Source organism: Zingiber officinale, chromosome 11B (assembly GCF_018446385.1).
Source record: "Zingiber officinale cultivar Zhangliang chromosome 11B, Zo_v1.1, whole genome shotgun sequence".
In the NCBI taxonomy this organism is placed as follows: domain Eukaryota; kingdom Viridiplantae; phylum Streptophyta; class Magnoliopsida; order Zingiberales; family Zingiberaceae; genus Zingiber; species Zingiber officinale.
This window is the reverse complement of record NC_056007.1, coordinates 67821341-67893429: the sequence shown is the minus strand read 5'-3', so window position 1 is coordinate 67893429 and position 72089 is coordinate 67821341. Positions and strand designations below refer to the sequence as shown.

At 36.6% G+C, this 72089-nt stretch overlaps 1 protein-coding gene across 6 annotated transcripts; it reads right to left on the bottom strand.

The window, feature by feature from the left end:
- Positions 1-39356: 39356 nt before the first annotated feature.
- Positions 39357-59763, bottom strand: LOC122034227 (coatomer subunit beta'-1-like). 6 transcript variants are annotated; one of them, XM_042593377.1, is made up of 26 exons: positions 59587-59763; positions 59329-59349; positions 59134-59195; positions 58965-59019; positions 58506-58542; positions 58074-58399; positions 57864-57995; positions 57638-57786; positions 52598-52666; positions 52206-52356; positions 52072-52137; positions 47509-47697; positions 47042-47182; positions 46890-46964; positions 46144-46320; positions 45968-46059; positions 45773-45889; positions 45352-45466; positions 45182-45253; positions 43374-43570; positions 43178-43271; positions 42901-43007; positions 41768-41900; positions 41148-41262; positions 40141-40175; positions 39357-39546 (listed from the first exon to the last, which is right to left on the bottom strand). In XM_042593377.1, exons 1-25 carry the CDS (start codon positions 59587-59589, stop codon positions 40156-40158), a joined length of 2715 nt encoding a protein of 904 aa, XP_042449311.1. In that variant the 5' UTR covers positions 59590-59763; the 3' UTR covers positions 39357-39546; positions 40141-40155. The 6 variants fall into 6 exon arrangements, with proteins under 6 accessions (XP_042449311.1, XP_042449314.1, XP_042449310.1 ...); XM_042593380.1 differs by having other exon boundaries at positions 41163-41262; XM_042593376.1 differs by lacking the exon at positions 39357-39546 and adding an exon at positions 40304-40428 and having other exon boundaries at positions 39580-40175; positions 41163-41262.
- Between the last annotated feature and the right edge of the window lie 12326 nt (positions 59764-72089).

The window sequence follows — 72089 nt, the reverse complement described above, 5'->3', positions numbered from 1 at the left end:
ATGCCAAGCTCCCTGCTTGGACTTTTCCAGTGCCAAGCTCCCTGCTTGGACTTTTCCGGTGCCAAGTCTCCATACTTGGACTTTTTCCCGAATCAGGTCAACCAGGTCAACCTTACCTACGGTTGCATCAATACTTTCCCAATCATCTATTCTTGTCCCATATCAAGAATAGAACTCTCTCACGAGTGTCAAACATCAACATGCAACTCAACTAGGTCAACCTTGACCTAAGGTTGCACCAACAATCTTCCCAAGTCAAACATCAAAATACAACTCGAGTCAAGTCAACTCGAGTCGGGTCAACCAGGTCAACCTTGACCTAAGGTTGCACCAACAAAAATCACAATATCTATTGCTGAAGATTGAATTCCAGTTGCATTTGGTCAGTAGCAGCAATAAGATACAGCAATAAAGAGGGTATACATGACAGATAAGTTAGTCCACAGCTCAACTTTTCAAAAGCTTAACAAATTCAACTTGCTAGGTTAAGTTTCAGCTTAAATCCTCAATAATTCAGCTCATCAAATGATAGTATTTGATAATCAATTTCTACTTCTGAGTTCCTAGAGGCTTCAGATTCCTTAATGACTTAAGTGTGCCATCTAAACTTCCATAATCTTCTAAAATTCAGTGCAGACTTCTCAAATTCTTTACTGTCATTAATCAGAATACAAATTTATAACTAGTTTTAAGCTATCAATTTCAACTTCAATCCAAGAAAACTTCAATCAGATTTAAGAAAACAATAACTAATTCAAGAACTAGATGCAGAATCGAATTCAAACTTTTGTTTCATGTTCCACAGCAACCATCTTCCCTACTTGAATTCGAATTCTAAATCAGCTGCTTTTCTATTCAGAGATGACTTCAGAATTCTGATTTTATGCAAATCCCAATTTTAGTGTTAGTAAAGTTTTCTGCAATCTACAACTTACTACAGCTACCAGCTGAAATTTTCAGAAGAAATATACACCATGAATATACAGAACTTTGGTAGAGCCCGGGCTTAAGTTTCTGAATTGAGATTCCAAGGTAGCTTTAGTTTAAAATATACAGAATTCAGCTTAGAAAAGGGAATCATTCGGCAGTGCAACAAGTTCTGAAGAAATTACTGATACGTTGTGTAGAAACAAAATATGCTCGCAAAAATCAGCTTCTATTATTTCCATTTATTATTTTCTTCTTCTTCACAAACTCTGGTTATGCAGCAATCTAACATCTTCAAGATTGCATTTTTATTCCTTAGGTAAGTGACTGAAACAAAGTCTATTTAACACCATCAGGCACTCTTTGATCTTGGACGTGGTAAAGAAAGAGGTGACTAGACTCTTACAGGCAAGCATTATTTATCCGATTTCTGACAGTAAATGGGTAAGTCCCATCCATGTGGTTCCAAAGAAATCAGGGGTGACAGTGGTAGCTAATGAAGAAAATGAATTGGTGCCCACGAGAGTGAAGAATTCTTGGAGAGTTTGTGTGGACTACAGGAAACTGAACCAAGCGAGTCGAAAGGACTATTACCCCTTGCCTTTTATTGATCAGATGTTAGAACGACTGGCAGGTAAATCACATTATTGCTTCCTTGATGGTTACACTGGTTATTTTCATATTTGCATCGACCCAGAGGACCAGGAGAAGACTACCTTCACTTGCCCTTTAGGTACATTCACATATCGTCGGATGCCATTCGGACTGTGCAATGCTCCAGGGATTTTTCAACGATGCATGGTGAGTATTTTTGGTGATTTATTAGAGCATTGCATGGAAGTATTCATGGATGATTTTTCTGTTTATGTCTCATCTTTTGATGCATGTTTGTAAAATTTATCTCAAGTTTTGAGTAGATGTATTGACATGAATTTAGTTCTTAATTTTGAAAAGTGTCACTTTATGATAGAGCATGGCATTGTTTTAGGTCATATAGTGTCTAGGAAGGGCATTGAGGTAGATCCTGCTAAAGTTAGCGCTATATCTTCTTTATCTTACCCCGCATGCATGCGGGATGTTTGAGCTTTTATTGGCCATGCAAGATTCTACAGGAGACTTATTAGGGACTTCAGTAAGATTGCTTTGTCGTTGTCTCAGTTGCTTCGGAAGGATGTTATGTTCCATTTTGATCAGAGGTGTAAAGAGGCTTTTGACAAATTGAAGGAGGCTCTAACTTCAACACCTATTATCAGAGCCTCATATTAGTCCCTACCTTTTGAGTTGATGTGCGATGCTTCAGATTATGCAGTGGGAGTTGTACTTGCATAGAGAGTGGATGAAGCACCACACGTTATTTGCTACGCTTCCAAGACCTTAGATTCAGCTCAAGCAAACTACACCACGACAGAAAAAAAAGCTTCTTTCTATTATTTTTGCTTTAGATAAGTTCATATCATATTTACTTTGTTCTCATGTGGTGGTGTTTTCTGATCATACAGCTTTGAAATACCTCCTCAGGAAGCCTGATGCAAAGCCTAGGTTAATCAGATGGATGCTTCTACTTCAAGAATTCGACATAGAGATACATGATATGAGCGAGAAGGAGAACTTGGTTGCAGATCACTCGAGCAAAATTGAAGGAGACTTGGATCGTACAGCTATTGATGATGATTTTAGGGATGAGCAGCTTCTACAGCTGCATGGTGAGTCACCATGGTATGCAAATCTAGTTAATTTCTTAGTAGCACATGTTTATCCCAAACAATTTTCAAAAGCTCAAAAAGATAAATTAAAAAGTGATTCAAAATTCTATATTTGGGATGAGCCTTATTTGTGGAAATTTTGTAGTGATTAGATCATTAGGAGATGCATACCTGATTATGAGTTTCAGTCTGTTCTTACTTTTTTTGTCATTCTTCTGAGTGTGGGGGACATTTTGGATCACAACGAACTGCTAGGAAAGTATTAGAATGTGGTTTGTACTGGCCTATCCTTTTTCTTGATGCTTATGCTTTTTATCGATCATGTGATAGGTGTCAACGAACTGGGAACATAGGACTTAGAAATGAAATGCCTCAGCAATTCATATTATTTTGTGAGATTTTTTATGTTTGGGATATTGACTTCATGGGTCCATTTCCTGTCTCTTTTGAATTTGCATATATTTTATTGGCAGTTGATTATGTTTCCAAATGGGTGGAGGTCATTCCCACTCGGACTGATGACTGTTCTGTTGTTGTTAGCTTTGTCAGGTCTCACATATTTTACAGGTTTGGAGTACCCAGGGCAATCATAAGTGATCAAAGGTCTCATTTTTGTAACAGACACATGAAAGCTTTGCTACATAAGTATGGGGTTACACACAAAGTTTCTACGTCTTATCACCCTCAAACAAATGGACAAGTAGAGGTGTCTAACAGGAAAGTAAAAGCAATTCTTGAAAAGACTGTGGGACCAGATAGGAAGGACTGGAGCAAAAGACTTGATGATGCACTGTGGGTTTATAGGACTTCTTTCAAGACCCCTATAGGAATGTCTCCATACATGATTGTGTATAGAAAAGCTTGTCATCTACCCGTGGAGATTGAGCATAGGGCGTATTGGGCAGTTAAAGCATGCAACTTTGATAGCAGCACGATTGGAGAAGAAAGGAAATTGCAACTTCAAGAACTTGAAGAGATTATATTAGAAGCCTATGAGAACTCACGGATCTATAAAGAAAAGACCAAAAGATTTCATGACAAACAAATTGAGGTGAAAGAATTCCAAATTGGTGATAAAGTACTTCTATATCGACCTCGTCTCAAATTGATAAAAGGTAAGTTGAGATCTAGATGAGAAGGGTCTTTTTGTGTTACTAATATTTTCTCTTATGGAGTGGTTGAGATTCAGGAAATGTCTACTGGCCGGATTTTTAAAGTGAATGGACATAGGCTTAAGAAGTTTCATGAAGGAGTTAATGGTTTGGTGGTGTTTGTTACCTCTTCCTCATCAAGTAATGGCTTAGGTTCTGGTTCTGGAGAATGTACAACCAAAGGTAGTGATTCTTGGGTACTTGGCTCCATAGCACAAGTCCCTACACTTACATCCTTTATTCTTGGTGATTCTTGGGATAATGCTTCCAATAAGCATTCCCCTACACTTAAATCATCTTCTGCATCTGTATCTGCATCATTTACATCATCTAAAGCAACAACATTAGTAGAATCAGAAATTTGAACAACTATATCATTATCAAAAATTAAATTAGAAAAATCTTGCGAATAAATGGAAGTAGGGTCAGGCCTGACAGAATCTCTACTATCCATCTCTCCATTGCAGTTTTGTGCTTGTAACTGGTTGATGGATGATGCAATTTCATCTAGCTGAATCTATATATTCTGTATCCTTGCAAATTGTTGCTCTTGATGCTCTCTCATTTGTTACATAATCTCATTGAATTTCCAAATTGACTCTGCAAATTGTCTTTGTACATTCTCATACTGATATTCAGGTTGATAAAACCCAGTCTGAAGCTGATAGTAATGTCTCTCCCTCCAATCTCCAAAATGTTGATAATATGGATCCATAGTCAAATAGATTTCCTGTTCTTACACTAACAACTAGCAAATAAAATCAGAAGACTCAGGAACAAATAAAATCAAACACATGGATATATAAATATGAAAGCAATCAAAACAACAAAATTTTTAAATTTTCCAAAATAATGAACAATCCTAAAATTATCAAACACCGCTACAACTCCCCTGCAACGACGCCAATTTTTGATAAGCCCATTTTTGTTGTGTTACGAGATAAAATAATTTAGTACCGAGCCCCTTCTAAGCTAATGTAGCATAAAAATGACTCAGATCGTCTCCAAAGAAATCAACGATAGAATGGTAATCTAGGATTGTATGTTATTCCTATTTTTGGGGGTTTAAACATGAAAATGAGGGTTTTAGCTTTGAATCTAAATCTAACAAATGAAAGACACAGCGAATAAGAAACTAATCTAATGCATAAATGAAATCCACCTAGGTGCCAACAATCAATCAACAACGCATTGTCACCTTACGTTATGAGTAACCATCAACACACTTTAACTAAGAATGAAATACCAAGACACAATTAAATCTAATCTTAAGCATAGAATAAAATAACGAGACATAAGATAAATCTGATCTAAAGCACCAATTTAAACCCTAGCTTAAACTTAACAACCTAACAATTAACCAAGCATAAATTAAACACAAATTAAACTTCAACAAGGAAAAGAAATGCTAGATTGCAGTGATAAAAACATAACCAAATCAAAATAAACCTGTTCTAGATACAAAAACAGTAATAGCATGAAATAAAATGATAACCGTTCCAATCTCACAATCAATCTAAACAAACTTCACACTCTTGCCGTCACACAAGAGGCCGGAGACGAGAACGTCCAACTCCGATCATCAGTGAAGAATCTCAGCGGTCTGTCAGCTCTGAATTGCTTAGCTAAACCAGAGGAACGCCTCCGGCAAGCTGGAAACAACCCAAAACCTATGATATGGCCAAAAATCTAGAAATCTGCAAACCTTCATCTCTGAATCTAAAATGGAAGTTATGGATGATGGATGATCATCGGATGAAACTCAGGAACACCGGAGGAACGCCGCCGAGTGTTGCTGATGGAAAGGGAAACCACATATTAGAAGAATGCCGCCAAATCTGAGGAGAACAGAGGATTGCCGGAAGCAGAATTGCGCCGGAGGGAACGCCCGCCGATGGCTCCAGATGATCGGGATTCAGTTGCCTTGAAGCTCTCCACTGAAGACGTCGCCTGAGAAGATGATCGGAGATTGAATTCGGGGTCGAAAATCACCGAGATGCGATGCGGGATGCGAACTCTGTGTGGAGAGATCGATGAGGAAGCTACTGTAGCTTCTCGGTTTAAATCAGATCTGAGATCTGAATGGACGGCTGTGATTCTTCAGAGCTCAATCAGCGGTGAAAGATTGCCTAAAATCTGATCCGAATGTATTGATCTTGATCAAGGGTCTGGATCTACTCTCCCTTAGGTCGGATGGACCAGATCTTCAATGGATGGTTCAGATATGTCCAATCTTTGATGAACGGTCCATAATGCTCCGCAGCTTGATCTTCTCGTTTAAACTCTGATTCGAGCACAAATTCAGTTCGAATAGATCCAAATCCAAGATCCCTTGATGCCTACAAAATAATAATCAAATATTAGCATCAAATAACACAAAAATAAGATAATTTATAATTAAGTCCAAGAATAAAGACAATGCATGAAATGTGATGCAAATATAAGTTTTATCTATGAACATAACATCAAACCATGCATATATGAATCAAAATAATACAGTAAAATCATGGTTATCAATTACCCATCGATAGATCCGTGGGACCTGGGTCTTGGAGTAGGAGTCGCCGAAGGCTCCAAATCAAATAAAATCGCCTGCGTTTTCTGGTGATTGGATTTTCATTTTATAAGTTTTCCGCTGCGTACTTTACTTTGATTTCAAAACATAGAAAAAAAATGAGTTTTTGAAAACCACATGATTCACCCCCCCCCCCTCTCACGTGCATAATCGATCTAACAAGTGATATCAAAACAGATTATGCTCTGAATTGGTGCAACCACTAATCAAGCTGAGAGAATCATTTTTAGATTTTTTTATTATTTTCGTATTCCATTTGAATCGTTTTAAATATATCTCAAACACTGCTAATCCAAGATCAAGTCTTGATACTCCGTTTTAGTTTTTCTTCTACAACTGTCAAATAGCACAACTTGAAGGGTACATCACCGTCTGTCCTCCCCTATTCAACGATGATGACTTCCCGTACTAGAAAAAACGGATAGAAGTATATCTGAAGACCGACTTTGACCAGTGGTTCAGCATCACCAGAGGTTACAAGGCTCCAGTCGATAACACTGGAATCCTAATAGACCCGAAACATTGGAATCCGAAAATGAAGAAAAAGGCGTAGATCAACTTCAAGGCTCTCAACACAATTCAGTACGGGCTAACAAAAGAAGAGTTGAACCGCGTCAGTCCATATGAAAATGCAAAGGAGCTTTGGGACAAGCTAATAGAACTGCACGAGGGAACCAGTGACGCTAAGGTAACAAAGAGTGATTTATTTTTAAATAAATTATTTATTGTCAAAATGCAGGAAGGTGAGACTGCTAGTCAGCTGCACACGAAGATGAAGGACATCCTCAACGGACTCCACACAATCAACCACCAATTAGAGAACCGGGATCTGATAAGGTATGCCTTAAACGCATTTCCTCGAACTAGATGAATTATTCTATGAACTATAACTACACGAATAGAGTAACGTCAAATCCGAGAAAGGTCTTGCTCTTATTGCAGGATCATCAAAAGATAAGTCCAAATCCAAGCCGGAACCTGAAGATGAATCTGACCCAGACTCAGATGATGAAGAACACCTGGTGAACTTAGTAAGAAAAATGTTCACTGGGAGAAAGAAGAACTTCACTTGCAAAGACTTGCAGAAGATCAACACCACCTCCAACTCTAACAATAAGAACGTGACCTGCTTCGGATGCAACAAGAAAGGTCATTACAAGACCGACTACCTGAATCTAAAAAAGAAGAAGGTCGTCAAAGCAACATGGGATGAATTGTCCGAAGATAAATCAGACGGCAGAGAATTGAAGCACTCCAACTACCTCACACTGATGGCGCACGGACCTAAATCGGAAAGTGAATCGGAAGACGGGTCTGAAACCGAATCGAGCCACGAGTCTGCACTTGTTTCTGAAGGTTCCGATGAGATATATTTTAGCTTAAATATTTTTTTTAAATCACTGCATGCTTGAATAAGAAATTAACTGCTTATGAAAATCAAATAAATGAACTAACAAAAGAAAATAATAAACTTAATGAACAATTAGAATTGAACTCAACAACTGAATCAATTCAAACTGAAATCCCAACTCAAGATGCAAAACTTGAGGAGGATAATTTCAGATTGAAAAATGAAATAGTTAAACTAAAGGAATTACTTGAAAAATTCACAACTAGATCCAAGTACCTCGACATGATACTTGGATCACAAAGAATTATGTACAACAAGTTTGGACTCGGATATAAGCCCAGCTCAACCAACAAATCCTTTATATCTTTAGTTAACCAAAATAAAAATTAAAGTAAAACTTGAGTTCCGAAAGTGTGTCTAACTATGCAAGTAAGACTCAATCAATATTACATACCTAAAGATAAAATTTATTATATAAATCATAATAAGTCATCTCCCTTAAACTCTAAAGTTAAATCTTCAAAAATAAATCCAAAACAAAAGAAAAACCTTAAGTTATTCAAACTAACTTAAACAAATACAATATAAACAAAAATTATAATCAAGTATACTATAATTATAAAAGTAATCGACATAAATCCAAAATTTAAACTCAAAATGTTCAATAATTCAAGGGGAGGCTCCAAATTAGTTGACACCTTGATACGGGCTCTCGTGTCTTACTACGGGAGTTTATCAAATTATAATTAAAGTTACTGAACCCCTCTACACTTAGGTAGTATAAAGATAACTCGGATCATCTTCCAATGAATGTAACGATATGAGATAAATTTAGGATCGTATGTTATTGCATAAGGTTTTTGATATGAAACTGGGGGTTTGGGTTTTAATTCTAAAGCTAATAAATGAAAAGCGAAGCAAGTAGGAAACTAATCTAATGCTGGAATGAAATCTAACTAAGTGTCAACAATTAATCCACAACGCATTGTCACTCTATATTATGGTTTAACCATCACCACAATTAAATTAAGGAAAGAAATAGCAAAGCATTAAATGAAATCTAATCTAGTAAATGAAAGATGATGCAAGTAAAGAAAAATTAACCTAATCTAGTAAATGAAAGACTATGCAAGTAAAGAAAAGCTAACCTAATCTAAATTACAATTGCATTAGAATTACAGAAAACATAAAGTGAACAAATAACGAACTAAGCATAGAATGAAACCTAGAGCATGTACGAAACCTAAGCTAATCTATCCTAATTGCATTCAATCAAAGGACAACTATCACTAACATTTAACCAAACAAAGCATTGAAAGAAATTAAGGAACTAAAATGCATTAATAAAGCTATCAAAGTGTTTGGGGCATTACATTGAATAACTTGTAAGCAACATTCAACTTAAGCCTAATCTTGATGATCTAGAACATGGGAACTTGAATTTAATTACAATCAACAATCAAGAACTCATTCAAAACATAAAAACCAAAGAAGCGATCACAATCAAAGAAATAGACCAATCTTGGTGACAAAGAAGTTGTTGTTGGATGCTTGAAGGGTTGATCGGAACTATAGAAGACGGAACTCGAATGAAGAAGAATGGGCAATAGCGTGAATTAAGAATGTGGATCTGATTAGAAATCGGAACTTGGTCTGCCCAGATCTGGTTTGGATGAAGGAAGTGGCAGCATCTTCGGCCGTGACGAGCAGGTTGGCGTTGGTGCATGGGCGTCGTGTCCGATCACGCGAAGAAGAGATGGAGAGGAGATGACCGGCCGACGGCGATGGAGTGGAGGTGGACCGCCGACCCCTTTGGTGGAGTGATGGCGAAGGAGGAAGAAGTGGCGTACCGGCCTTCGGAGTGTGAGAAGCCGAGCAAAGCAGAAGATACATGCTTTATGGATTTTATTTCCCCATATTTGATCCGATGGTCCTGATCCATCCAGATCTGATAAAGCAGCTGAGATCAAATCTAAATGAATGGTCGAGATCAACTGGAACCCATTTAATGGTCAGGATGGCTAGATCAAGATGAGCGACTCAAATCATGCCAAATCTACACAGATTGACCAGAATCAACCAGATCTTAATGAATGGCTAGAATTAATCAGATCTGAATCTTTCATTTAATTTGCTTCCTTAATCCCTAAAAAATAAAAGTGTACAATTATAAATAGAAATCTATAAAAACAGGAAGAATTATAACAACCCCCATAATATGAATCCAACTTAATAAACATGACAAGAATCAACAATTAATCATATGAAAGGATTAAAACATGAACATTAACGGCAGAAATAATGCATCAAAATTCCAGTTATCAAACTCCCCCACACTTATTCTTGCACGTCTCGAGCAAGTGAAATAAAACTATGAAACAACCAAAATTTCATCTCCCTATCAATTCCTTAGCAATACTCTGAAAACAATAAAAGAAAGTTACTTAGGATGATCAAGTTTTAAGAATCAAGGTATTTATGGTTCCAATTCTCACATAAGTCAACAAGCAAGGTAATTTCAATCAACTTGAATAGACTAAGCATGATAAAGCCTCACAAGGTGGATATATGCACTTATGCTCATATAAATAATAGATATGAAAGTGGAGCTCTCTCTAAAGCAACTCATGATATTGTACTACCATATGCTTGCTTATTTTCAACTTCTCCACTACTGTAAACATAAGTACACATAAATCAATAGGACTTATCATGAATAATAATGAAACCACACATGTAAACAATAGGACAAGTAGGATAGACAACAAAGGAATTCAAAGAGAATATGAGAGCATTGGGGGAATCAACATGAAGAATACAATCAAATACTATACTCAAAAACTCATTCAAACATCCAACATTCAACTCTCCTTGAACATTCTCAATGTGATATACATCAACCACTATTAACATCTCCAAAATACATGTGTATATTAACAACTTAACTCATGAGAATCTCTCAATAACAATGTCAAATGAGTATACATCAATCTTTTCATGGAGATGTTTCTTATTCATCATTAACAAAACAACAAATGCTTGAGAAAATTTTTTTCCCTCTCTTTTTACTCTTTTTCAACTTTTGTTTTCTTCTTCTTTGTTTTTTTTTTTTTGAGTACATAGAGAGATTTTCTTTCGACAAACATTCGTCCATACAAATTTGCCTCCCCTCACACTTAAACTTGTTTGTCCCGGATAATATAAATAATCATTTAAAACTTACAACAATAGGGAGCTAAAAATAAATCAATAAAGATGTAATAAAGAAAATATAACTCATCATACAATCACCCAATGCTCTCATCACATGACTAAGGAAAGAATGAATCGATAAAGATATGATAGTGAAAATATAATGACAATGAAAAGATATGACAAGGGAGGTATAATGAAACATGGAAGCAATAAATGGAATGTTTACTGGTAATAACAACAAAGTAGAGGAACAACTAAGATATCAACAAGAAAATTTGCCTCTATCATATTTATGTAAGCTTATGTTACTGTAATTTCAAAAAGAATCAAAGCAAGTTCTAGAGTGTCAAGTATCACAAGTGCTATCACACACAAGAGGATTAAGGATAACCATGGCAACAACCTCACCAGGTGAATAATAAAATATCATGCATAATTTAACAAGATAGAGTCTATCGCTATAACAAATGACTAAATGCAATTAATGTACCCAACTATACCAAGGAAACCAAAACTTGATAGTCCAACTTAACTGTCTTTTATGATTCTCAAAGCATTATAAAGGGATATGTAGGGAGATATGACTCAAAATCAAGCAAGGTATAAATAAGACCAAACAAAATACAAAATAAGAAAGTAAAGTATGAAAGCAAAGTATAGAAGCAAACAAACATGCAAGTATAAAGATAAAGGAAAGCAAGAAAAGGAAAGGAAAGGAAAGGAACGAACTCCCCTTTATTCTTGGCAGCTGAAGACGGTTCAGAAGTAGAAGCCATGCCAGTAGTAGGGTGGTACGAGTAGAGGTGAGGACCTTCTTTATGTGATCAGTGTAATGAAGCATCCCTCCCACACTTATTCTCCCATCAATGACACTCCCAGGTGGTTGGAGATGGTTTAGGTGTAGAATTCACTTTGGAAGTGGAATTACCTGAGTTGGGGTCAGCACTTCTCCTACCACCACTTGCTCTTTAAAAATTCTTCCGGGAGGTCGTAGACGGTTCAAATGGAGAAACCAATTTGGAAGCCTACGACGACATACAAAGTCAAAGAAAGAGAGCACCTCCCGCACGCAAGCGGAGTAAGAAACAGATGAAATAATACCAACCCCTACAAAGCATGTATCGAAAAATGCATCACATCCAATAAAATCAATAATAGGTACCTCAATGAAATTTTCTAAAAGATCACAAAACTTACTAACCTTGAAATGTCGAAAGATACCTGAAGGTTTAAGAAGAGAGGATGTGACTTCCTCTTTAGGTTCTGGCTCTAGTGATTTTGTTACCAAAGGAAGTGATTCTTGGGGCTATTCTTCTATGAAATGTTCTATCTATTTCTGGGTCTAGAGGAAGAAGTTCTCCTGCAAAGTTAGATCTTTGCATACACAAGAACAAGATTGCAAGATATATTTATTTAAAAGAAAAGATGAAAGAAAGAGAAAAGTTAGATCAAAAGGAAAACAGAGAATACTAGATTAGAATGCTAGAAATCAAGAATGCAGAATTAGAATTAGAATTAGAATTACAACAAAACAAATTGTCAAGAATTAGAAAGATATGCAGGAATTATAAAAATAGAATTCTAAAGATTAGTTACAAATACGCTAATGGAAAGAAAAGTTATATTTAGTCTAACTCAATTGATAATCTCTAATGTTATAGCGCAGTCCCCGGCAACGACGCCAAAAACTTGTTAACGATCGGCAAGTGTACGGATACGTCATCAGTAATAAAGAAAGATATCGTATCCACAGGGACTGGAATAACCACTAAAGATTTATCAATGCGAATTAGCTAAACAAATAATCAATTGGTTTTTAGAAACTAAGTGCAACTAATGAACAACAACATAGAAATAAAAGAAATAGAAACAAGAATAAGGGCTATGATAAATGGATGTTCTAGGAGTTTTGGTTTCTTTGTAAGATTAATCAATGTAAATGATCTACCAAATCTTATCCTCAATTGTCCATCATTTGTAGAAGGTTGCCGGTTCTCTCTTGCAATAGACAACCGGCTTAGGACTGAAATCTATACCTAAATGTGATCAATTAAGAATGAATCTATGTTGTCCTTACACGGGCTTGCCTGTCACGTGCATCCCTCGGATAATCAATATAAGAATTCATCACCCCTCAACTACATCAAGATATAAAATATGAACGCATACAATCTATCCTACCCTCTTTAATGACCCTATTTCACCCTTAAGATTATCCCTCAAACATCCTTACACGGGCTTGTCTGTCACGAACGTCCCTCAAAAAATCGAATGAGAGATTATCTCTACAAGATCCACAAGGTATTCAAACATTCAATCAAGAATGAGAATTAGGTCCAAATCACAACAATCCACACAAGATTGAATAGGTACAAACAGGACAAAATCATAGAAATAGGAAATTGGTAAATCCACAAGAGCTTTACATCAATTCAACTTACAAATACTTCCTCCATCCTAGAACAAAGAGATCTAATGCATAGAACGAGAAAGAAAATCTGAAAAGAGAAAGATTACAAGTATTCTTGATCCCCAAATCCAAGAAAAGAGAGGGAGAAAGCTTATCTACGATGAAGAATGTCTTCGGATCCAATCCTCGATTCCGGAGTCGATACGTTGAAGATCTGCCCTTGAATCGCCGAAAAATCCCTCCAAGATGGAGAGGAATCGTCCAAATCTTGCTCTCTCCCAAAGGGGAGAAGATCCCCTTTCAAATCATGAAGAAGACTTTATATAGAAGAGGGGTTTGGGCGCCACACGGCTTCGAGACACGGCCGTGTGAAGCCCACACGGCCTGTGCTACTCCCCTCTCTGCTCAACTCACACGGCCGTGTGTGAGACACAGCCGTGGTATGCTTTGCCACTGCTCCCCTTTGCACGACCGTGTAGATCTACACGGCCTACCCTACCTCCGGCTCTAGAACTCTTTCACGACCGTGTTTGGGACACGGCCAGGGCATTCTTGGCTTCTGGTGATTTTGCACGACCGTGTGACACACACGACCCTACACTGCTTTGGCTCGGGAAGGCTTGCACAGCCATGTGATACTCACAAGGCCTGGACACTCCCTCATTCTGCCAATGCTATAAGGGTGAGGATCACCACACGGCCTGAGCAACCCCCCATGTCAGGGTCGTGTGACACTCAAACCTCTTCCTTCATCCATTGTAATTTTTGCCTTGGACATTAATTCCTCTCCAAAATCGACTCTTGCGTACAGAAAATGCACAAAAGTAGATCTCCGAATAAAAAGAGTAAATATGCTAAAAGAAAAGCTGGAAGTACGAAAATGCATAGATAAAGCATGTGCAAAGTATGTGAATGTGCGTCAAAACATGCTAAACAAGAGTATACAATCTACGCACATCAAATGCCGAAAGATACCTGAAGGTTTAAGAAGAGTGGATGTGACTTCCTCTTTAGGTTCTGGCTCTAGTGATTTTATTACCAAAGGAAGTGATTCTTGGGGCTCTGCTTCTACAACACCAGTCCCTATACTCTAATCATCAGGTGGTCGTGCAATAAAACTAGATGATTCTTGAGGCATTGCTTCCACCATGCAAGTCCCTACACTTTCCTCATCAATAGATGTGTAATCAAGCTCAGTTAGCTCCTCAACATCACCATCAACACCTGCATCAACAATATCTACAACAATAATATCATCATAGTTAGGATCAACTACAACTATATCATCACAACACATAAAATCAGAGGAGTCCTGTAGAGCTTTAGGATTAGGATCAAGGTTGTCACAAGCTCTATAATCCATCTCCTCACTAGATAGTTGTGTTTGTCGCTAGCTGATGGATGTTGCAATTTGATCTAGATACATCTAGCAATTCTGTAGTAATGCTTCATTTCTTTGATGAGACTGGATATATGCCTCTTGTTGTTGTTGCATCTGCTGCATTAACTCATTCAGATCTTGAAATCCTGATTGACTAGGGGCATGAACTTGTTCAATGAACCCTTGAAATGTTCCCCAAGGTACTGGATCAATCTGCTGGACCAAATGTGACCATGTGGGCATAGAATCGTCCTGAAATCCTTGTGGCCTCTGATATGATGGAAAAGATTGATCCAATTGTTGTTGCTTATTCCCATACATGAAATTTTATGGTCTATCCAGTCTGAATTGTAACACTGAGGATGCTCAATAGCCTGTTGATTTGTATTCCCATACTGCTCAGGAATTTTGGATTGAAAGTATCCATGCTACTCTAGAATCTGGGGTTGAAAGTACTGAGTCGAATAATTGCCCCAGTCATGACTATAGGTACTAGGAGCTAAATCATATGCCTCTTGATATTGGTGTTGGAAATACTGGGGTTCCATAGGAAATCTAGCAGTCTTTTGAATGAGATGACATATAGCAACTGGATGTGATGGACTGACACAATTAGTACATATGTGCCTCACTTGTCCAGTATCCAAATTATGATATTCATTGAAACCCCCAAATTGCTGAGAATAAAGATCCATGTTGAACTGAAAGAATTGTCTTGGTCTTACACTGAAACACTAACAGACAAGATTAAAAGACATAGGAGTATACGATATCAAATACATGGATATATGAACATTAAAACACTTGACAATTTTTTTTTAATTTTTATAGAAATATAAGAAGCAATCCTAAAATTATCAAACACCACTACGATTCCTGATAACGGCGCCAAAATTTGATAATTGGCTCTCGTGTCGTACTACGTGAACTTATCAAATTATAATTAAAGTTACCGAACCCCTCTACACTCGGGTAGTATAGAGATAACTCGAATCTCGAATCGTCTCCCAATGAATGTGATGGTAAGAGATAAACTTAGGATCGTATATTATTGCATAAAATTTTTGATATGAAACTGGGGGTTTGGGTTTTAATTCTAAAGCTAACAAATGAAAAGCGAAGCAAGTAGGAAACTAATCTAATGTTGGAATAAAATTTAACTAAGTGTCAACAATTAATCCATAATGCATTGTCACTCTACGTTATGGTTTAACCATCAACACAATTAAACTAAGGAAGGAAATAGTAAAGCATTAAATGAAATCTAATCTAGTAAATGAAAGACAATGCAAGTAAAGGAAAGCTAACCTAATCTAAATTACAATTGCACTAGAATTACAGAAAACATAAAGTGAGCAAATAACGAACTAAGCATAGAATGAAACCTAGAGCATGTACGAAATCTAAGCTAATCTATCCTAATTGCATTCAATCAAAGGACAACTATCACTAGCATATAACCAAACAAAGCATTGAAAGAAATTAAGGAACTAAAATGCATTAATAAAGCTATCAAAGTGTTTGGGGCATTACATCGAACAACTTGTAAGCAACATTCAACTTAAGCCTAATCTAGATGATCTAGAACATGGGAACTTGAATTTAATTACAATCAACAATCAAGAACTCATTCAAAACATAAAAACCAAAGAAGCAATCACAATCAAAGAAATAGACCAATCTTGGTGATAAAGAAGTTGTTGTTGGATGCTTGAAGGGTTGATCGGAACTATAGAAGATGGAGCTCGAATGAAGAAGAATGAGCAGTAGCGTGAATTAAGAATACAGATCTGATAAAAAATAGGAACTTGGTATGCCCAGATCTGGTCCGGATGAAGGAAGTGGCAGCATCTTCGGCCGTTACGAGTAGGTTGGCGTCGGTGCATGGGCGTCGGATCCGATCATGCGAAGAAGAGATGGAGAGGAGATGACCGATCGACGATGATGGAGTGGAGGTGGACCGCCAACCCCTTTGGTGGAGAGATGGCGAAGGAGGAAGAAGTGGTGTACCGACCTTCGGAGCATGAGCAGCCGAGCAAAGCAGAAGATATGTGCTTTTTGGATTTTATTTCCCCAGATCTGATCCGATGGTCCTGATCAATCCAGATCTGATGAAGCGGCTGAGATCAAATTTAAATGAATGGTTGAGATCACTGGAACCCATTGAATGGTCAGGATGGCTATATCAAGATGAGTGGCTCAGATTATGCCAAATCTACACAGATTGACCAGAATTAACCAGATCTTGATGAACGGCTAGAATTAATCAGATCTGAATCTTTCATTTAATTTTCTTCAGATTTGATCCAATGGCTCAAATTTCTTCAGATTGGACTTCTCATTAACTCAAGCCTTTAGGTTCAATTTGGTTCAACTTGAGCTCAACCCCTAAAAAATAAAAGTGCACAATTATAAGTAGAAATCCATAAAAATATGAATAATTATAACAAAACCCATAATATGAATCCAACTTAATAAACATGACAAGAATCAACAATTAATCATATGAAAGGCCTAAAACATGAACATTAACGGCATAAATAATGCATCAAAATGCTAGTTATCACACCTCCAAGATAATAACTTACCCGACAGGATAATTAGGACTAGCTAAAATAGGGACAACAGTTTAACTTGACAAAAGTACTGGTGAAGTTTTGGATGATAGTAGGTTAGGGAAACTATGTCTATGCATGTCTCGGAAAATATAGGTTCGACCTGGTGCATTTGACTTAGTGGAACTAACTGAAGCTACCCCATACGAATTTTAACTAGTTAGACTAAGATTTTGTACTAAGTTCAATGGATATGACTATTTGGAAAATCTCAAAGGCATGGTTACTCTAATGATGTATAGGTGACTCATCATAGCCCAGAAGTTTATCCAAAGAATGCATGTTTGTTGAACCCAAAGCTAAACTGAATCTAACATAAAATTAAACCCAACCCTGAAATTGAACTTAACTCATCTCACAAAATTATAGGATTCCCTAATTGAAAAGGTAAATAAGGTGAGATAACTAAGAATTTAAAATTAAAAATAAAAAATAAAAATAAAATTTAAAATTTAAACTTTAAAATTTAAAATTGAAATTCAAATTCAAATTCAAATTTAAACTTAAAGATTTAAAATTAAAATTTAAATTTAAACTTTAAAATTTAAAATTAAAATTTAAACTTATAGATTTAAAAATTAAATTTAAATTTAAAACTTAAAATTAAAATTAAAATTAAAATTTGAACTTAAAATTTTTAAATTAAAATTTAACTTAAAATCTAAAATTAAAATTAAAATTTAAACTTAAAAATTTTCAAAATTAAAAATTAAACTAAAAATAAGGTGCCTCCTGAAGGCGCCTCCGACACCATTGGAGGCGCCCTCAGAAGAGGTGGGAAAATTCCTGCTTAAGCGCTGGAAGGCGCCTTCAGTCGCTTGAAGGTGCTTTCCATAACCTAGTGAAGGCGCCTTCGATGAAGCTGGAAGGCGCCTTCCATTGCTCTTTTTCAGCGAATAGAATCGAGTTCTGTTCGCAAACTCGGCGACAACAAGGCGCCTTCCAGCCCGGATTTCTCAACCCTCTCGTCCCCAAAATCTTAAAGATGCCTCTTAGCTATATTTTACTTCAATATATCCCTTCAATCCTTAGTTTATATGTTTTTTTATGCTTATATATGTGTCTAAAATTAGGAAAAGACAACATATTACCCCTAGGCCTAGGAATACTCCACCTACTGATACTAGATTCCCTACTGAGCATCTTAGAGTGTCCTTCTACAGCATACATATATTCCATTAAAATCTAGGTACTTGAATATAACCTTTTTTATCCAGTATTGCACCCTTGTCACACAGGTCATTGAGCATTATCAGTTGGATAAACTTATTTACTACAGTCATGCAGTAAATCTCGATTTGTGTGCTCAGTTCTATAGCAACTTAGAAAAGCTAGATGACATGGCCTACTCCACCAAAGTTGGTGGAAAAGACTTTCACTTTTCCCCTACCTTATTAGAGCATCCCCAATAGGGTGTTAAATGGGTATTATAATGCTCATTTAACACCCCCTCTTCATTGTGAGTGGACATTATAATGTCCACTCACAAGAGAGGGGAGAGAGGGTGTTCAAAGGTTTCAACATCTATGAACGCCCTCTCTCTCAATTTTTTTTTATTTTTTTTAATTGTAAAATTTTTAATATTATTTAAAAAATAGTAAAATTATTTTTTTTTTACGAGTAAGATTATTATTAAAAATAATAATAATAATAATAATAATAATAATAATAATTTAAATATTTTAAAAATATATTTATTTAATATGATATAATTTTAAGATGAGTGAGTGGATCGTGGGGCCCATAAATAATGATTGTTAATATTAAAAAGGATGTTATTGAAAAAGATATGTTGTTATAATGAGTATGTGGCAGTGAACCACATGCTTTTGATGAGGTGGTGAATGTTATAATGGCGATGCATTATGGATGCTCTTATATGATAGTTTAGAATTTAGGAGTTCAACATGCTCATTTTTGTGTTATCCTAGTAGGATCTGCCATTTGGCGAGCCCTACTCCCATATTACATTAGATATTATCTATATGTATTTTTTTAGGGAGGAGAGACTATCTACAGTGACTAACTTTATGTCACTCTCTCTCAGGGTCCAGGACTATATTATATATCGAGTCATGACCACATGCATTTTGTCGATCACATCTCACGACGTTGCGATGATGCAACCTTCCTACTCCTTTTTGTATGCCCTCTGCCAGCATCTAGATATTGACAATGCATTACATTTGTTTCATAATGTCATACATGCATCTAGTCTCGTCACTAGGCCTCAGGTTCATATGCCCTATTGTCACATTTTTTATATACATATTTTCGACCATAGGAGTAGATATGACCGAGGGTACGTCCAGCTCCCTTAGCGCATATGACAAGTTTGGTCAATGTCAGCTAGCCCTAGTGCATATCGACATCACTGCTCAGGGGGTTCTAGCCTGGAGAGGTGGGTCCCAGCCAGCCATACCAGTCGAGGTCGGGGATAACTTTCCTATTCCAGCCGAGGGAGAGGAGTGGTCAGAGTTCACGACTGAGGAGATATTTAGGCATACTCCGACTTCGGACCAACCTTCGACCTTGACTTAGCCCTCGACTTCTCTATCCATCAAGGATCGACTCGCTAGACTTGAGGAGTCCTCCGCGTAGTTTCGACAGTCTGTCTCGGATGGATTCAGCACACTCCGGAGGGAGATAACCACTGGATTTACCTCCCTCCAAGATGACATGACCACCAGATTCGAGCAGATTCTTCCGGCCCTGCGCGCTTCTGAGCAACCCCTGCCACCACCTGCTGACGATGTTATGCATGACCATCAGACCTGATCATGTCACATTATTATGCATTGTATATGACTTGACTTACTATTTTCAGTTAGTTGTTTTTCAGTCTGATTGCTAACATTAGAAATGTGTTTGATAGACTAGGACCAAATTTTTTTAATATTTCCAAATTCTAGGGCAAAATTCTTTATTTTTCTCAAAATTTCCTTATTTTTAGACTTTTCAAAATCAATTTTAGCCTTAGTCTAGATCAAACCCATGGAAAATACGTTCCTATAGATCTAGGACTTGAGAATCTCACCAACACATTAGGGTTACCTTGTTTGTGATTACCAAACCTAGAAAGGGGTGAGATGTATAGGCAGATTGTCTAGACTTAAGATGCTTATATCAGTGCATCAAAATAAGTCTAAATATTAAATACTAAACTCATATTAATCAGGCTAACTAATTCAAGTTAGCCAAATACTAACTGGAAAAAATAACTTAACCTGACTAACCAAGTGAACACTGCTATCTTCTGATAGCCAATTAGTAACTAACGGTTAGACAGTTAAGGACAAGTTATAGCTGATTAGATTATTTTAAAGTAATCTCAGGTTCAGGGGGAGGACGCAATTTTGAAAACATTTCATTTTTTATTTTTAAAATTATTACATGTCTTAAAAAATTATTTTGAAAACTGTTTTAATTCTGTTAAACTACTTTAAAACAATTTCAAATATTGCAACACTTAGTATTTGAACCTTTTGTTTTTAAACTTTTAAAGTCTTTTTATGGAAAAACTTAGCAAACCTTAAAGAATCCAAAGTTAGTAAATTTTAAAAGTATTTTCAACTTTATCTCTCTTGTAAAAAATATTAACATATAGTGTTTTAAAATTAATTTTGAAAAATATCTTTAAAATATTTTTACTTTTCAAAATAAGTTGAAACAAATTCGTTTTGAACATGTTCTTTTCAAAACTCATTGCTTTACTTTGAAAATTTTTAATACGTTATTTTCTTTATCATTTTGAAAGACTAAGTGGTTTCAAAACTAACTTTAAACATATTTTGTAACATATTTTTTATGAGTTTTTATAGTTATACATTTTTTTCGTCCCTCAAAATACTCCTGAGATGTTTTGTCAAAAAAAAAAATGTTTTCTTACTTTTCCTAGCAAACCTTTTTCTGTATATTCATGTTTTTTTTATGAATGTCAAAGGGGGAGGGTTAAAGGGTTAAGTTGAAACAAATCAAAATCCAAATAACTTAAACCAAATCATGTATCTATTCATACTTGTATTTTCCCCCTAACTTAACCCAAGATGTCATTGCATCAAAAATGGAGAGATTGTTGATGCGGTTCGCACTAACGGCCTAACTCGAGTTTTGATGAATGACAAGTAAGTTAAGTTAGGTTCCGCCGTGATCTAACCACTTGATTAAGTGTACAAAAAATCCAGCTACGTCGACGGGACGACCGGATAGCTGGTACGAAATCCATCTAGGTCGATGGGCCGATCGGATAGTTGGTACGATGTCCAGCAAGGTCAACGAGCCGATCGGATAGCTGGCACGAAGTCCAAACAATTCGGCGAGCTGACCGGATGTTTGACAAACTGGTAAGTTAAGTTAAGTCACTAGAGGAGAGTGACCAAGTGAGGACGCATCCTGGTTGAAGGGGCAATAGGCGTCGGTCCAGTTTATGTCCATTTGGGATCCCTAAGCTGACCTTGACTAGTTCCTGGTCCTAGGAGGACAAGAACTAATTACTACTATGTATTATCATTAAAATTGTCCTAATACTTATTTTATAAGATATTTTGGACTGACATTATTTTGTAAAGCTAAGAGAAGAAATTTGCCTTCGGATGAACAATATCCGAAGGTGTCTTCAAGCTTGATGGAAGGCGCCTTCAAGCTTGATGGGAGGCGCCTTCCATGGGATAAAGTTGGCCGAAGTCGTGGATAAGCACCGGGCTGTTCGAGATCGAATTTGTCTCATTAGAGCCGCCTTCCATGCCCTTTATAAGACTATCTCGAGAAGGCATTCAACAATAACACACATACGAACTACTACACGTCCATTTGAGGCTCCAACTGCTCCGGGCTCTTGCTAGGACTCTGCTGTGAAGCTACTGTGTCCGACGACTACTCCGAGAACTTCCGATCGTGATCAGTAGATCAACTCCGACACATGAGTGCCTTCACATAAATTCCTAAAGGGTCGGTAACAAGATTTCTATTTGTACTTAAATTCTGTAAGCGGAAAGTGTAATCTGTTACACTTCTCCGAACTCTCTCTGTACTCGATTCCCTCTTCCGGAGGTACTGAAAGAGGCTTTTAGTGGATTACCCATCGATAGGTCCGCGAGACCTAGGTCTTGAAGTAGGAGTCGTCGAAAGCTCTGAACCAAGTAAAACCGCCTGCGTTTTATGGTGATTGGATTTTTGTTTTTTAAATTTTCCACTGCGTACTTTACTTTGATTTCAAAACACGAAAAAATAAGGTTTTGAAAGTCACATGATTTCCCCCCCCCCCCCCCCTCTCTCTTAGGTGCGTAATTGATCCAACAATCTTTACATCCATCTGATATATTTCTATATTCTATAGAACGGTGATAGCCAGTAATACTCTAATAGATATTATTTTTACACTAGAGAATACGTATCAATGACTATAATATACCATATATATATATATACAAGAAATGCTAAAATGGTTAAAATTTGACCTAATTGAATTTATAGATGAAAATATGGATAAAATAATTAATAATAAATAAATAAATATGAAAGTATATATATGTAAATTTTAAGAATTTATTGAGATTTTTTTAATTTAATTAGAATTTAAATTATATTTTTATGGTGATAAATTGGTTGTGCTCTGAAAAAGTCTGTTTAAAATATTCATTTAAGAGTTAACCTAAGTTTCAATTACAAAACCTAAGTTTATTTTATGCACACTCATCGCCATCGTCGTGCACCAGCTGGCTGTGGGTTCCAGCACCTTTGTCTCCTTGTTGTTGGAGCATTATGGAGGAGATAGCGGCAACCACCCCTAAGACCTCGTCGTGAGAAACCAAGGCATAATGGGTCACTGTCGCCACAACTATGGCGCCGTCTCCCGCGAGCGTCTACCACTGGCAACATCACTGCATTGACTGTTGCAGCCTGTCGCCACTGCTCTTCATGACATCGCAAGTCCAGACCACCATCCTAAGCCGCCGAAGAGAAGAGGTCGTGAAACCGCCGACACTGCCCAACTCTCCTACCTTAAGGCGACCACCCTTGCGGTTTCGTTGCTCACCATCGCGTGCTCCACCCCAGACCCCAACAATGCCAATAGGAAGGCTCCAACGTTGACTACATTCGCGCTGCGTCCTTGCCATCACGATCTCCATCATCCCCGAACACAAATTCGTGCCCCGTTGCCACTGGCAAACCCCCTCGATCAGAATCCCTAATTAAGTACCCAGCTGTAACAAGCTTCTGCTACCTGCGTCGCACAACGTCGTCGTTGTGGGCCACCACTAACTCTCACCTCCCGTCACCGATCGTGTGCCATGGCTAGCCGCCTACCGCTGTGAGTCATCGTTGGGGAAGAAGATCAGTCGTCGGTGAATTCAAGTAAAATTTAATTAATGTAATTATACGTTGAATTAATTACAAATTGATTGATTAATTAAAGTAAAAACTGATTAATTAATTGAGTTAATTTATTTAAAAATAGTAGTTAGTTTTTTTTGTGTGTGTTTAGATGATTAATTAAGATATTAATTTATCAAATTAGAAATTTATGGGTATGCTAATTAATATATAGCTACTTGAATAACTTATCATACTAATAATTGATTAGTTGACAGTTGGATTAACAAATTAGTTAATAAGAGATTAATTAACATATGAATTAATAGATAAGTTGATAAATCGATTCGACTTTATGACTAGGATGACTCTAGTACTTAGAATGATAAGTATGATATTTACATATAAACATAAGATGACATAGTTATTCTCTGTAATTTTTATGTAGACGTATTTATCATATTCATTGATCTTGAATTCATATTCTTTCATGATATTATCAAAATTTTCATCACTACTTTGGTGCTTATTTCAAGCTGTATAATGATTTTACCAATCTACAAATCTTATTTTTTTTATCTAAAATGGTTAAAATTTGATCTAATGAAATTTATAGATGAAAATGCGGGTAAAATAATTAATAATAAATAAAGAAATAAATATAAAAGAGTATGAATTTTAGGAATTTAATAAGATTTTTCTAAATTTTATCGTAATTTGAATTGTATTTTCATGGAGATAAATTGGTTGTGCTTTAAGAAAATCTGTTTAGAATATTCATTTAAAGTGAGAGGTAATATAAGAAATTAACCTAAGTTTCAATTACAAACCGACGTTTATTTTTTCGGCGTTGTCTCTTCTTCGCACACACGCATCGTCGTCGTCGTGCGCCAGCTGGCCACGGGTTCCAACACCTCCGCCTCCTTTTTGCTGGAGCATTATAGAGGAGACAACAGCAACTGCCCCTAAGACCTCGCCGTGAGAAACTGACGCCTAACGGGTCGCTATCGCCACAACCACGGCGCAATCTCCCGCAAGCGTCTACCACTGCCAACGTCACTGCATTGACTATCGCAGCCAGTCGCCACTGCTCTTCACAGCATCATAAGTCCACCACCCTAAGCCATCGAAGAGAAGAGGTCGTGAAACCGCCGACACTACCCAGCTCTCCTGCCTTGTGGTGACTGCCCTTGCGGTTTCGTTGCTCACCGTTGCGTGCTCCACCCTGGACCCCAACACCGCCAACAGGAAGGCTCCAACATCGACTACATTCGCGCTGCGTCCTTGCCCTCACGATCTCCATCATCCCCGAACACAAACTCATGTCCCGTTGCTGCCGACGAACCCCCTCGATTAGAATCCTCGATTAAGTACCCAACTGCAACAAGCTTTTGCTGCTAGCGTCGTGCAACTTTGCCGTTGTGGGCCACCACCAACTCTCACCTCCTGTTACCGATTGTGTGCCACGACTAGCCACTTGCCGCCATAAGTAACCACCGGGAAGAAGATCAGCCGCTGATGAATTTAGGTAAAATTTAATTAATGTAATTATATGTTAGATTAATTACAAATTGATTGATTAATTAAAATAATAACGGATTAATTCATTAGGATTAATTAATTAATTGAGTTAATTTATTTAAAAACAATAGCTAGTCTTTTGTGTTTAGATGATTAATTAAGTCATTAATTTATCAAATTAGAAATTTATGGAATCATGCAGGAGTTAATTAACATGATAGCTACTTGAATAGCTCATCATACTTAGTAATTAATTGATTAGTTGACAGTTTAATTAAAAAATTAATTAACAAGAGATTAATTAACATATGAATTATAAGTTGATAAATCGATTCAACTTTATGACTAGGATTACTCTAGTACTTAGAATTATCTTTATATCATGTACGTGTAGGATTCAAGTTCAATGCACACTGGTTGACTTGAAGATAGGGCATTCCATAATAGAGGTGAATACTTCATATTTGTTGTATTTAGATTTTTGATCTTAATACATGATGATATTTACTTATATATTGATTAGGTAGTATTTACTTGCTTATATTTACTTCACTTTAGTTATTTCTTGAGTTAATATTTAGTTGCTTGTGCTTAGTTTGATTTATTTGATATTCATGCAACCTCATAGGTGACCAAAAAATCCTAAAAGGACAAAAGAAAGCACATTTAGTAAAGCCCTATATAGACTACTTAGTCATTTTAAGCTTATGGCTTTATTACAACCCAAATAAAAGTAGAAATTGAGTCTAAATTGAGCCTACAAATCCCTACTACATAGACATGAGACTTAAGTGTTAATTAAGTTTATCTAAGGCTTGAATTAGGTTGACTATGCTGATTGACTTGCTCTTGGTCAAACCTTCTTCAACGATAGCTTTGACCTTCATATCTTCAATTTGTACATTAAGTGCTTCCTTCATCTGTCTAGCCTTAACCCTTGTAATTGGGTCTCCATTGATGCATAATGGATTATCATTAACATCTAGAGCGTGTTGACCATGATCCATATCGTTAGCTTGTTGCTCTCTTTCTTTGACTCCATCATTCCCCCTTTCCCCAAAAGGATTCGTCCTCGAATCTTAATCACCTACATCAAAGGGAGAAATATCAGAAACATAAAATGTAGCACTCACATTATACTCACCTGGTAAGTCAAGCTTGTATGCATTATCATTGATTCTGACAATGACTTGAAATGGACAATCTCCTCGTGGATGCAACTTAGTACGACATTTAGTAGGGAATCTTTCCTTCCTCATATAAACTCAAACTCAATCTCCGAGTTCAAAGATCACTTTCTTTCGTCCCCTGTTGGCTTGCACAGCATATTGTTCAGTCCTCTTTTCAATTTACAATCAAACTTTTTGATGCAGTTGCCTCACAAACTCAGCTTTTCTGGTACCATCTAATCTGACACGCTCATAGACAGACAAAGGTGACAAATCTAAAGGAGTTAAAGGGTTGAACCCATATACCACTTCAAAAGGTGAAAAAATAGTAGTAGAATGCACAAATATATTATAAGCAAATTCAACATGTGGTAAACAATCTTCCCAACCTTTTAAATTCTTTTGAATGATAGCTCTCAATAAAGTAAATAAAGTTCGATTTACTATCTCAGTTTGTCCATCTATTTGTAGATGATAAGTTGTAGAAAACAAAAATTTTGATCCCAATTTTCCCCATAGTGTCTTCCAAAAGTAGCTTAGGAACTTTGCATCACGATTTGAAACTATGCTCTTCAGTACTCCATGAAGCCGCACAATCTCCCTAAAAAATAGATCAGCAATATGATTAGCATCATCTGTTTTCCTACAACGAATAAAATGAGTCATTTTAGAAAATCTGTCCACAACGATAAAAATAGAATCCGTACCTCGTTTAGACTTTGGTAGTCCTACAACAAAGTCCATGGAAATATCAACCCAATGTTCACTAGGAATTGATAAAGGTACATACAATCCATGAGGTAAAGATCTAGATTTTGCTTGCCTACATGTAATACACTTCTCACAAAACTTGACTACATCTCGTTTCATGTGTGGCCAAAAGAAATGCTCTACCAACACTTCTAGAGTTTTTCTTACTCCAAAATGTCTCATTAGTCCCCCACCATGAGCTTCTTAGATTAATAATTCTCTTAACGAACAATTAGAGACACACAACCTATTCACTCTAAAAAGAAATCCCTCATGCCTATAAAACTTCCCAAATGCAGCATGTTCACAAACATCAAACATATTTCCAAAGTCAGGATCATTAGAATATAGATCTTTAATGTATTCAAATCCTAACAATTTAGTGTTCAAAGTAGAGATCAAGGTATACCTTCGAGACAAAGCATCTGCAACAATGTTTTCCATACCTTGTTTATATTTGATCACATAAGGGAATGATTCAATAAACTCCACCCATTTTGCATGACGTCTATTCAACTTACTTTGGCTCTTCAAATGCTTCAACGATTCATGATCAGTGTGAATGACAAACTCTTTGGGCCACAAGTAATGCTGTCAAGTCTCTAAAGCTCTCACTTATGCATACATCTCCTTGTCATAAGTTGGATAGTTCAAAGCTGCTCCGCTAAGTTTCTCACTAAAATAAGCAAGAGGTTGACCTTCTTGTATTAATATCTATTCCTGATGCATCACACAATTTCGATAGTTTTAGCAAAGTTAGGTAATGCAAGTAATGGTGCAGAACTTAGCTTCTCCTTAAGTAAGTTGAAAGCTGAAACTTGTTCACTATCCCAATAAAACCCAACATTCTTTTTAACAACTTCAGTCAAGGGTGCAGCTATAGAACTAAAATTTTTAACAAACCTCCTATAGAAACTTGTCAACCCATGAAAGCTATGTACCTCAGTTATCGTTTTTGGTGTTGGCCACTCACGAATTGCCTTAATCTTTTCTTCATCAATTGCTATTCCCTTATCACTAACAATATAACTAAGAAACTCTATTTGACTAGTGAAAAAAAGCATTTTTGAAGGTTAGCATACAATTTTTCATTTCGCAAAACAAGTAGAACTTTTTGCAAATGATTGATATGCTCATCTAAATTCTTACTATAAATCAAGATGTCATCAAAATATACTACAACAAAATTTCCAATATAAGCATGCAAAATATGGTTCATTAATCTCATGAAAGTACTAGGTGCATTAGTTAGCCCAAATGGCATGACTAACCATTTGTACAAATCATACCTAATCTTAAAAGCAGTTTTCCATTCATCTCCCTTACACATGCGAATTTGATGATAGCCAGATTTCAAATCAATTTTAGACAAAATGTAAGAACCATATAGTTCATCTAACATATCATCTAATCTAGGAATATGATGATGATACTTTACCGTAATTTTGTTGATAGCCCTGCAATCAACGCACATTCTCCAAGTTCCATCCTTCTTAGGCACAAGCAAAACAGGAACTAAACAAGGACTCAAACTTTCTCGGGCATGCCCTTTTCTCATCAACTCTTCAACTTGCATTTGAAGCTCCTTCATCTCCATAGGATTGCTCCTATAGGCTTGTCGATTAGGAATGACTGCTCCTGGAATGAAATCAATTTGGTGCTCTATTCCCCTAAGTGGTGGCAATCCATCAGGAACTTCTTCAGGAAAGACATCATCAAATTTCTACAAAAGAGATTTAACAACACTAGGCAAAGAAGAGTTAAGATTGTTAGTGTTGAAATAAGTCTCCTTGTACAAAAGTACAATCATAAGCTGTTGAGAATAAAAAGCTCTCTTAACCTCTCTTTCTTTTGCATAAAAGCTCCCTTTTTTACTCTCTTGCTCTAGATTTTTTGTTTCTTTTTCATTCTTTTTTCACTCCTCTCATCCTCACTTTTTCTTTTCTCACACTCCTTTTCTTTTCCATTTTTTTTCTCTCACAATATTTTATTTTTTCACTCTCTTTTTTTATCCTCAATTGATCTTCATATACTTGCATAGGAGTTAATGGTACAAGAGTTACAAGTTTACCACGTATCTTAAAAGAATATTTATTTGTGAAGTCATCATGCATGACCCTCCTATCAAATTGTCATGGTCTACCTAAAAGCAAATGACTTGCATGCATTAGTACTACATCACAAAGAACATCATCATGATATCTACCAATGAATAATGAAACTAACACTTGCTTAGTGACATTAACTTCCCCGCAATCATTCAACCATTGTAGTTTATAAGGTCTAGGATGTTTAGTGGTAAGTAAGCATAATTTCTCAACCAAGATAGTACTAGCAACATTAGTGCAACTTCCCCCATTTATAATCATACTACATACCTTGTCTTTGATGTGGCAACAGGTATGAAATATGTTGTCTCGTTGTTCTTCATCTTCTTCCTTCACTTGCACATTTAGAGCACGCCTAGTGACAAGGGCTTCACCTTCGACGGGATACTCTTCTACATCACTTTCCATCAATGGTAGCACGACATTATCATCTTCAGACTCACTCTCAATTTCAATATCATCATTTTCTTTCAAAAGCATAATTCTTTTGTTTGGACATTGTGAAGCAATATGTCCTCTTCCCAAACATTTAAAGCATTTAATATCTCTATTTCTTGAAGATTGGATAGGTTATTTACCTTTGACCAATGGAGAACCAACATCTTTATTCTTCAAAAACTCAGTCTTACTCTTTGATGCAAATTTATCATCTCTTTTGTTCCAACTAGATTTCCAAGTGGATGAATTTTAACCATGCTTGATTGAACCCTTCCTTTTGAGTTGCCTTTCAACTTTCATGGGCATATGCACCATATCTTTTAGCTCCACATAATGCTGCAACTCCACTACATTTGCAATTTCTGAATTCAAACCTTGTAAAAATCTTACCATGGTTGCTTCTCGGTCCTCCCCCACATTGGCTCGAATCATGGCAATCTCCATCTCCTTGTGATATTCCTCCACAGTTTTGGATCCTTGGGTTAGATTTTGTAGTCGTTGATAAAAATCTCGATAGTAATGTGATGGCACGAACCTCTTTCTCATAATAGATTTCATCTCTTCCCAAGTGCCAACGGGTCTCTCATTGTTTATTCTCCTGCTTAGAATAATTTGATCCCACCAAATAATAGCATAATCAATAAATTCAACAGTGGCTAGTTTTACCTTCTTCTCTTCAGAGTAGTTGTGACAATCAAACACTAATTCAACTTTCTTTTTCCACTCCAAATATACGTCTGGATCACTTTTGCCTTGAAATGAAGGAATATTCATCTTGATATTTCCCAAGTTTCTATCAACATAATCATTCATTCTTCCTCTTCTACCACCAATTCTAGTATGACCAGATCTGTCACTAGAAACTCTATCATCAATGTCCTCAGATACGCCATCATCATTATCATTTGTCATCACGATTATATTGCCTTGAATTTCATATAGGAACTCTACCAGCTTGGCTATTTTACAATCCCGAAATTATAGCATCTTGTCTCTCTAATTTGTCGAGGATTTGATTGAATTTGATTTCTATGCGTTCCAAGTGTTGTCTCAAGGCTCGTTGTTCAAATGTTTCTCTAGGTCTTACTTCCTCTCCACTTGTCGTCATTAATGCAATCTATTAACACTAAATCACTCAACTCACTAATATTAGCTCTTTAAAGAACTTAGAATTATGGCAATTTTCCTATAAGCAGTCGTTGACTAATTTAAACTCCCAAGGGTATTAAGATAAAAGATAGGAATTGATATAAAAATATAATTTGCATAATTGAAAATTAATATTAAGGACTGAAAGGAAATTTGCCATAATTAAATCTTGGCAGAATTTAAAAGGAAAATACAGAATTGGAAAATACAAGTATACTAGGCAAGACTTTAAAGGAGATGCGCAGTATACTAGACAAGACTTTAAAGAAAATACGAAATTGAAAAATACAAGTATACTAGGCAAGACTTTAAAGGAAAAGCAAATATAGAAATAACAATTCTCTATACCCATCTTCTCTTTTTTTTCTCTTTTTTTTTTTTTTTATTTTCGGCCCTTTTTTTTTGTTGAAAATATTTTTTCCTTTTTTGGCCTTTTTTTTATAGCAACAAGACAAATAAAACTTACTAAGATTGAGATGATAATGATAAGTAGATAATGTTGAACAAAATAAATAAAGATTCAAGCACAAAAGAAAAAGGATAACGAAATCGATTTAGAAAAAAACCAAAGCCCTGATACCAAATGATGTGAATCCAAAGAAAAAGATATCTCAAGAACCTACAACGAATGGAAGAAGAAAGAAAAAAAAAAACTAAATCAATAAGATTGATGAAAAGAACCTCGACCCAATGCTTAAGAAAACATGAACTTTGGTATAGAAGATGAAAGACGCCACAACCTTGGGATGGAGGTTGAAAAGTCTTCGAACGCCATAAGGAAATGCCTTGATAAGTTCTAATTGAATGAAGAAGCAACAAGTGAGAGCCTCACCATGCTTTGGATTGAAAATATGTCAAAGATACATGTGTGGTCGTCACCCCCTTTATTTATAACTATAAGGTGACCAAAAAATCATAAAAGACCAAAAGAAAGTCCATTTAGTAAAGACCTATGTAGACTACTTAGTCATTTTAAGCTTATGGCTTTATTACAACCCAAATAAAAGTAAAAATTGAGTCTAAATTGAGCCTACAAATCCCTACTACATAGACATGAGACTTAAGTGCTAATTAAGTTCATCTAAAGCTTGAATTAGGTTGACTATGCCGAATGACTTGCTCTTGGTCAAACCTTCTTTAATGGTAGCTTTGGCCTTCACATCTTCAATTAGTACATTAAATGCTTCCTTCATCTTTCTAGCCTTAACCCTTGTAATTGGGCCTCCATTGATGCACAATGGATCATCATTAACATCTAGAGTGGATTAACCATGATCCATATCGTTAGCTTGTCGCTCTCTTTTTTTGACTCTATCACCTTTATATAGTGATATCGTAGTACAGGATATCAGGTATTTAACAAGACCCTTATTTGTTATTTAGGCTCATGCCTATACTTTGACAAGATCATACCATAATATAGGATATTGAGTATCATATTAGACCTTTGTTTATTATTTAGATTTGTGGCTATATGCTAATGAGGCTAGACCGTAGTATAGCTGGTAGATCTTTACTCTTAAATATGGTTATTACTGCATTACTTAGATTGGTGGATATTTATGCTCATACCATATGTTAGTGATAACATACAAATGAGTAGTTTTAGGGTATTATTATTAGTCGTGATTGTTTATTTTCTGCTTATCATTACGTTGGTATACCCTGTCAATCATTATCTCTCATTCGAAGTTGAGAGAATCGTTATAATACATATATCTTCCCATCAACATCATGGTAGAGAGTTAATGTGTAGACTATATCTTGATCGCTCATATTATCTATCTTCGCATGAGAATCATAAGCGATCGTTGGTATATACTATCGACTATTGTCTCTCATTCGTGCTTAAGAGTGTCGTCGACAATCATAATACATATGACTGCCCATGAGACATTCATAGTAGCGAGTTCATGTGCAGTCCATGTTGGTGCAGGGAGCACCAGACGATCGAACCTGAGTTTTAATTATGACAAAGAGTTTAAAAGTTAAGTTGTCTTATTATCTAACAAGTGTGGATGAGCTTGCAGGAAAGTCCTAAGTGCTCTTAGGCAAAAATCCTAATGAATTCTAAGCAGGTGGAAAACCCTAGAGGGAGACAATCCTAAGTCCTAAGGGGTGGTAACCTTAGGTTATGGAAAACCCTAGGGGGAGGTAAACCTAGGTCCTAGGGGGTGGTAACCCTAGGCAAGCGAAGTCCTGGTCCGAGGGGCTGGGCCAAGTCTTGGCGGATCGAGCACTTTGGGTGAAATCCTAGTGGTTGCGGATCAAGTGAAAGTCTGGACAGGTCGTGGAGGGGATGCCCGCATGAAGACCTGAAGTCTCGGGCGCTGAGCAAAAGTCCAATCAGACTGGTCTGACAAAAGGTAACTCTCATGAGAGGAGTAGGTGAGGGTGTGTTCTTCGAAGAGTGAACAGTAGGCATCGGTGTAAGGAACTAGGGTGCTAAACACGCGAAAGCGCAGCGGAAAACTTTTAATTCCTTTATCCAACAGATCCATGCGAAGGGAAGAAACATTGCTTAAAACAATCTATACTAAGTTGCATGATAGTGATTATACTTTTAATGCGTGCTCACGAACTCCAGACAGCTTGGATCTCAGCACGATCATACGTTCGTGCCTCTACGGTATCCACATGAACAAGTCTTGTCTTCGTTTGTCTCACAAACTCACAAGAAAGAGATGGAAACCACCTAAGGTTGTGACAACAACCACAAGAGGGTTTCGGCCAAGAGAGGAAAGGAGGAAGAAGAAGAAGGCTAAAAGTTTTCACAAAATAAAATATCATCCAAAATGATATATATATATCATATTCATCACTTGTGAGATTAAATTATCCGTTGACCTACATGCTAGTCTTAACGCATTAATATTGTCCTTGTATATTAATACTTGACTAGGAATAGTTAAGAGTAGTGTTCTATGTATATCTACAATATCTCACTATCAATTCAACCAATTGATATGTTGTAGATAAGAACCTACTAGCTAGGGATATTATTATACTTATTCATTCGACACTGAATTGAAATAAATATAATAACCAACTTTGCATTTTATTAGTAATGAAATATGATACCAAATGTGCTCTTTACAATCATCTCATAATTGGTACTGGGGCTAATACTAATAATCGGTTTAATGTAGGGTTTCTGGTGAAATCCGAAAGTCAAAACCAGACAGTTCGGAGACTGTCAAAAGTTATCATTTATATTGTTTTATTATTTGCTATTATTCTAACTCTGGTTTACAAGAGACTAACACCTTTTTGTAGTGCTAGATTCGACCTTGATCGGTCGACCGAACATCTGGATCGGTCAACCGAACCTCCAAGCAAGAAGAGTAGATTTCTAGCTAGCTGATCGGTCGACCAAACAATGGATATGCGGTGACCGAGATTAGGCTGGATTGATTGGATAAAAACAGATAAGCCAGCGATGATAGCAGGATCGGTCGACCGAACGAAGACTCATCTGAAGCTAAATCTGGATGGGAAGACGAACTGATTCAGGCAGGATCGATCAACCGAATGGTGGGATCGGTCGACCGATCAGTGACGAGTCAAACCTGATCCCGAGATCAATGGATCTGGATTAGGTCTGGGTTGGCTATTTAAGGAGAGCTCGACTAGTTGCTTCAACAGCAATTCCAAGATCAAGAACGAACAACTGTTGTTCTCTCCTACGCTACTCTGAAAATCGATGAATAACTTTTATTTCTAGTATTGTCAGTAACTTTATTATATTACAATTGTACTTAATATCTGTACTTATTTCTGAATCTATAGTAATTGTCCAACGAAAGCGATCAATGATCGCAGACCTTGGAGTAGGAGTCGTCACAGGCTCCGAACCCAGTAAAACCAAAGGTGTTAGCTTTATTTTAATTATTCTTTATTTCACTGTGTTATTCTGTATTTTCACTCATTTCTGTGTTTTCCTAAATGAGTGAATAAACCACAAGTGTTATTCCCCCCCCCCCCCCCCCCTAAGCACGTCATCAATCCTACATTTCATAGCTAGATAGTTATGTATATACCCTGTCTGCCCACGAGATTATACATGGTAGCGAGTTCACCCGCAGACAATGACTATTTATTTACCCTGACTGCCCACGTGACCATCCAAGATAGAGCGCTTCTCTTGTGTCAATGCTTGTTATATGCTTACTATATGTCAGTCATGCATTTGTTTGTGCAGGTTGAGATATGGTTATACCTAGTTGAGCATGTTAGTGGGTGTTATGTTATTGGTTATACTTTTAGTTAGTAGATGATTATATTAATGCTCTTACTTTTGTAGTAAGTATTTTATCTGAGGCAACTTCCTTTGATCTCCTTATATATAGTATCATGTACTATCTTTTTATACCCACTAAGTTGTTGTACTCGTTACCCCTTACTTTTTCTTTGTCTTTCAGGTTAGCAGATAGAAGATGTGTTGTATTACTTAAAGATCCTGACTATCGGTCCTACTTGAGTTTGGATTTCTATTCGAGTTTGAGTTATTTTCTACTTTTTGTATTGACAGTTTTCTTTCTGTATTGAGTGTCTATGTTGGTTCTTAGTTTGTTAAATTAGTAAGTTCACATGTTCATGTATACATACACATTGATATTTGTAACTTATTGATATTATATTACATTAGTGTTTGGGTTACTTGAATTGATTTGATATCGATTACTTCATATATTATCACTAGTGGGTACCGTCCAATTTGACGGACAAATATACCACCGGGGCATGGCAATTACCAATCTGACCTTATATTTATCAATCATGTTATCTAATTTTATTTTCTTCTTGAAGATCCACTTGCAATCTAATGGTGTGCCTCCCTGAGGAATATCCATAAGTGTTTACAAGATAGAGTCTATCTCAGATGTAATTATCTCTTTCCAATAAAGTCCATCAGAAAAGCTTACTGCTTCTGAGTAAGTGTGGGGCTCACTTTCCAACATGAAAGTAATAAAATCCATTCCATAGGATTTTTTCACCCGAGCTTTTTTACTTCATCTGAGTTCAATCTCAATTGGTTCATCATTTTCTTCTTCTTATATTTCATATGCCTATTTAGAGGAGTTAACTTCCTCTTGGATCTTATACGGAAACATATGCTCGAAGAACGAAACATTTCTTAATTATATTATCGAGTTTTTATGGATATCTGGTATTTATGACTCATACACAAAGAAACATTACGCACTATTGTTATATGCATATCTAATAAATATGCAATCAATAGTTTTTGGTCCTATCTTAATCCTTTTCGGATCAGGCACCAAAACTTTGGTAAGACAACCCCCGTATTTGTAAATATTTATAGGATGGTTGTCTTTCATTCAACTACTCATAAGGACTCTTCTCTATTTTCATTCGGGACACCTTATTTAAAAAGTAATTAGCTGTTAATACAATTTCCTCTACATGAACTCCAACAGTCCAGATCTCAATAAAAGAACATTCATCATCTCCTTTAAAATTCAATTCTTTCATCCAACAACTTCATTTTGCTGTGGAGTATAAGGAGTTGTTGTTTCATGTCTGATTCCATGTTTAACACACAACTCAACGAACGGTGAAACATATTCATCACCACGATTATTTCGAACCACCTTAATCTTCTTATCAAGTTGGTTTTCAACCTCATTCTTATAGAGACCGAATTTCTCTATAATTTCATCATTACTTTTGAGAAGATACACATAACAATATCTTGTGTTATCATAGACAAAAGTGATGAAATATTTATTTCCACTACGTGTCAGGTTATCTTTTAGGTCGCATACGTCGATGTGAATTAGGTCGAGTGGTTCGTTACTTATTTCAACATGTTGAAAGGATAATCTTGTCATTTTTGCTTCAACACAAATTTTTCACTTGTGTTTCAGGTCAAGAAGGAATGCAGGTATGCTTTGCATGTTAGTAATCTACGTAACACATCGTAGTGCAAGAGTTTGTAATTTTATTAACCTTAGGTGTAATTATCATTATACTGATCCTAAACAACCCATCAGTTACATAACTTTTTCCTAAAAATATTTCATTTTTAGATAAAACAACTTTGTCTGACTCAAACACAATGCAGAGGTCATGCTTGCTTAACAGTGATTCGGACACTAGATTCTTTCAAATCTCCGGAACATACAATACGTTATTGAGAGTTAACTCCTTGCTTGAAGTCAGCTTTAGCACCACTTTTCTTTGACCCATAATGTCTGATGTTGCTAAGTTCCACATGAACAATTTCTCTCCGTCTTTGATTTCTTTAAAGTTGTGGAGCAACTTCTTGTTGCAGCAAATATGTCTGGTGGCTCTAGTATTGATCCACCATTGCCACGGATTTGAATCCACTAGGTTCAGTTCAGAGAGTCATCCATTTCTAGTCCCTAATTCAGGTTGGTCTCCTGATTATTCTTTGATTTTTTATATTCTGAAAATTTGTGACAGACTCGGTCACAGTTGAAACACTTCCTAGAGAATTTCTTGCTTATGCCTCATCTGGGTTCCATTTTGGAAGTTATGGAGTTCTTCCGTTTCAAGTTTTGGTCGTGCTAAACCATGTTGGCTTTTACAATAGCATGAGAGAATAGTTTTCTCTTTGAACTATTGTTCGAAGTCTAACAATGACTTCTTCCACGTCCATCTCCTTCTGCTTATGCATCAAGTAGTTCTTGAAGTCCTTTCAGCTGGCAGGCAGCTTCTCAAATATAGCAATCACCTGAAAGGTTTTACTCAAAAACATACCTTTCGAGTAGATCTCGTATAAGATCGCCTAAAACTTATGGACTTGGTTGATCACTGTCATAGAGTCAACTATCTTGTAGTCCAGGAATCAACCCATAATAAATTTTTTGACCTCCGCATCCTCCGTCTTGTACTTATTGTCCAAAAACTCTCACAGTTCCTTAGTCGTTATCTTCATGCTATACATTGCGTATAACGAGTCGGTAAGACAGTTGAGGATGTAGTTTCGACAAAGGAATTCAGAATGAGTCTATGCATCCACTGCACTCCTAGTATGAACATCAACATCCTCAGCATGTTTGGGAGGATCCTTGGTCAATTACCGAATCAAATTGAGCGTGGTCAAGTAAAAGAGCATCTTCTCCTGCCACCTCTTGAAATTCAACCCAATGAACTTCTTTGGCCTTTCCTCGTGGTTGATTGGAACATTTCCAATCGAGGTAGAAGGGACCTTCACGTGATAAGTCTATTGCACCTCAACACTTTCTGTGCTCATCTCAACAAAACAGAATATGTTTTAAGATTGTTGAACAATCTTACCAGAGATAGAGTAGTCTTAATTAAAATTACAAATCAAATCAGACTTATCTGTTGAGCTGATCTGAGTTGATAATCTCATACTGCCAACCAAGGAAGGAAGAGTTGCTTGGGATGACTAAGTTAGCTGAAAAATTGGACAGCCTTGTATGCCAGAGTGTAGACTCCCAAGTGCATACCTCTTAATTATAGAACCTAGGTTCCAAACTCCCAACTCCCGAGTGCAGATTCCCGAGTCTAAGTTGTAAAAAAGAAAATGTCAAGGCCTACTTTCAAGTAGTTTCCTTAAACCAAATTTATCCTCCTCCAGCTGTGCTTTAAGGTTATGATGGGTGTCTGTTTCACAGGATACAACGATGGAACTACGTACACAACCAAACATTGGTTGTTCATGGTAAACTGAGAAAGTAATACGGGAGCCCCTTGCAATATTCAATGGCTAAATTAAAGTCATTTACTACTCATTAATCTGTCCAGCTCAAACGGCTCAACTTGGTCCAGTGCAATCCAAACCCTAGATTTGCACCCCTCCTCCCCATGCACACCTATCGTGAGACAGCCTCTCCTATGCATTTGTTCACATCATCAATGCATGTGTAACAATATAAACCAACCATAGTACCTTGAAACTTTCAATGTAGGACTACATTCATACACAAAAGAGTCTCCTTCCTCATTTTCCATTCACATGTATCCTCTATATATATATATATATATCAACGAATTCTTTCCCGAAGAATTTTGGCACAACAATAAAATTGTTGTCATATGACTTAAAGACTGGGACTTCAATAAGACGACATATAATAGACCATTCTCTAAAACTCTATCAATTCAATAAGACGGCGTATAATAGACTCTTTTCTGAAACTCTGTATTAACAAGAATTTCGTGTACCGAGTAGAACTCCTTGCTATATATTTACACACTTTAAATAAATTTTTTATTTAGTTAAAATCAAGAAACTTCTCTAACTAAAAAAAAACAAACAAACAAAAAAAGATTCTGAATAACAAACCTTCAAGATATGACATGATTGTACATAGTGACTGGATGATGCTCTCTATTACAGATTGAGGATTTCTGGGAAAACACCACCTCTCTCTCTTACTCTCTACCCGTCCATTGTACAAGAAACTTACCATTAAGCTACCACATGAATTTGTTTATTACAGCGCTCGATTTTATTTGCGGAGAAACAACAATTCTGGAGGTAAAGGATGACAAGGACGCGATCTTCTAAAGCCTAAGTATCATTTTGTTATACCAAATAAAATAATATGGATATAAATTCATTAATGTTCAACATTATGAACAATGAATTTGGCAAGTAATGTAATTGAGCCAATGCATAAGATTCTTTACAATTGTACATCAAATCAAACGTCTAAATTTTTATGTTTCTATAAAATTGGCAATCAATGCGGCTCCAATAATAGTTTTCAAAATTTTGGTCAATCCTTGGAGTGGGACCAGCTGGTAGCGAGATCGAATATTTACTGAAAAACTGGGGACACAAAAAATGTTGTCAAGCAATTATTCAGAAAATCTTTGAATCACATAAACCCCTTTTAAAATCAACTCAAAATAGGCTAATAATGCCCAACGCGGACGATTGCTTCTAACATAGTAAGTGGCTGATGCAGAAGCATTGAGACAAACGTGGAGGAACACAAGTACCCAACAAGAAGGGAAGATTCTGGCCAGATGCAATCTAAGTGAGGTGATAGCTGAGGTTGATAAGCCGTTGGCCAACCACGATCCATGGACGTGTGAGAGGTGGACCGATATAAGTAATGACATCAGATCTTTTGTTGGTCTTGTTCAACAAACAAAATTTATTCATCCTTTTTTTCATTTTGTATGTTTTTCACCTAAATTATAACTTTTTTTATTGATAGAGCCAATATTGATTTTTTTTTTATGTGAAACCCGGTCCAAGATCGGAACAGATTGCAAATGTCGGCAAGTTTATATGACAAAAGACCTAGTAGAAGACATAGCATATTTTTATTTTTGACATATACAAATTACATTTCATAAAACCACCAAAGTGATATAAGAGGAAGCTGAAATGAACTTCATTAGCTACTGAAAATACCTGTCTTGTGAAATGCTATCCATGTGGAGTTAGCACTGGTAAATCAACAAAAAGAAAGCAGAATCAGTGATAGAATTTAGTATAATATGCAGAGGGAAAATGCCATGACAATAATAGCCATACAATTCAAAAAGAGAAAACGTTAAAGATTATTAAAGCCAACCCAATCTAGATAACCAGCAGTAATTGACAAGAAAGCCTGGTTGAAGCAATATGTTTTCTTTCTTGAACTTTCCCTATTTGCAGTGCAGAAACAGAAAGAGGCCAAGCATACTACAGACAACATAACTGCAAAAGTGCTGAAACTGAATCAAGTTTTTTGACTAAGGTCAAAAACTTTACAAATAAAATGATACCAACAATCAGAATTGGCAAATACGGAAGAATTAGTTCTGAGGTGGAAGCTCAAGGGAAGCTCATTCTAACTCAAAATGTCAAACTCGTGAGAGACTTCTTGATATTTAAATATGCCCTAACCATATAGGACCACACAGAGAAGCTTATTCTCTTTCGTGCTTCCCAATCCCATCATCGCAGGAGTAAGGGATGGACTCTGACACCATGGAAGCTCAGTCAATCCAAAATGTCTAGGCTCTTAGGTACCATCTTACTAGCCACGCAGAACTAAAAGGAGGAACTTATTCTAATATTCTCTTTTTTTTTTTCTTTTTTTTTTTTTGATAATTTAGGTATTCAGCTCTTCGAACTAACTAATCCTAGAGATGACCGACCCAGCCTAGCCTCACAGAAGTTTCCCACCAACCACCGATTCTAATATTCTTTCAGCTCATATGTAAGTAGCTCGATCATGTACTAGCTAGCACTATTGAGTATTATCCAAGAATTGGGTTAGTTGCTTTAATGATGTCATGTAATAGGTATTGGAATGCTTCTAGGAAAAACAAGCAAAATGAAAATGACAAACAATTAATCACCAGACAAAAAAAATTCGATTTTACAGAGGCTGAACCAATTGCATTAGGCTGAGGATCCTTCATTATTCATACCCCACTGTTCCTCACCCTCATTCCCGTTGACAAGGACAGCAATGTCTGTAGAATCATCTACATCAACTTCAACAGGTTCCTCTTCAATATCCTCTACCCGATCTTCCTGTGTCACCTGCAAATTATATAACAATGGATAATGTAAGAATTAGGTGTAAGCAAATTGACAGAAGTGCAAATAATCAATAATTTTGTTTCCCTGAGAATCTTTTGAGCTTTTCTTGAGAATTAGAAGGTAACCTTTTTGTCTTATTTTGTACTCATAAAGTTGAACTTTTTTTCACTATCCTAATGTCATCTAACGCTAGTCAAAATAGTGATAGCGCTGCAAGATTTAACATCCCATTCTCCTGAAATTTCATTGTCGTTGATTTTAGATCCTTTTTAATTAGCAAGTAAGACATTCTTCTCCGACTACATTTTTTCTGCATTTGTACATTGCATTCTTATCTTTGTGCTTCTATACCACAGCTTGCCACTTGTAATTTCATTTCAACATGAAGCTAATTCATGTTTCACCTAGTAATCCAAAAATGAACAATTCTATAATTATCTGGTATAATATGAGCTAGAAATTATGGTATGAGAAACAACAAAAAAAGTTATCATGGTGTAGATACCTCATAATCATAACTCCCATTTTCAAGGGGTATACTCTCTTCATCAACTTGCATTCTTCTAAAGGCTTCCACAAGATTGATATTTGACTTGTCCACATAGCCCAAGTATTTGTCAGCAGGAGGATAATTACCCCTGTTTATTGAAAATATCAAACAAGCATTTGAATACAAGATGTGAGGCAACTGCTCAAGCATTCCAAAAAAAAACATTCAACACAACTTATCTTGGTCCAAGAAGTATTAATTCCAACAAACACTTGTTATATAAAACAAACAAACTGTACAAACATTCAAAAATAACATGCCACAACTTAACTGAGTTCAAAGAAGTATTTATTCAAAAACATTCAAGTATAGCAAGTAAGGTAACTGCAAAAGCATTCAAAACTAATTGATCAAAGACCTGAGAATCACTTCAATATTACCAACTCATGTGATGCAATCTCCACTTTTATCCATTCAAAATAATGCAAAACGAGTAACTGCAAAGTTTAAAATATTGTTTCTGGTATCAGTGCCTGATTGGAGCAATACTGGATGACTGCTGATTTGTATCAGCGCACAATATGGATAGGTAGATCAATCGTAATGACGATGAAGGAAGAGAATGAAGATGAAGGAAAGAAAGAAGGCAAGGAAGAGGATAAAAACAGTAAATAGACACCAGAATTTTTCTCCACAAAGAAGAAAAACAAATAAGTAACATCTCATCCTTGTTGCATTAGAAAATTTTTATAATCAACTTTTTTCTAATTCAAGTTCCAGACTTAACCAGCACAACCTTAGTAAAAATAAGGCTTTGTTTTGCTCCTTGGGATGCAAATTCACATTATCACAATACATAATTAGAATACATTATATGTAATTTAATTGTATGTTTAATCAAATTTATTCAAGTCAATAAATAAATGAGCAAACTCATTAGAATGCAAATATATAAGCATAGTAGATTGAGCATATAATGAAAAAGGATGCGAGCAAAAGAAGAAAAATAAATTTGTAGCATCCTAGTCTTGCTGATTAGAAAATAATTTTTATAGCCAAACATCATCCACAAAACCTTTAGGATAAACATAACTTTTCTTCTGATAAGTGTGATGCACAAAATTTAGAACCTATGATCTATTAAAAACCTGTTAGGAGCAAGATTTGCTTCAACAGCCAGAGCAATCTGCCAATCCTCAAACAAATTAGGATACCCTTCAGGATCAGCCAAAGAATCTGCAGCTTTTGGATTGACCTTTAAAATTTTAAGAGTTAGGATAAGAATGAGCGAACTTGATAAGAACATTGCTAAGTAAACTTATGCAGATCAAGCAATAAACATCTCCAACTTTTCCCCCAAATATAGCTTAAAACTAAAGGAAAAATAACTTGGAAAAAAGAGATTGGTGAAAAAAAGAAGCATACCTTACTAAGATCCTTTTTCCAAATTGAAACAATCTTTGAGACTTGGCTTGGTAGATATGATCTTGCCATTAGTGCAGCTTCCGGAATGCGATTACTACAAAACATGGGTGTTTAATAGTGTGCAAGAAACTATGATGCAGGAAAAAAAATAATATAACATAGCAGATTGGTTGCTAACAGCTACAAATTAAATTACCTGTCCACCAATAACTGAAGGCAATCTTCCAATTTACCTAAAATGAATAGGGAAAGAAATGCCACATTATTCTTTCCTTGCTCTTTTGCAAGAGATGAAAGTTCAGTTATCCCTTCAGCATCACCAAGAGCAGAATAAAGGAGCAATAATCCACTTAAATCCATAGCATGCAACAGGCATTCTTCAGCCATCTCTAGCTGTGAACCAAGGAAATCTAGTGAACAATTGCACTATAACAAATTGTCCAAAACAATACTAAGCTAACAAAAAACTTCCAAAATTGTTGCACTACTTTAGTATGCTGGGAGTAGTCAAATACTTCCAAAATAAATGACTATACCACTAAACATGTAATGTGCACAAGCAGGGAGTACCAGCAAATATAACAATCCTATGCTGGGAATAGTCAAATACTATCATAGTTGAGTTATGCCATGAGATAAAGCATATAACACGAAATCTGACAGAATCCCAATAGTTTTACGGTATTGTCAAAAAGCTCGCCAGCCAATCTTAGTGAGACGTAAAATAAGAATCATTTTAATGTGAAAAATAAGAAGCATTTTAATGTGAACCAGCTTGATCCTAGAGTCCCAAAAGCTCATCTCAGATAGAACAAGTCATATCAAAAGAAAACTAACTAATCAAAATATCTTCGCATTCTTCTCGCATTTGCTTTGACTGGTTTCCACCACACCATAGTCTTCAATAAGCCACTCTTCTCTACTTGCACTCATGTTTATTGCTATGTACGAATAAGATATCCAACACAGGGATGAAACTAAGTGTGTGACATATCATTTCTAAAGAAACTGTAAGAGGGGCTTAGAAGGTTTAATGTATCATTGTCAATTTTGACTAATTGGATTATTTAGGATCATTCAACATGATCAACGTATCTGTGAATACAAGGGGGTCCCTATGAGTACCTACCACTACGAAGAGTAGGTGGAAAGAGAAAAAAAGGAAGAAGAATAAGAAGTAAAAGAAAGCTTACCCCAACCCATACACTTCATCCAACCTAGGTTTCATTAATATGCACCAATGATGTCCCTCAACAGCCTATCTCATTACATGTTGGAACTTCCACAAGGCTACCCTCCAAGATAGCCACCACATAATCACCATCAGGCATGATTCCACCGCGTCCATGAACGATTGCCTTGTTACCATTTTAATTCTATTTTGATCTCAGTGATATCTTAAAATGCTCTATTTAATTTCACATTTTAGGAGATATGAAACTATATCCATGCTTAACAAATAGGAGAATGCTTTTAAAAAGCAACCACTTGGGATGCATATGTTGCACTTTGGGCAAATTTTGAAGGGGGATAATGCCAGTCCAAGTGGCATGGATATTGCTATGAACTTGCAGAGGACTAGAGAGGATAAAACAGGCTTAAGAACCATTAGGATATTTCTCAGTAATTTTTATTGCATATATTTCTTTTTACCACTATAGCAATGTGTAAGGGTATCCAATTGGCATTCTGCGAATAGAAACTCATGGTGCCAGTGAACTTTAGTCCATTGTCACCCTACTATTTAATATTCATGATTATTTTATTCAGTAACAAATGTTTTCTTTTTTTATTTTCTTTTCATCCCTGAAGTAGAGGGTAATATTTCCAACCTATTCATTCCCGACTACCCTGTATATTATTGATTATAACTGACAAATTTACAGAAATATGAATGTCGGCAGGACCATAACCACCCCCACCACAACATGAAACACCATATCCACAGCAAACTAAAATGCCAGGTAACAAAATTTAGCTAAAATTCTAAAGGTTTCATGATACTTTTCCAGTAGACATAGCCAATTCTCCCAACTGCTTCCACTTTGATTCACTTTGTAATTCAATAGCAATCACCTGCAATGAAAGCAGCAATTCTAGCGTGGATAAGAATTATAGCTAAAAGAAACCAGACACTCAAGGACAGTGAATAAAATGAACAAGTAGGTTAGTACCTTTGCAATTTCCAATCTACCAAGTTGAACAGCTAGATCAAATCTGTAATTAGGATCTGTTGCCACCTCAAGAGCATCCTCCAGCATGCCTCGAGATTCCAAGAAATGAGCCACACTATAAATCAAAGATTCTAATTAACAATCCAGTGCCAAACTGAAAACAATTACTCTACCATATTAAACTGATAATACATGACTTTTGAATTAATGCAAATATAAGCAAATTCTAGAGAACTGTATTTCCATATTAAGGAAGCTGGCATCAGAAACACACATCCGCAAGAATTTAGAATTAGAATGAGCTATTTGAGAGAATTATATTAATAGGAGAATGGTTAGTGTCTCTGCAACAACTCTACAAGCATTTCATGTTTCCAATACATGTCAAGAAAAAATGGAAATCTTGGAGAGATTCATCTACCTATTATGTTGTTCCCTTGGTATTGATGGAAGAATTCCATTTGCATGTTCTAAATCCCCACGCATAATGAGAGTTTTGTACTCAATCAAACTGAGCAGTAATGTATAGCCCAAGATACTGAAAAGAACAGAAAATTTTAGGCAAAGTAAACATGAAAAAAAACGAAAATATTTCTTGATACTTAAGCCAACTTACTTGAACTCTTTGTCAATAAGATACACCTGGCTTTGACTAGCAATATATCCCAGCAAATACATAGGACGGTCCAAATGAAACATGGTGGTGACCTAAAGATCAAAAATCAATAACCTTGTACCACAGTGTAAACTATCAAATGACATGGAACTAAAGAAAACAGAGTATAAGATTACCTCTCCACCAACACAATAATTGAGTCGCCAAGAAGAATTGTTATAAATAAAACAATCGCCAACCCACATACCAGAACGAACACGTTCATTTACTTCATGAAGAAGCTCAAATGCATCTTCAACCCCTTCATCATCGATTGGCTTACCATTTTCTAGGTAAGAGAACACAACATCTCTCTAAAAGGAAAACACCATAAATTAGCATACAATGATCACATGGTTCACAACAACTAGCAATGAGTATTACATGACATCACATGTGATCAGCTACATGAGTATTTTCTTGTCATTGAACTCTATATGGGAGGGGAGCCTTGGAGCAACGGTAAAGTTGTTGCTTTGTGACCAAAAGGTCACGGGTTCGAATCCTGGAAACAGCCTCTTGCAAAAAACAAGGTAAGGCTGCGTACAATGGATCCTTCCCCGGACCCCGCATAGCAGGAGCTTCGTGCACCGGGCTGCCCTTTTTTTTTGAACTCTATATGGGTTATTTCACAACTACTGTTAAACTCCATGTTGATAAGGTTATAACATTGTTTAATTCTAGTTGTCAAGGCTAGTGCAACTGTCAACCTTTATCATTAAAGCTTGGGACCAGCATTAGTTTTCATTGAGTTTTAGCATAAATTAGCACACAACAGTTTCAATATACTGTGAGGAAATTAATAGAAAGTAAATGAAGGTAAAAAAGTATATTTATATATTTGTAAAATATTTGTGGAAGGGAAAAACAAATACTAACTTACATTGTACTTTAGGATGTAGAATGATGTATCACTTGCTATGATCAGAAGGTCACCACTATCAGCCCAGTAAAGTTTCTGCAGCAATCAACAAAGCTAAGAGAGAAACCAGATTAAAGGTAGGAAACATACAAGAAGTGAAGCAATGAACTTACTTTAACACTGACATCAATCCGACGTATTAATCTACACTCAGCCCAATCATAAAAACAAATGAAGTCATTGGCGCACATTGCCAATAGAATACCTCCATAAATATGTTCAGCAGAAAATGTTGGCCGTATACTTTTTCTCTCCTAGAAGAGTTGATCACAGTTAAAAAAAAAACAGGGAATAAAAAGTTTAAATACTTCATATAACGCTCTACAGCATGAAGAAACAGGACAGAGGAGGTAGTCATGCAAATCTGAATATGGAACAACATCATGACAAGATAACTAAATAAATTAAATTCCAGAATATGAAAATCAGAGAGAACCATTGTTGAAAATGAGTAAAACTGGAAGAATTTACTAAAACGTATTCTTGACTATCCATGGTAATTTGTACTGTGTATATGTGCAGGTAAATTTATCTAACGAATGGATTTTTAAAATTCTGACTCATAAGATAAAGGTCAAACCTGGAAGGTTTTACTGAAAATTTTAATTTTTGATGAACTTTCTCTGATTGCATACTCCCCATCAGAAGACCAGACAAACTCCAAAGCAGATCCAAAATATCGATTTCTCCAAGCTAATGCAGTATAGATAATATATTCTCCATCTCCACAGACGACAACAAATCTTCCATTTGGGTTATGTTTCAAAATCTGTAGAAATAAAGGAACAAATATATGCATAAATAATAACAGTTACTTATCATACTAAAGCAATTTATTTAGGTAACTCCAGAAGAATATATTGCACTGAAGATCATCAATTTACCAAAAGATTGTTTGATTGAAGGCCAAAGACAACATCATTTTTAACCTTTTTGTGGAGTACATTATACAATTGGAATAGAAAAAATTGTAGATTACATTTGAAAGGAATTAATTTAATTCGGAAACTGATAGTGAAGATAAAAGCCAAGAAGGCAGATGGTAGCTGAAGCACGGATTTCTATTGACAAATCAGATTGTGTTGAGATGTGAAAGTGAGATGTGGTCAAAGGCAGTAAATTTGTTTGTGTCAACAATCAACTATGAGTCTCAGAAGGTTCAATACAAAGTGACAATGTTATGAATGAAGATAGAATTTGTTACCCCTCTTATGGAATGTGAAGCTATGCCATCAATTTGAGTTAGTTGGCCATAGTATGTAGCAGAAGCTTCCAATATTTGAAAACCAACTATGATCCATGCAGGGTGTTTGAATTTATGGTCCATTATGTGTGAGATATGTCATTTAGAAGTTGGGGATCATGAGGTTTGGTTTGAGATTTTATAGTATCCCGCACAAGTGATCAAGATTTTTCATATCAATTTTGTTTTTCCATCAATATCCACAAATATTGATTGTTAGGGAATTTGGATCGGCTGATTCTCATTTTCACCTAGTTCTGTTTTCTTGGTTGAATGGTGATCAGATATGTAAAATTGGATTTGGTCCATGTGTTGATTAATATTTTATTTGTCCTATGTTGAGTTAGGCATGTATAATATTAGTCAATATGGTACTTGAGTTTATTGGTTGCAGCATTGATACTGATGGTAAGGCCTGGGTGTGGTGTGTGATGATGGCCTATCTTGTATGGTTCATGTTGTTGTTGTTGAAATGGTGAAGGATTGTTGTGCCTATTGATAGTTTTTTATGTAGCTATGCTGCAAGTGTATTGAACTGAATTATACATGTGTCGGATTTTATACATGACTGAAAATGAAAATATGGAAAGATAACTTGAGTTGTTTGATAGACCTAGTTCATCTTTAGGTTAGGGTAAAGTTCAAGTGATTGAGTTGAGTTATGGTTAACAAACAAAACTCCACAAAAATAAACTGTTAATTTCATTTGTCCTTGGATTGGTTTGTTCTGCTACTTTGTATACTGTTATGCCCGTTGGCCGCCATATCATAATGTCATTGACTATCACTGATTGCATGGATTGGTTGGAATCATATAATCTATGTAGGTTTTAGTAATCAATGTGAACGTTATTGAATCATGTTATGTTGACTCATATGAAAGATTATATTGATCCATGCCTGTAGCTACTATTACATGAGAATTGTCGTTTCTGTTGTTGACTGTCATCATGTTACAGATTCATGATTACATTGTTTGCTACTCTGTTGTAGATTCATGTTCACTACAACTTTTCTTATTATGATCAAAATGATACATAAGTTAGATGTTGCTGTATGCCATGTTATACGATTCATGCTAAATAGTTATATCATGCATGTCGAGTTAGTGTAAGATACCTTGATATAGTTTCACGTCACATTTAGTGTAAGATACTTTGATATAGTTTGACATCGCATTGAGCATGTTGCATAATCAGCTGTACTGTCAGGGCCTATGACATATAGATTGAATGTTTAGTTCAAAAGAAAAGGTTGTGAGCAACCATACTGGTAGCCACTCAATTGATAACTGATGAGTGTGGTGTGTTGGACACAATATTATCAGGCTATTGAGGTATTAGGTAGTGGTACCTATGTGGTAAAGTGCAGGAGAAACCCACTGATTCTTCACACACTGATCTACGAGTTTGCAAATTGGAAATTGCATAGCTATTGGTGCAATTATGTATATGTGATTGCATTTGCGGAATAGTGTTGTTGCATGATGGGAGCCAAGTTCCCAATGTGGACCAAGTGCTGGATGATGGGTGAAACGTGTTGGATCACGAGGGAAACAAGCCCAAAAAGGGTCTGAACAGAATTAATATATAGTGACAGTTTATGTTTTAGAGTCAGTTATATCTTTGTGGCAGCTATGTTAGTATGTTTTAGAGTATATGTGGTTATAAGTTTGTGGGAAGTTAGAGGGGAGGGAATCTAAGTATTATTGTGAGAAGAAAGCATTGGCTTTCATAAAAGCATTGGCTTTGGGCTGGTGGAGAGAGTTTTCTTTACCAGATTGTTTATGTTAACCTTAATACAATTCCGTGTTTTATGTGTTCCTCCATTTTGAATTTTGGATTCCTAACATTGGTCTGACTTGCCGGATGTAAGAAGGGTTGTATGCTTAGAAGGAATGCCAAAGATATCAGATAGGGTAAATGTCTTGGAAGAGAGGATGGCGACACAAGAAGTATGGAAGAAATCAGAGGTATTATGCAACGATTGTTGTCTGAAGTACAACAACATGGTTCTACAACAACATGGTTCTCTTTTACAAGAGATCAGCAAGCAATTAGGAATCAAGGTTGCAACCACACCATTGAAGGGGGCATCCATTTCTGCTAATCAGTCATCTCAATCTGAGCCTCAAGAACATCAAAGTGATCAATTGGAGGAGTACAAGATGTCTGTTAAGAAAGTGGAATTACCAATGTTTGATGGTCAGGATCCAGTAGTGTGGATTACTAGGGCTGAGATTTATTTTGAAGTCCAGAATACTTTTGATGAAGTTAAGGTCAAGTTGGCACAAGTATAAAAGACACTACAAGCCATTTGTTTAATCTTCTTAAGGAGACTGAAGTTAATCTAACTTGGGAAAAGCTTAAACACGCTCTCATAGCTCATTATGGAAGGCGTAGACATGAGAATCCTTTTGAAGAATTGGCAATATTAAAACATACTGGAAATGTGGAAGAATAGAAGAATTTATTGAAGCTTTTGAGTTGATTTCTTCACAAGTTTCGCGTCTTCCAGAAGAGCAATATATTGGTTATTTCATGAGTGGATTACTACCTCATATCAGAAGAAGAGTTCGAACGTTGAATCCACTGTTTAGAGGGCAGTTAATGCACGCATGGCAAAGGATGTTGAAGCGGAATTGCTAGAGGAAGAGGTGATCCCACAAAAGACATTAGGGAAGGAGAGGTTATGGAGCAATTTCAGCCAAGGTAGCACTAGTTTGGGCAGTTTTATATAGGGCCTAATTCAATTAAGAAGAAATTGGATTAGTCTTTCCAAATGGGTAGAACAAGTACAACAACAAAATGAGGTTCTAATAAAATTCACGACTCTAAGAAAGCTATTAGAGAGTACAATGTACAAGCATATCTACTTAATGGATTGGAGGTAGCACTAGAAGATGATGTGGAACCAGAATATGTGATCACTAGTAGAGACATTGTTCATAATGGTGAAGTGATTCGTCAATGACTAGTCAAATGGAAGGGCAAGAGCACGATTGACACAACGTAGGTGGATGATTTCACTCTTAGAACTCAATTTTCTTATCTTAGCCTTGAGGACAAGGCTAGAACTGCAGTAGGCGGTAATGATAGGAACCAAGTTCCAAATGTGGACCAAGTGTTGGATCATGGGTGAAACACGTTGGATCACGAGGGAAACAAACCCAAAAAGTGGTCTGAACAGAATTAATATATAATGTTTTAGAGTCAGTTATATCTTTGTGGCAGTTATGTTAGCATGTTTTAGAATATGTGTGATTAGTATTATTGTGAGAAGAAAGCATTGGCTTTGATGAAAGCATTAGCTTTGGGCTGGTAGAGAGAGTTTTCTTTACCCGATTGTTTGTGTTAACCTTAATACAATTCTGTGTTTTATGTGTTCCTCCATTCTAAATTTTGGGTTCCTAACATTGCAGTTGATGGTTCTTGTTGTGCTATAATTAATCGTAATGTCATCGTTCCACTTATATTGCTGAGCTGGGAGTATTTTTCAATGTAATGCTGTTGCACTCATGTTGTTGACTAGAATGCATTTACTTGTATTTTATTCAATATTTTCCTATTCCTTTCCTTGTTTTACCCAATGGTGTAAGAGAATCCATATAGCCGAGCTTGGTTGTTGTTTCCTTGTTTTGCCTCCATTTTCAAATGTGGATGGATAAGCCTTTGTGCTAGATTAATGAAAATCCTTAAGTTATTAGATGTATTGAATTATATTATTCTATTATATTTTGTTATACAACTAGTAGTTTATAGCTATGTAAAGGCTACTTCAAGCATCAAAATTTTGGCTTCTTCGGTGAATACTTATTCTCATATAAACTGAAGATCACTGAATGAGCAAGTGATGATGAAATGTCTATCTGTAAAATTGTAGCTTTCAGCTAAAACTTACTTGTGGGTAGAGATCACAGCTTCCCAACTCCTTGACAACTAAAGGCAATCTTTCACCGTCTGTAGCCTGTAGACAGAATAAATTCCATGAACTCAGGATCTTCAAATCTTCCATAAGAACATATTAGAACTAACCTCGAAGTCTGCTCCTACTGACTTGATATTAACTGTTTGAATCTCATTATGTTTTGCCCATATGATTTTTCCACTGCTTTCCATGCTTGCAACTGGTACTTCACGGCCAATCTTTACCATAATGGTTCCTTCATCATATCCTATTACAATTCTGAAACATACTCATGAATATAATTAGTGAGAAAATAATTCTACAAAAGGAAAACAGAATTCCTGGAGTAAATTTAGGAGCTCACAAACCAACCATATTTAATAATTTACTAAGAATTAGGAACGTTGATAAAAATGTATTACTCATAATTCATCAGTCGACCTTGTAATAAAACATCTCCAAAAAGCAATGCATAATAGAACGTGAAGCAAATAATCAAGGCATGAGTCAAAATGCATACCTCCTTGATCCTTTCATGTATCCTACAGCCCAAACTCGTTCCAGACCATAGTTTAGTGTATTTTCAAGTCTGTAAAAGAACAGAAATAGAGATATTAAATAAAGAGAAGAAACAAATTCAAACTGATGACCAATTACAGAGTGGTAATGAGCTTCTATGTTTGTAGGTATTATTTACACCTAAAATATTCAGGCCTGCAATTACTACTTGTTTTAAATCAGCTATGTTTAGATTTCAGATGCATTGAAAGACATGCCCAAAAAACCGTGGTAGAAATCTTAAATGTCCAAAAGTCAAATATGATACTTATTCTGAATTATTTGTTAATTTATTGATACCCAACACAATTAGGTAAAATAACTTATTTGATTCTTATCCAAAACTTTGTTCAAGTAATTTCTTGGTATTCATACTGAATAAAAAGTTAATAATGCCATCCATCCAAATACACACAAGGAGAAAGATTATTTCACAATGTTAATTGCATTTTTTTTATCATGCATAAAAGCAAATATTATAGCCATGTCTATATTGTAGCAATTGGAAACCTATTTACAGTGTTTATTATGGATGTAAAAAAAAACAAAGACTTTAAAGTCTTAACAAATAACATTAACTCTGAATTTTAACAAATCTATGCACCTATTTTTCACGTGCAATGAATCAAACCTACAGAATTTTATAAACAAATTTTTAATTAATCATTCAATAGATTAGTACCATGTGACATTGTGAAATCACTTTGCCATGCTACACTTGCAAATGCTCTAATATGTCATATAGTTTGTTTGTTTTTTGTAAACATTAGTAAATTATAATAATTTACATAATTAAAATTATGAAATTGTGATTAAAAATATTGATGATGATGGTCGAAAAATATTGCTGAAGGATTAACCATCAACCGAAGCACAGAAGACGATGGTCGAAACAAGTATCCACCCGCCTAAGTTCGAGGGAGACTTCACCCACTGGAAGAAGAAAATGGGGGTATACTTCAAAACATATTTCGATATTTTTCTAATTTTGAAAAATGATTTTGCAGTACCTACTGACAACAACGGTGAACTAAAGAAAGAGGAGAATTGGATAAAGAAGGAACAAGCCAAATTTGTGGCCAACGAAAAAGCAAAATTACATCTGCTGAGTGCGCTGCCACCACAAGAGGTCAACAGGATCGGAGTTTACAAGTCCGCAAAAGATCTCTAAAAAAAATTCCTAGAGCTTCACGAAGGATCCTCCGAAACCAAGCTCGCAAAAAGAAATCTACTTCGGAACCAACTGAAAAATCTTCGACTAAAGAAAGGTGAAACGGCCCCTCAACTGGACGCCAAGCTAAAGGAGCTAATCACCGAACTCACGAATCTTGAAGAAAAGGTAACCAACCGAGATTCGATAAGGTATGCGCTTAACGCTTTTCCAAGTCTTAGTAGATGCATACTACATCTCTAGGAACTTAGAGGTAAGTAATCCAAAGAATTATTTTCTACCTTGAAATTCATAAATCTAGATGTGTAGATCTAAAATAGCTTAATCAGAACATTGCTTTAAAGGTAAAAATGGACGAACCAGATTCAGAAACATCCCTCGACGATGACAAAACGGCATATATGGTAAGAAAATTAAAAAAATAATTAGATATACTAAATTCAATGAAGTGCAGGCCAAGAAAAGAAAAAAAAAAAAAGTGAGATGCTATCACTACAATGAAAAAGGGCACCTCAAAGACAACTGTCCAAAATTGAAAAACAAGGACAAGGACAAAAGATTGACCCAGAAAAGACACAAAAACCTAAAGGCAACGTCGGTCGAAACGTCGTCATTAGAGTCGGAGATTGAAGCGTACGCTGGACTTATGCTGATGGCAAGTCACCAAGAAGATGACGAAACAAGCTCATCCGAAATGAGCATCGAGAACATCGATGAAGGGGGAGCAACGTCAAAGGGAAGCAGCACTACAGGGAGCATCAGATAACGAGATCGACAAGATAAGTCAAGTACGATCTCTACCTCCTGACCAGTTATACAGATTTATTAAAATGCTATTCAAGAATTCCTGTCAATTAGAAAATGAAAATAAAAAATTATTAAAAAAAAACATAGAACTAAAAGGAGCTTTAGCAAAATCTTGTCGATTAGAAGATTTCGACAAGATGAAAATTGAAAATGAAAAATTGAAAGAACAAATAAAAAATTTGAAGAATTTTGTGTTCGAATTTTGCTACTTTAAATTTAAGAGTTTATCAAGAACTAAATTGGTATTTAAGATATCATAAGGGTCAAATTAGAAAATTATCAAAAAAAAATTAATTCCTAGAATGTATATGATTAAACCAGTAGGAATAAACCCATATTGAGTTTCAAAATTATGCTTGGATTTAAATCTTTATGCATGTTTTAATTTTAATTTGCTTTAATATTTTTTGCATGTTTAAATTTGTCAATTTTTTCAAATAAATTGTTTTGTATGCGTTCTATTTAAAATTAATTAAATTTTAATTTTTCCATAAAAAAGGATTTTATTACTTATATGAAGGAAAAATTTTGAAAGTTTTTTACCACTATATTATTTTTTATGAATTTTCAAAAAAAATCATATTTTTAAAATTAAAATTATTTCACAGAGTTATTTTTGAAGATTTTATTTTTTTGTGATGAAACATCATATTCTCTATCAAACAAAATATTTTCGAAATTTTTTGACTGTTATGTAATTTTCTACGAATTTTTTATCAAAATATTAATTTTTAATATTAAAATTCTTAAACATTCAATTTTTGGAAATGTATTTTTTTCTGTAAATATACTTCTTATTATACATACTCAGAAAATTTTGCAAATATTTTTGAGCTCAAAATCTATTTTTTAAAACTTTTTTTTAAACATTTTTTAAAAAATATATCTCTATGTATAGAATAATTAATTCCTGCTTAATTTAATTTTGTTTATTTGTGAAAAATTTCTGACTGTTTTGGATAAGCATGTTTAAACGTTACAAAAATTTCCAAAATTTTAAAATGATTAAAACTAATTTTAAAATTTTTTACATCACAAAAATTCAGTTTTTTGAAAAATAATTCTCAAAATTTTTCTAAGTGTAAGTCACTATTTGTGTAACCCTTATTCTTTTTTTTACTCCTATTTTTAACGTGATCAAAGGGGGAGATTTATAGATGAAGTCTAGGGGGAGGTAACATTTTTTGCATATTAATTCTTTTAATATTGCATATTTATTAATTGCATTACATGTTTATTAATTGCAATTATTTCACTATTATTTTACTATTTTTTTAAAATTAACTTAACTTGGGTTAATCACATCAAAAGGGGGGAGATTGTAAGTATCCCGTGTTGGTTTTGATGTAATCAACCAAGTCAAGTTAGGCTCTGTGTTATTTGATGCCTTGTGTCTGAGTGTGCAGAGACTTAGGAACGCAAGAAGTCAAGAGAAAGACGCAGTGGACGAGAAGGATGGCACAAAAATCAAGTCGACAGGCTCGATGCATCTGAAGGATGAGAAGTTGCGGAAGAGTACGCCGGTGGAGCAAGAAGAACGCGCGCGATGCTTCTGAGAAACGAGAAGCCGGAGCAGAAGCCTGCTCGAGGAGAAGGCCGGAGTTGGGTTCGGATGAGCTCAACTCTAGAAGGCTAGAACATCAGCCAAGCGACTGGAGACGAACAGCGAACGGAGAAGGCGCCGGATAGACAACACAACGCTAACCGATTTGAGCGCCCGGACCAGCTGGTCCGAGCGCCCGAACAAGATGGTCTGAGCGCTCGAACCACCAAGGTGCCCGAAGGGCGTCTAGTCGCTACGGATCAACTTTTGGGTCCACATCAACAGCAATCGGGGAGTCCGAAGATGGATAAAACTTTGGTCGGGCGCTCGAACAAGATTGTATGAGCGCCCGGACCACCAAGGTGCCCGAAGGGCGTCTAGTCGCTACGGATCAACTTTTGGGTCCACATCAACAGCAATCTGGGAGTCTGGAGATGGATAAAACTGTATCACTTGGCCATTACGTAGTTGTTATGTGGAGATAGAGTTTTGCCATGCTGGGGGGCGCCCGGAGATGGCCCGAGCGCCCGGATCATGCCACGTCAGCATATGGTCATATTTGACCAGCAAGCTATAAATAGAGCTCTGGTCACAGTGGTTTTGAACAACACACTTCTGTACTTCAAATTTCATTCTGCTTTCCATTTCTGAGCTTTATTTTCATTTATGAGGCTTTTTCGCCTCCGACGTTTTGTTCGAGAAGGAGATCTTCATAGTGAGTCTACTTTCCTTAGAGTACAATCTTCTGATTGCAAACAAAGTAAATCTGTGTTCCTCGTACTCCTCTTATTTCTATTATCTTTTTGTTAAGTGTATAATTGTTTAAAACCCAATAGTTTGAGAAAGGTATACTTGTTTTTTTTTTAGGGCAATTCACCCTTCTCTTGCTGGCCGCACGAGACCTACAAATTCTTCTTAATGTTTCTATCTAACTACTCCATACAATCTATCAATGCAAGTACATGTCAACAAGACAAATGACATCAAATCATTTCATCAGGAAGTTCTAAAAGTTAGGGATGAGAAAAACCACAAAAACTGAGAAAGAAGAATTTCTACATAAATGTGATATACCAATTAAACCTAGGAAACCTTCTCTTATTTCACTAAAGACATTCAAAACACTACGACTGGAAATGAAGGCTAACTATATCTGAAATAGATGAAACTCAAAGACTTGGGAAAATTTCTCAAGCATATAGAAGATTTACTTTTCAAGCCTTTGCTTTGCTACATAACCAAACACTTTCTCTTCAAATCTCCAGGAGAGTTCAATATCAGTTTTATTAATGAAATTGTGCATGGGACCAATCTAAGCTCATGATTGTGGATTATTTGTAAAAACTAATAATTAAGAAGTAACAACTTAGAGTCAAAAACAAGGGAATAGTTATTAAGTGGTATAACTATAATCTTCATAGTTCAAATGGGTAAGTCATAAGTGCATGTGGAATTAATGCCAGTTCAATCATATAATTTACCTATATGTAGTTGCATGCCAAATTCTAACAGTTCCATCCTCTGAACCAGTTATTATTATTGGAAGCTCAGGATGGAAACAGACAGCTGAGACATTATGTGTGTGACCTTCAAGTGTTTGTACACAACTTTTGGTTTGGTAGTCCCAGATCTGTTTCAATGAAGTCCATTAACAGAAAGCTGAGACAGGAGCATGGAAGCAATAGTTACACTGCAAAAGAGGCATACTTTTGCAGTCTGATCATCAGAACCAGTAATCAAATATGGCCTATCACCTCCACTAAAATAATCAACACAGTTTACTCCTTTGGAATGAGCATCTAATGTAAAATTTGAATCAGGAGAACCAAGATTCCATATCTGTCAAGAAGAAGTAGTCAGTAATATTTCATAGAAAGACTAAGATAAATTTCAATTTCAATAATCTAATTGCAACACCTTTACTGTTCGGTCCAAAGAGGCACTTGCAAAAGTATTGGTGTCTTTTGGATTAAAGGTCACTTGCATCACATAGTGAGAATGTCCTTCGAAAATTTGGGTACACATCCAACCCTTCTCCCAGTCCCAAAGCTTTATCAACACATCATCGGATGATGACAACACATATGGCAGGGTTGGATGTACACACACACACCTAATGTAGTCTGTATGCGCCTCAAATACTTTAACTTTGTCCATTGTATTGTAATTGTAGACACGGATGAACATATCATCTGCACCAGCCACAACCCATTGCTTACGTGCTACAAACTTTGCTGATCTCACTGAAATTTCAATATGTAGCTGTTTAGTTCTTAACAATGTTTCAGGTTTATAGCCAAATCTGAAAGAAAAAATTGAATCCAACAAAATGTGCAATCTTCACTATACCTGGTAATTCAGTTACTTCGAAGGATTTTACCATTGACTGCCACAAGACAAATTGTTGATCAATTGCAAATTGCAGAATGCGCAATACAGTGTCCTTAAATAAAACTTAATGTGTATGCACGTGTAGCCATGCAAGGATTAAGGGAAAAAGCCATCATTATTGGATTTAGAATGCTTCATTTGCTCAAAGTGGCCCACTCACTTCTCCTTTAAAGAACAATAAGTTCTTCAAATATATCAAAATGCTAAATACGTCAGCATCAGTGCACAAGAGAGCGTATGAGCAGTAATCTAGGTGGATAGATACAAAACATCATGATTGCAGTCTAAGCATGTTGGAAATAGTACATACATTACTGGAATAGTATCTAACTCAGTCTATCGAGTAAAATTACCCGCCAAAGATGATTTATGAACAAGGAAAAGATACAAACAATACATTCAAAACAAGAAACTTGCCTGTGATTGATAGTTCCAGATAACAACCGTTCCAGAATAAAGGCCCGCAAGAATCCTGCAGCGCGAAGATGATTGCAAAGTTGAATAAATAATCTCATACTAGTAACCTCGTGCATCCATGCCATACGATATTATGAATGTGGCATATATATAAGGAGTTCATTCTTACCATGGTTCAGTTGGATGTAAATCCACAGATTTTACCCTTTCAGACCTTTGAGCAAGTTTCCTCTGATTCAGAGAGAATCGCAAGCAAATTCAACACAAAGCCAATCAAATTAGCCGGTGTTTCAGCCGCAGAACAAGACCAAACCAAAACAAGAGATGTCTACCAAAAAAAATCACTAGAACCAGTAGCACGTACCTTAATTTCTAGTCTGAGAGGCTGCATCCGTCGCCGCAGGTACCAATACGACAAAAAGAATGATAAACAAACTGTGTCAGCGACCAATTAAAACCGAGATCCCACGGCAGTTCATAACTCCGGAAGACGAGACGCACAGCATCCAAATAAAGAAACTACAAACCCAACTACTTCATGCGAATACGTAGCGAATAATCCCAGATCTAGCCTCGCCAAACAAAAATCCGACTGGGAACGCCAAAAACAAGGAGAACGTACCATCTTTCGGGAAGTAGAGAGCGAGAGAGGAATGCGTGTCGAATCGCCGGTACCTCAGCAGGTGAGGTTTTAGCAGAGCAGATCGGAAGCTAGCTGAGATCCGGCGAGCCTACGGCTACGAAGCGACAGATCGGAGACGAGTTTCGCCTGGATCTTATTGCACTAACGGCGGAGGGGCGCCTAGATATACAAAATTACCCTCAGCGAGTTCCCCAGCTGGGTTTGGTTCGATCAGGTGTCGTTTGGGTTCGGAAGGATCAAGCCAGAGAAGCGTTTGGGCACGACCTTTTCATCATCAGTCAGTATTTGAAACAAATCAAATATGATTTTTTTTTTTGAAAGAAAAAAACAACACATGCGGTCGCATTTCGGTAGATTGTGCTATAAAATCACTTGTAGACAACGGCAATACAAATGGTTAATGTGCCACAGATTAACGTTTATGGAACAACGCACATGAAATAATAATGGTTAATGCTCTAGTGAAAATAAAATATTATTATAAAAGGCATAATGTTTTCTAGGAATATCATATAAATTGAGTCTAGATTTCTAAATATTTTTACAAACTTAATTTTATAATTTTAAAATGATTACAAAATCTTTTTAAAAATATTTGACCAAGTATGTCTAATTAGACAGTGTTGATGATATGCGCAGAATTAATATCAACGGTCTTTTTTTTTAATTTTACTCAATTTTAATATTCCTATTTATAAATGTATTTCATAAAAAAGTAAATTTAGCCTTAAATTTGTTAAATTGCAAATGATGTTATAATTTAATTATATATTAAATATGTTATATGTTTTGTAAGCAATGTCTAGTGATGTTGCAAAATCTACTAATAAATTGGATGGTGGAGTAGAGGTGATGATTAGGATGGTAAATAAATTGAATGTGTGGGAATAAGTTTGGTGTTTGTTTGGTATGAGCTTGTTTATGTTTATTCAATACATATAATATCAATTAAATAAACAACGCTCATGAATAATATTAATGAATAATATTAATGAATCATGTTCATTAATAAAATTCTTAGCTAAATAAACAAAGAAAATATTAAAATAATTATATAAGTTTGAATTATGAAACTCAATAATCAACCAAATAAGTTTCAATTGAGAACTCTATAAGATCTAAACGAACTAAGCTTAAGCCAAATTTGAATCAAACTTAAGTTCATAGAAAATAAATCAAATTAAGTTTGAAAGCTTAAACAATCATTTCAATAGCTTGATTAATTTTAAGCTCGATTTAACTTGATTATCTTATTAAATAAACTTAAACATCTTAAAATTTAACTCGTCTTGATTTATTTATCGTCTTAAAATTTGTTAATGTGATGGTGCTAAGGTGGGTTGTTCAACTTAACCAATATGATCAACTTGCTCAAGGTAAAATAAGTATTAGGGGGCATCATAATGAAAGAAAGTATTTAATTTTGTTAACTAAAAGATATTTATCATTCAAAAACATATTTATAAATTATCTATCAATAAAAAAAACATTTAATTTAATACGAATTAATTACACGCTGCCTATTAATTAGCTGAAATTCATAGTATTTTCTTAGTACTTTCTAGCGCCGAAAGCTCAGGCTCCACTTCCGTTTCCCGGCGAAACCAGAAGCACCATGAAGTTTCTGGAAGGAGATTCAAAGATCTTTCTGGAGTGCCTTTTAGTTTCAACCACCGTCTATAAATAATGGCCCTACCGACCATCTTCCAAAAATCAACAGTGTCAAACTTCAACCTTCAGATTTATTAGCTGCAGAGCCAGCTCAAGCATAGGGCATTTCAAATTCCCAAAAAAATACTTGAATACTCCAAGATTCTTCATTTCAAATTCGACACCCAACCTCCTTTTTAAATTAGTCATTCTTTCTAGATCATCTCCTGTAATAATCATATCATCCACATATATTATTAGAGCAATTATCTTATCCTAATGATGCTCCAAGAATAATATGTGATCTTAGTGGCTTTGCTTGAACCCATATCTTCTCATGGCAGTAGTTAGACGGCCAACCCATACTCTAGGAGATTGCTTCAGCCCATACATAGTTCTTTGCAACTTACATACCACTTTAGTTTGAGTATTTGTCCGATAACCTGGAGGCACTTCCATGTATATTTCTTCTTTTAGATCACCATGGAAGAAAGCATTCTTTACATCAAACTGATGTAAAGACCAATCAAGATTTGCTGCAAGAGACAATAGTATCTTGACAGTATTTAATTTTGCTACTGGTGAAAAAGTTTCTTGATAGTCTATACCTATGTCTGTATATAACCTTTTGCCACCAGCCTTGCTTTGTATGTTATATTTGATAGAAAATACTCATTTGCATCCCCCTATATTTTTATTCTCTGGTAGTGATACTAGCGTTCATGTCTTGTTTTTAAGAAACACTGTCATCTCTTCTTCCATTGCTTGAGTCCACCTAGGATTCCCCAATGGCTCTTCTACACTTGTAGGAACTTGATTTGAGGATAGTTCGGATACAAAGTGTTTTAGAGGATTAGACAACCTTAGATACATAATTTGTAATGGGATATTTAGATTGCCTGTTTTTCCTTCAGGAGAGTACGGGTTTGGGGGTTTACCCCTATTGTGCCTAATATTGGAGCGGGAAGCATCACACGATCGAACCTAAGTTTTGTAATGGAAAAGGGTTCAAAGTTAAGTCGTCTTGTGATCTAACAAGTTCATGGAGCTTGCAGGAAAGTCCTAAGTGGTACTTAGGCAAAGTCCTAGCTGCGGTTAGGCAGGTGGAAAACCCTAAGGGGTGGTAACCCTAGGTCATAGGGGGTGGTAACCCTATGCGGAAAGTCTTGGTGGGTCGAGAGCTTCAGGCAAAAGTCCTAGGGGGGTAACCCTAGGTGGAAAGTCCTGGTGTCGCGAACCAGGTGAAAGACTGGACTAGCCGGGAAGCGGAAGTCCAGTAGAAAGTTCAGAAGCTTCGAACACTGAGCAAAAGTCCAGTCGATCTGCAGGATCGCACTGGCAACAGGTAAATCTCCTGAGTGGAGTAGGTGAGGACGCGTTCCCCATAGAGGAAATAGTAGGCGTCGGGTCGACCTAGGGCTTCCGATTGGAAATCTGAAGTCAGACCCGGACAGTCCGATGATTGTCGATTATATCACTTATAATATGTCTGTGCTAACTTTGTTTTACAGGGTTTTGTATTTAGGACTAACACATTTTGCAGGAACAAAGAATCACATTTAACCTCGGATGAACAGTGTCCGAGGCGCCTCCATGGGGCTTAGAGACGCCTCAGGTGCAAGCCGAAGTCAGTTGTCCAGAGGAGCTGGAGGCGCCTCAGAGGAAGCTGAAGGCGCCTTGGACCAAGCGTTGGAGGCACCTCGGAGCAGCTTGGAGGCGCCTTCAATGGGATAAGGTGCGACCAGATCAGAGCTGATCCACACGTGCGACTCGGCGGCCTGGAGGCGCCTCGGACAGGCTTGGAGGTGCCTCCAATACTGTATAAAAGGGGTCTTCGAGCAGCAGCTTAAAAGAAGAGCTTCTAAGCGATCTTTCTGCTACAAACTGCTATCGAGACGATCTCGAAGTGTTGCAACGAGATCCCGACGACCTGAAGCTTCGAAATTACACATTCTTGTTGTCGGTATACTTTTTCATTTCAAGTAGATTGTAATAACTCTGTAACCATTATTCGAGCTTATAGTTGTTGCCCACCGGAATCGATCAATGATCGCGGGCCTTGGAGTAGGAGTCGCCATAGGCTCCAAACCAAGTAACTCCTCGTGTCTCTCTGTGTTGCTTTATTTTCTTTTCGTTATTCCGCTGCTTTATTACTCGAACGGTTTACGATTCCGAAACGTGAAATAGCCACGAGCGTTATTCACCCCCCCCCCCCTCTAGCACTTCTCGATCCAACAATTGATATCAGATCGGGGTCGCGTTAATCTGGTGCAACCACCGATCACGTAATTTTTTCGTGGTATTTTCAATTTTTACGGAGTCAATTAAAATCTAACTTAATAGCTACATTCTAATTATTTTTTTTAATCGGTTTTAGCTCGAAGTTGGTGCAACACCACTCGAGCTCGTAATCTTAATTTTACTTCCCGCACTACTAATCCAAGACCTAGTCTTGGGACATTTCTATTTGTCTTTGTTTTTGCATATTATCAATGGCCCAACAAGAGGGATTCAGCACCGTTCGACCCCCGCTCTTCACCAGAGAAGACTTCGGATATTGGAAGGGGCGAATGGAAACCTTTCTCAAAATACAGTTCGACATGTGGATGATCATCAAGACGGGATTGCAACTACCAACTGACGAAGACGACAAGCCTACACCCTGCGAAAAATGAGAAACAACCCTAATCAAGAAGGTGGAAGCCGATGCCAGAGCAACCTGTACTCTTCAGTGCGGACTGACCAAGGAAGAGCACAACAGAGTTGGACCGTTCTCCAGCGCAAAAGAGCTATGGGAGAAGTTGATCGAACTCCACGAGGGCACCTCCGACACCAAGGTGAGTAAAAGAGATCTTTTATTTAATAAATTATATAATCTGAAAATGTAGGGCGGAGAGACAGCAAGTCAACTCCACGCCCGGATACAAGACATCCTCAATTCCCTCCATGCGATCAGGCAAAGAGTCGAGAATCGGGACATCATAAGGTACACACTCAACGCTTTTCCGAGGAGTACATTGTGGGCATCAATGGTAGATGCCTACAAAGTCTCCAAGGACTTATCTTCCATTAGATTAGATGAATTGTTTTCGGAATTCGAACTGTATGAACATACTAATACACAGCCAACCGAGAAGGGTATTGCTTTGGTTGCAGGTACCAATCGAACACGCGAACCAAGATCACAACGAAGAACTGAACCGGAGGAGGAAGACGAACCCGACTCAGATAGTGAAGACGACGAATTAACCTCCGAGCTCGTGAACCTAGTGAAGAAGCTTTATAAGAAAAAGAAAGGCTTCAACAAGAGAGATTTAAAGAAGGCAGTACAATCCAAGGAGGTTCAATCCAGTTTAAAAGTCAAGCTCGAAGTGATCTGCTACGGATGCAACCAGAAAGGACACATCAAGGCCAACTGCAATAATCAGAAGGATGCAAAGAAGCAGAGGAAAAAGAAGGTGCTAAAGGCGACATGGGACGAATCTTCCTCAGAAGACGACAACGACGAACTCGATCAGACGAGTCTACTTGCACTAATGGCCCAGGATGAGATCAATCTGTCCGAGAGCGAGAGCGAGTTGAAAGCCGAGTCCGAGCGAAGCCACGGATCCGTATCCGTTTCCGAAGGGCCTGACACCGCTGTAAGTGTACCTCGGTTAAACAATTTAGTTAATTACTTATTACGCAAATTAACTAAATCAAACCTTAAGGTCAAGTCACTTCTAAAGGAAGTAGCAGTCCTTAAAGAAGTGACTAACTCCAAAACCTTACCTGACCCAGTTCAGACTGGAAATTCAACTCAAGTTCAAAAACTTGAGGAAGAAAACTCCAATCTGAAAACTCAGGTCAAGGATTTGAAAAACACATTAGAACGGTTCTCTTTGGGCTCCAAGAAGCTTGACCTGATTCTTGGAACACAAAGAGTCGTTTACAATAAAACTGGGCTAGGTTATAAAACTAAAAGAAAATATAGATCTTACCTATCCTTAGTAAATAGACAAAATAATAAATCAGTCCAAGCATGGGTACCCAAGTCCAACCTGGTTAATCAAGTTGGACTTGGTTAATATTGGATCCCTAAGGATCAAATACATTATCTCGATAGACCATATCGAGGCTATGATCCAGGGGAGCTAAAAGAAAAACAATAAAAATAAAATTAAACTAAAATTTAAATTAAATCAAATCAATTTAAATTTAAATTAATTAAATTCAAATTAAATTAAATTCAAATCAAATCAAATCAATTTAAATTCAAATTAAATCAAATTAAATCAAATTAAATTCAAATCAAATCAAATTAAATTCAAATTAATCCAAATTCAAACTTATGAAATTAAGTTTTCACAAAAATCTTAAAAAAATCCAAGGGAAGGCTCCAGTAGCTAGCACCTCCGAAATTAATTCACCCGACAGAGGTAACCAAGAGTAGACTACCCGACAGTGCAATTACGGTTAGAATAAAAAGGGTTAGGGTTAACTTGAGTAACGGTACTGGTGAAGTATTGGATGATAGTACGTTGGAGAAGCTTAGTCATCGCATGTCTAGGAAGATATGGCTTCGACCTGGTGCATTTGGCTAAGTGGAACTGACCGAAGCTACCATTTATGGATCCTAACCAGTTAGACCAAGGTTTTGTACTAAGTTCAATGGGTAGGACTATTTGAAAAATCTCGAAGGCATGGTTACTTTAATGATGTCCTTATGACTCACCATAGCCCAGAAGTTTATCCAAAGAATGTCTACTTGTTGAACCCAAAACTAAACCTGAATCTAACACAAAGTTAAACCAAACCCTAAAATTGAACCATAATTCATCTCACAAAAATTATAGGATTCTCTGATTGAAAACTTAAATCGGGTGAGATGACTAAGGACTAAAAATTAAAAGAAAATCAAATTTAAAATTAAAATTCAAATTCAAATTAAATTCATAATTAAAATTAAATTTAATTAACTTAAAATATTCTTTCAAAATTTAATTAATTTAAAATATTCTTTCAAAAATTTAATTAACTTAAAATATTTTTCAAAAATTTAAAATATTCTTTCAAAATTTAATTAACTTAAAATATTTTTCAAAATTTTAATTAACATAAAATATTTTTCAAAAATTTAATTAACTTAAAATATTCTTTCAAAATTTAATTAACTTAAAATATTTTTCAAAAATTTAATTAACTTAAAATATTTTTCAAAAATTTAATTAACTTAAAATATTCTTTCAAAATTTAATTAACTTAAAATATTCTTTCAAAATTTAATTAACTTAAAATATTTTTCAAAAATTTAATTAACTTAAAATATTTTTTTAAAATTAAATTAACTCAAATACTTTTACAATCAACCTAATATTTTTCAAAACTCAATTAACTTATTTTTTTCCTTAATTAACCTAACCTTTAAAACAAATTAACTTAATACTTTAATTAATTAATTTAAAAAAAAAAAGAAAAAAAAAATTTAACACTTGCCGCCTCTTAGGAGGCTCCTCCCACACAAGGGAGGTGCCCTAAACAGAAGCGGGAAAATTCCCGCCGACCTAGCCTAAGGTGCCTCGTATCACCCCCGAGGCGCCTCCAACAGATCTTTCAAGGCGCCTTAAACTCGACTTAAGGCGCCTTCAACGCAAAATATGACCACGAACAAAAGGTTTTCTGTTCGTTTTCTACCGAAGCCGAGCACACGAATCTCATGCGATTTCTCCCCAATCAAGGCGCCTTCAACCCACCTCTTCCTCCTCTACTCCTAGCAATGCCTCCTAGGTATACTCTAAACCTTCCTTAATCATCTACTACATGAATTTCATACTAGTTTTTTCTATTTTGCTTGTATACTGTCAAAAATAGGAAATGTTGCATTATTGATCCTACACCGGCTAGGGCCCCTTCTACGGATCCTAGATTCCCCTCGGAAAAGCATAGGGTAGATTTTGCTAAGTTTACCTTTGAGTCCATTAAACCTAGATATGTAGGTAGGACATTTTTCTCCCAGTTCTATCACCCTGCTATCCAAATGATAGATTACTATCACCTAGGGAAACTGGTTTACTGCAACAACACAGTAAACCAGGATTTGTGTGCCCAGTTCTATCACAACCTTGAAAAGGTTGATGATACTACATACTCCACCAGAGTGGGTGGAACTGACATCCAGTTTGCCCCCTCCCTGACTTGTATGAGTCTAGAGCTTAGCGAGTCCACCTGTACCTTCCTGTGCTACCCGGGTAGGGATCTACCATTCGGTGATCCCTATTCCCACATCACCTTAGATGACATCTATATGCATTTTTTTGGGGAGGAGAGACCCTTTGGCCTGACTGAGTTCAGGTCGACTCTTCTTAGAGTTCAGGACTACATCATGTACAGAGTCCAGACAGCATGCAGCTTGCCCATCACATCTCGAGAAGTCTCGAAGATGCGACCATCCCACTCATTCTTTCTGTACGCTCTTAGTCAATGCTAAGATATAGACATTGCTCTACATATGTTCTATAACATCATTCATGCATCTAGTACAGTCACGTCTGGAGTGATCCATATGCCCTACTGTCATATCCTTACCCATATTTTCTCCACCTCTAGGATAGACACGACCATAGTGTAACGACCCCACCCTCCTCCCTACTAGTCTGTGAGGGTGGAGCGCTACTGGACTACTAACTATACTTAACTAAAGTTGTTCACATGAAAATATCTATACTTAAAACTCCCAAAACTCAAAGCAAACAATATGTAACAGCAGAAAACATAAATAACTCAATTTATGGAACTAATGTGCTCAGTAATTAAAAGGAAGAGTTCTAAACATAAAATATCCAATGAGCAAATCTAACAACATGAAAGAATAGTTCCAACATTCTAAATACAAAATCTTAATAAATTTTTAAGTTAAGTCCTGAGGCTTCCATAGTCCAAACATCACACATCCATCCACACCTCCTTGTCGCCTTCCTTCGCTATAGCTTTTCCTTTCCTTTATCTACTGTAAGAGGAAATGCAACTATAAGCAAAAATGCTTAGTAAGCGCTATCTAACTCACAAAACTCGAATATGCATGTGAACATACTGAAATGCTAAACATGTAAAGCTGCACATCTAATAGCAAATAACAGCAAGAAAATTCTAAATAACATGCTAGCATAAAAAGAAACTAAACCTGCTGATTTTAAACTTATGTGAAGCTTATTTCACTTGTTTAAAAACTTATACTTTTATACTTCAAAATAATAATCTTTTTGGGCCCAGGCTTAGTACCATTGCACGCTCCCTAATAGAAACTGAGGTAGCGAGCCACCAGTCCTACGAGGGTAAAGACCTTGGTCTTACCAGGGTCGAGACCTCGGGAACGGTCACCTGGATTTGTTTAACGACAACCTCGGAAGTCGGGTACTAGCCTTTCTCAAATAAAATACTTGTTACTTGTTAATAATTATAATAAAAGAATGCCTTATACAAACTGAAATGCTTAAACAATTCTAAAACTGCAACACTTAAACAATTCTAAAACTGATATGCTTACAAAAAACTCTGCATACAACGCTTAACGAAAATCTGCACTGAAATACTAAACTGCCCAACTAAGAGATCTAAAACTGCATGTTAAGGAACTAAAACACAAAGGGTCTACAACATGTTAAATAATTGATAATGCAAGGGTCTAATAAGCCACGAAAACTCAACAGAGCACTCCCCAAAAGTAAAGCTATTCATGCCTATTGCATAGCACCAACCAAAACTGCACAGTGATCTCTAAAGGAAACTGCCCGTGCCCCTTTCATAGCACCAACCGTAACTGCACAGCAAGGCTAAAGAAGTCTGCTCGTTGCATATAAATAGAAAACTAAAACTAAATACTTGATCACATGTTGTTCATGCTAATTAGAAAACAGAAAGGGTCTAAACGGCACAAAGCACTCTACCGCATACTCATTTAGAGACTATACCCACACATGGCAGCAAGGAAAACCCAATACTGAGATGTTACATTTATACAGGCCATCACAGTTAATAGCAGTAACCATGAAAAACAAAACCACATGCTTAAATTGTAACTCATCTCATACTCGTTGCCTGCCAACAACCACAAAACCTACAAGGCTCACTATGAGCCGATTGTGCCCATTAGGGTAACAACAAATAAAAATCTAAATATGAAATGCTAATTATAAGGGCTGCAGCATCTAACGACATGCCTAATCTACACAATTTTTCCATTTTCCAAACCTAAACAATCTGAATTGAGATTTATGGCAGCAAGCTTCAACAACCGCAACTTCACAGCATGTTCCAAAAAAAACAAAGGATGAAATCAAGATTCGAAAGATACTCCTACTGCAGGTGAGAAGCACTTACTTCGTTCTTAGACTTACAACCCGGAAACAGCTTCTAGGGTTTCGGATAGCTCGAATTTCCGGCGACTCCTCGTGCCCACGTGTTCTCCTCGCCGAAAGGATCACGAGGATGTGAAGGAAACTTCAGATTGATCCTTGGCCGGTCGCCGGAGACACAAACCCTAGCCTCCTTCGTTTCCGCCCAAGCAGAAGCCGTCGCGCGCAAGAAAGGGATGAAGAAGAGATTTAGGTCATGACAATTAACCCTAAGTTCTTCTCTTAACTTATCCCTTTTTAATACCTAAACATTTCTATTATCAACTACTACTTAAATTAATTTTGCTATCTATTTTATCAGCATGGCCCACTTGGGCGCTTGGCTATCACGCTTCGCTTAAGTCTCGGGTCGGAGGTCGCGGGTTTAAACCTCGGCCGAACCTCTTTATTTTTTGAAACTTCTTTCTTTTGGTAAAAATACCAAACAAACTCCGAAAATTACATAAAAATACTCTAAAAATTCCTAAAAATCTCTAGAATATTTTTAAAGCATTTCTAAATATTTTTAAGCACTATTAGGACTCGTAATGAGGAAATTTAGATTGTTACAATTCCTCATACCTTATAAAAAGTTCGTCTTTGAATTTAGAATAATTCTGGATATTTCTGTCTCATACTGTCCTCATGCTCCCAAGTAGCTTCCTCGTGCTTCTGGTTCCGTCAGATGACCTTCACTAGTGGTACCTCTTTGTTCCTTAGTCTCTTAACTTCTCTGTCCACTATTTGTGTAGGTCTGCTCTCATAGCTAAGATCCTCCTGGATCTTCAATGACTGTGGCTGAATCACTTGGCTAGGGTCGTGGAGACACTTCTTTAGCATGGAGACATGAAATACATTATGTATTGCTGACATGTCTTGAGGTAAGTCCAGCTTGTAAGCTACTTTCCCAATCCTTTCTGTAATCAGGTAGGGTCCTACATAGCGGCGACTTAACTTGCCCTTCTTGCCAAATCTCATCACTCCCTTCATCGGAGCAACTTTGAGAAAGACTGAATCCCCTACTTGGAATTCAAGTGGCCTACGGCGTGCATCAGCATAACTTTTCTGTCTACTCTGGGCAGTCTCAATTCTCTGTCTGATCTTCTTGTTGGTGCAACCTTAGGTCAAGGTTGACCTGGATGACCCGACTCGAGTTGACCTGACTCGAGGTATATTTTGATGTTTGACAAGAATAGAGAAGTTGTATTTTGATGTTTGACAAGAATAGGAACTTGGGGGATTGTGAGTGTAACCTTTGGTCAAGGTTGACCTGGTTGACCTGACTTGTGTTGACCTGATTCGGGAAAAGTCCAAGTATGGAGACTTGGCACGGAAAAGTCCAAGTATGGAGACTTGGCACGGGAAAAGTCCAAGCAGGGAGCTTGGCACGGGAAAAGTCCAAGGATGGAGACTTGGCACGGAAAAGTCCAAGCAGGGAGCTTGGCACGGGAAAAGTCCAAGCAGGGAGCTTGGCACGGGGGAAAAGTCCAAGTATGGAAGCTTGGCATGGGAGGTCGGAGAGGGCTCGGTAGCTCGTTCTCTGGACTGGATGGAGTCGGAGAGGGCTCGGTAGCTCGTTCTCTGGACTGGACGTGGAAGTCGGAGAGGGCTCGGTAGCTCGTTCTCCGGACTAGGTCAGAGAAGGCTCGGTAGCTCGTTCTCTGGACCGGACGAAGTTGGAGAGGGCTCGGTAGCTCGTTCTCTGGATTAGGTCAGAGAGGGCTCGGTAGCTCATTCTCCGGACTAGGTCAGAGAGGGCTCGGTAGCTCATTTTCTGGACCGGACGTGGAAGTCGGAGAGGGCTCGGTAGCTCGTTCTCTGGACCGGACGTGGAAGTCAGAGAGGGCTCGGTAGCTCGTTCTCCGGACTAGGTCAGAGAGGGCTCGGTAGCTCGTTCTCTAGATCAGGAAGGCTTTAGGTTTAAGGCTGGGTAATTGGATCGGTCTGCTGACCGATCCAGTGAAACACTGGGTCATCTGATCGGTTTGTGGACCGATCAGTAACCACACAGAAACTTTCTGTGAGTAATCTGATCGGTCTGGTGACCGATCAGTAAGAAGGCTGATCGGTCCACAGACCGATCAGGGATCGCAACCAACTCTCTGTGAGAGTTGGGATCGGTCTGGGGACCGATCAGCGTAGGGCCTGATCGGTCCCCTGACGGATCAGATCCACCCTGGACCGATCAGGGTGGAGCCTGATCGGTCCAGGTCTAGCTGTTGAGTCACAACGGCTAGATTTCTTCTTTGTCTTCTTCGCAGGTTGATATAAGGTGGAGGGCATCTACTGTTGGGAATGCACTTCTTGACTCTTCCTCCTTGCGATCTGAGCTTTGCTGAGCTCTTCATCCCTGAAGCTTCGTGTGAGCTTCCCTCGGCTGAGTTTCCAACTGAACAGTTGCTGCTGTGCTGTGGTTGGCATCCGTGAAGTTGTTGCTTCATCAACAGTCGACAAGAAGGCAAG

What these genes read in the sequence shown, in the direction of transcription:
- LOC122034227 (XM_042593376.1), bottom strand. An exon ending in CTGATGATCAGACTGCAAAA is followed by an intron (nt 57,787 to 57,863) that starts GTATGCCTCTTT and finishes TCATTGAAACAG; the next exon opens with ATCTGGGACTACCAAACCAA. An exon ending in CCAAGGGAACAACATAATAG is followed by an intron (nt 45,467 to 45,772) that starts GTAGATGAATCT and finishes TTTGATTTATAG; the next exon opens with TGTGGCTCATTTCTTGGAAT.